Raw genomic sequence first — 63222 nt, forward strand, 5'->3', positions numbered from 1 at the left:
GAAGGAAGTAATACCCAGCTTAGGAAATTCAACAACATTCTACTTCTCCTACGTGGTCTGAATATCATTTGAGAAAATAGCAACTGCAGAATGGGAGTGCTGGGACATGCCAACAAACATCAGATTAAACCTTTATGATATTATTGTATAAAGCAATATTAACATCAACGCAGATCAGCTACAAAAGAAGTTCAGTTCAGTGTGGCAGGAAATGCATGTTAAACAAATTTCTGAAATAACAATAGAATAAATTAACATTAAACAGGAAATATTAAACAGGAAAGTAATTGAAACTTTTTCACAAATGGTTTCTTTCCTTAAAGGAACAACCCAGAAGAAAGCTTTGCCCTTGTAACTTTGTTTTTAACCACCAGCAGAAATCTGTGTGGGAGACTCTTTGACTTACAATTAACTTATTTTTAATAAAATCACATCCTTCTTGAAGAAATGACACAGAAAAATCAAAATCATTACTTTAAGCATCAAAAATCTGCTTTTACTGAAATGCTAGTTTTTGATCTATAGTGATGCCTCTACCTTATAATAAATCCAAAAAAGAAAAAGGAGATAATAGAAATAATTATGGCTCTTACCCAATACAACTGTTTTGGCTGCCTTACTCTGCAGGTCATTTCAAAGCACATTGTTTTTCTATTTAATGCATTAGGAACTTGCAAAACTTTATTCCCCTAAATAGTTACTAATCTTCATCTTTCCAGGACTGAGTGTTTAAAAACTACTCTGCAGCTGCACTTTGGAAAGACTCCTCTGTCAGCAGGGCTGTGACCCTTCTCACAAATACACTGGTTTGAATCTAGTTTCATGGTTTGGATTGAGGAAGGTTTTGCCATTTTATATCTCGTGAAGTGATCTCATAAAAAATTGTGATGAGTAAAATACAATATGAAAAATTCAGTTTTCAATCAAGAAGGCAAATCTTTCTGCTTGTTGCCATCATATTTCACTGTAATTTTGGCCAGAGAATGATAAAAATGTGTGAAATATTAGTTTCCTCAGTTTGGCTTGGGCTGACTTCATTTCAGTTCTGCTTTTTTATTAAAAAGTTGTTCATAACTCCTAAATGAATCTACAGTTTGAGCAAGAGACCTTTCCCCTCTCATTCACAATTGAGTAAGGAATTGTTATTCTGTATCTTGTAAAGTGGTCCTGTGTATGTGTGATACCTCTGACTTTGCTGTCGCTAAAATCAAAATATTTCTGAATATTGAAGGACTGAAGTCAAAGTGGGTTCAAGACAGCCTCGTGATTTGGAGAGATGCTCACCAGGGAAATCCAGTCAGCTAATGTTTCCCCACTGTGTAATTCAGAGCCCTGATAAGTGAAGCTCCAACTCAGATTTGTCCTCTAAGGAATCCTTTCTCTCGTGCTCCAGGTCTCCAGTGACTGCGGCAGGAATTTAGGGAGATTAGCTTTAGTAAAATAAAACTGGCCTTTATGAATACTTTCCTTCCCCTGAGGCGAAATATCATCCAAACTATCATTTCTGTTAGTGCTAAGAAGAGCAAAAAAAAGGGCATTTTAAAGTGAAGGAAAATTTTAAATAAAAACAAATTTTCTCTGTTTCTTCTTCCTCTGATTACTTAAAATATTTGCCCAACTCTAACACACTATTTTGGTCAGGATGAAAAGAACTGTACATCATACATAGGAACAGTGAGTAAAATAAACCTGTCACCATGTTTTAATTCATTTACAGAAAGAGGAACTTGAGCCAGTTTGTCATCATGTTTTCATTTGCTGTGTGTGAGATGAGCCCTCATGCTTCCAGCTGGGTCTCGTTCATCACTGCCGAGTCCCTGTGGGCAGATATGGTGTATGTCCTGTGGGGAGGAGAAGGTACAATGGTCATTTTCTTCACACCAAGTTAGGAATTAAGGTCCTACTTCTGGGAAGTGATTCCTCCAGCTCATTTTGTTCACTGCACAGCCCCAGGGAAGCCAGCTGGCATTCAGCATGAGGGACTGGGTGAAACCTCCTTCTGTGATTCTGTGGCTGAAATAGTATCAGCAGGTTAATTATGGAAGGAATTAACACAATTCTCTTCCATTTGCTTCACTTGCAATAGAAGTCATCAACACCTTCTGGAGGAAACTCATATGATCACATGGAAGAAAAGGATGAGGAAGACAGATCCAAAACTCACTAAAACCAATTAGACTTGTTTCCAAATGATATCAATGGGAGTTGGGGCTGGATCTAAAAGCAAGGACTGTCTCCTTGCTTCTCTTTATACACCTTGAGTCACTTTACAAATTCCCATGGCAAGAAGAATCCCAAACCAAAATAGTCATGGTCAAGCCCAAGAAATAAGATCCAATGAGCTGTGATCCTTGGTAGACCTTAGCTTGGTACTTTTTGGAACATCATGTTCTCAAAGGTATCCTACTCCCCAAAGAAGAAATTACCTTGATTTCTTCAAAGAGCTCTTGGCCTTCAGCCCTCCTGACCGGCAGCAAGAAAACTTGCAATCAATGACCTGGTAAATGATGGGGTTGTACATGGCTGCTGACTTTGCAAGCAGTGTTGGTATCACTGAGAACTGGATGGGGACTGAATCCGGCCGTCCAAAGGCTGACCAGACCGAGACTACGGCGTAAGGGATCCAGGCAATGAGGAACCCTGCGCAGATCAACATTGCCACCTTGTGAGAGCAGAAAAGAGACAACGAGGTTAATTCAGAAGTGTCAAACACAGGCAGAGCAGCACTGAGCTGCAAAGAATGAAAGGGAATTGCATTCCACTGAATGGAAAAGAAAAATGATAACTTGCTTCTTCATATAAATTTACAATATGAACAAAATCTGCCTCCTTATCTCATGCCTGTGCTTCTTTCACCTGACACAGCGCAGTTAATGAGTCTGCTTTAAAAATGCAGCAAAGTCTGGCTAAATATGAGAAAACTAAATGAGATTTCAGAAAATAATAATAGCTTGATATTGAATTCAAATTATTTAAGGAGGGGGTTCCTTTCGAAACACAGAATCTTTTTTTAAGGAAAATACACAGATAATAGCAGAGCTCCGAAGGTTTTTGAAAAAAAATCCTTTGAAAATTGGGATTTTAACTGAGAGTGAGAATGCTAGTAAAACGTCTAGATTTGTTTCTCCTAACCTATATCATGGATTTGCACTCTATTAGAATATGTAGATATTTTAAAAAGCAAATTCATGTTAAATATTTAAGTTCTGATAAATGAGTTCCAGGTAAATTAGTAAGTGACTTGCTTATAATATGAGGAAATATAACCATAAGAAAGTTTAGTAAAAATGCCAAAGAAAAACTGCTTGGGGCCAAAATTTGTGATTAACATACTTTACCTGAACCAGCCTGTCTGCACTCAGTCACAGCCTGATATTACTTCAAATGATGCCATGTCATAATACATCCTGAAAAAATCTGCCTTTATACTGCTGCCACTGACAGATTATTGCTGCATCCAGACTGGTAGCAGCACATGTGCACTCATTTGGAATAAGGCAGTTAGCAGGATTTTATTACAAAAACAAACAAACAAACAAAAAAATCCAGAAAGCACAAGGAGTTTGGACATTGCATAGTCTTTCCTGTAGCCTGTTCTTTTTGTTGTCTGTCACTGAAGGAACAGTGCAGGTGAGCCAAGGATCTCAAACACAGCCTGTTTGTTATAAATTGTACTGTGGAGTCAAATGGGTTAAAAGGGAGACTAATTTTCCATATTTATGTTTATCCCAACATTACATTCTCCAGTGTAGATCCAAGACAGGAGGGAAAATTACTGGTGTTGCAACTCAGATCACATTGAAGTTTTACATGATCCTCCCAGTATAAAAAAAAAAAAAATCTGCAGCCTCAAATCAAAAGTTTCCCTTGCTCTTCAAAGGAAATTTGCTAAATAACTGCCAAAAAAAGTAACAATTTGAAACATCCTTTTGAAAGGCAAGTGCAGTTGCACCAGCTGTACTGGCAGCACTGGCTGTACAGGTATGTAGCTGAGATTTTCAGATAGGTTTAGACATAATGATCCTTATTGCTCTATGTTGTATAACTTTCAGTTCAACTCCCAAAAATTGTAATAAAATTTGATCAGCCAAGCAAAACTTGCTGCTTGTCTCACTCTTGGCATGGCTTGCAGAGGTTGGTGAATCTTTTACAGATAAGGAATCTGGTTTTCTTCAATACAAGCCTTTATTTTGAGAGGTTTCCTGGCACAATAACCAGTATCAAGGATCATGGCTGTCACTATTGCCAAACAGAAAATAGATTCAATCAGAAAACAGGATATGGTCTGAAAAGGAAAATTAATTTTAGTACTTCAGCATTTTTATTAGCAGTTCATGGCTGAGCCTAACTGATAAATTATTTGCATAAAAACAATTGCAGTGTTACAGGACCAGTTTTGGTTTATATCTTCATTAACAGAGGAACGAAAACTGTCTGAAAGCTCTATTTCCCTGCTACAATAATCTGCTCTTTATCTGTTTTCTGTTATAATTCCTGTGAACATCAAACTCCTTAAATTAGTCTTTACAGCTGTTCCTGAAAGCAAAAGATTTTTCTATGGTGGGGAGCAGGGCCACAGGGAGATGATATGACTTGTAAGGTCACAGGGGAATACTGTGTCAGAGCTTTAGAGTGAGTCATGATCTCAGGAACTCAAGTGCCCTAATCACAGAATTATGTTTCCACTCCTGTTTTTCCCCATCTTGTCAGTAACAGAGGAGAAGGCTACAAAAGCACCTTCAGAGCATCATGTTATTGTCTCCAAACCTGCTCATATGACCCAACAGAGCAAAATGAGGAAAATGTTGCTACCTACCTTGGTCAGCTTCATTTCAAGTATATGGCTGTTCTGAATCCTGGTATCGTAGTGAGCGACTTCTTTGGTGGATGATTTGACTTTTAAAATTATTTTGACATAGGAAAACACAATCACTGCAGTTGGGAACAGGAGGCAGAAGAAAAGGATGCTCAGAACAAAAGCCTGTCCAGCCACCGAAGCCTGCGCCAGCCACCAGTCCAGAGTGCAGGAGGTCCCAAAGGGCTCGGGGGCGTAGCTCCCCACCCCAGCAAAAGGCACTGTAGCCCAGAACGTAGCATAGGCCCAGATTATTGCCAGGCAGATAAATGCATGATGTCTCTTAAGCCAGGTACCTGGAAGAAAATTCAGGAGTTACAAGTTCATGTCCAGATGTATTTGGCACGATGGAATACATCGTGTCATGTGGAAGTGTCCAAGGCCAGGCTGGATGTGGCTGTGAGCAATCTGGTCTAGTGGAAGCTGTTCCTGTGGGGCCTTTGGAACTGGATAGTCTTGGAGGTCCCTTCCAACCCAAACCATTCTATGATTCTTTTAAATATGAGTTTGCTTGACTGTTTGACAATTCTGTCGTGTTCATCTTGGCTCTTTCCAGGTATCCACAGTGACCCTGCACTCATGTTGTGCCTCATGAAGACAAAGACACAATCATGTGTAAGTCTGCACCTGTCCTTATTTCAGATCTTTGTTTTAAGTTGTGATGAGTTACAACTGAGAAGAGTCCAGACTAAAGCAATCCAAACAACCAGCTCAGCAACAGTTGTTAGAATCTTCAATTCTTTAATGTAACTTAGGTTTTTTCCTGTTCTTTCTCTCCTGTATTACCTGACTGAAGTTCAAACTCTGTGACTGAGAAATAAGGCTTTACAAAGGAAATAAGATAGCTAGGATTTAATTTTACTTAGTCATTTTTTTCCAGAACAGAAAATCAACATGTGTGTCCTGTCAGAAATATTTGCAATAGGTGTTTTCATGTATCCTTGCTCTTTTTTTGTTAATTAAATGCCAATAGAATTCCTGAAGATCAGAATATTGTTTCTCTGCTCATCTTGCATACAGCTCTAATTCATCTAGAAAAAGTTTCAGTTTGCAGGGTTTTCCTCATCATCTGTGTTCAACATGTAGGACTCAGATAGGACAAACAGATTTAAATCTTTGGTTTTGCAGAAACTTAGAATATGGTGTTACAACATCTCCTTCCATCTAGGAAGCTCCAACTTGTTTGCAGACTCTGACTCACAGGGGAGTTTTCATTCACTTCACACTAACATTAAGGAGCTCTCTTCAGGGTTTCAGAGTGACTTAAAACAAAACCAAAGCAAAGAAACACCTGTAATTTGGATGTGTCCAGGGTCCCTTCCCAGCTGATTTTACATGTCCAGATCACTGGAAGGGAAACAAACATTGCCTGACAAATGATGTATTCATGTATGGTGGCTGAGAGACAGAAAGGTGGTTCGTTATGTTCAGGGGTGGAAAAACAAAGCAACAATAACATAAGTATTAAAAGAGAAACATTTTTTAACCACCTAGACTGAGCATGATAAATGTTTGTTTATTGTTTATTTTGTATGGACCACCATGATCAGAGCCCTTTGGAATAATGGTTTTGAAGCATTTTCTCTCCCATGGACTAAGATGTCATGGTAAACACCACAGCTGGTGGCATGAATGCAGCCAGCTATGAATTATTCACTTCAGCTCACCAAGTCTGTGAAAAGTTTCTATGACTTGGGTTACCACTGAATTATTTTGAGAAGACTTCTACAGAAAGACCTGAAATCCTGCTTAATACTATTGGTGTATGTAGATACAAAAATGCTGCTAGCGAGGATTTTCTTGTTATTTTCTAAGTCCGTGAGAGACTTTTCTCTCTCACAGAAGAGGTAGCAGGGAATGTAAACAACCAAGCCACCTGCAACCTTGAAAAGTCTTGTTTATGGTATAGTAGAAAAATATTTTGACAATGGATGTTTTAGGATTTTAGCCAATCACCCCCAAGGGGTGGCTGGCCCTTTGTCCAATTAGGCTATGAAGAAAAAAGTCTATAAAAGAGTTTGTAAAATAATTAAATAGATCAATCTTGCTGCACAACTCCTGCCTGCTGGATCTTCTCCTCCTCCTCCCTATGGCTGCGGGACATGGTGCTATACCGTAGGAACCAGGCCTGCAGTAATAGGTGTATCTAAAACTCAGCTAAGGAGACCTCCCCTGTACTCCCATTTAGGGAAAAAGTTATGGACACACCAGGATCTATGATCTATAGCACATCTTAGCACAGTAGCAAAGCTTTTACCTGCTTGCACAGACTGGCTTACTTACACTTCCTAGCTGCACACAGTCCTCACAACTTAACATGATCGATATTATATGTCATCACAAAGAAATCTCTTGGGTGCCTCAAGTCACATGGGCAAAGTGTTCCTTACTTGTAAAGTCACCTTGAGCATCCTCTGTATTTGGATGGGAATTTAGTCCCTTACAATGCAAGAAGAACATCCTTTTTAAACTGTGACAATATCCTTTAACTGGAAAGAATGAAGCATATAATACATCATATTCCAGAGGTACAAGATATTGATGGATATGGTGGTAACACCTTACACTGCTAAATTCATTTCATCCTCTCAGGTTCCATTTCCATATTTGGGAGACAATTTCACATTATGGCTTATTGCCCTTCCAAATCTCTTAGGTGTTTTAAATAGGTTGCCACACACCTCAGAGGCATTTAGGCATCTAATAAGGAATATTTCTATGTGTTGGTCTATAAGACCCTGCAATATGTGCAGTACTTTCCTCTGTTAGTGCTAATAGGCCATGATAGAAATAAAGTGATTTATCTATGAGGGGTTACAAAAACTCATGGCTTAAGCAGGCAGCAGAGGGTGTTATGTCCAGCAAAATAAATTTAACAGGAATTTCTTGGATCATGCAAACATGTTTCTCTCATCTTTGTACTCCCCTCTATTTTTAAGAAAAGCATTCTGAAGAGCTTAATTATGATTTCAGTGTAGTAAACTATAGCACTTAATATAGCTTCTCTGCAATCATAGATAATACAATTACCTATATATAGACATATATTTGTCTTACCATAGGACAAGTGGCAGATTTTCAGGTACCTGTCCAGGCTGACAGCTGTCATAGTGATAAGGCTCCCACAGCCAAAGAAGAAACCAGCCCATCCGTACCAGCGGCAGCCTAGCCATCCAAACATCCAGCGGTGGCAAAAGAAGGAGATGATGCTGAAGGGTTTACCTACAACTTCAAAAGGAGAAGAGAATTTCAGTCCACTGGAAAAATCCATCATTGAGAAAATCTTCTTTTATCAGAAAGGCAAACTCCCTCCTTTGCACAAAACTAACACCAATAAAAGTGCTCTGCAGTGTGGAGAAAGGGCTTCAGGCACAGTAGATGTGATGACTTTAAGCTGAAGGAGAGTAAATTTAGATGGGATATTAGGAAGAAAATCCTTACTTTGAGGGTGGTGAGGCCCTGTCATGGGTTGCCCAGAGAAGCTGTGGATGTTCCATTTCTGGAAGTGTTCAAGGCCAGGTGGGATGAGGCTTGGAGCAACCTGGTCAGCTGGAAGGTGTCCCTGCCCATGGCAGGGGGTTGGAACAAGATGGTCTGGATTATCTCTTCCAACCCAAAGCATTCTGTAATTCTATGACCTGTGTACCCTCCATGCACAGGACTGACCCTAAGACAGCTGTAGCTGGATCCTATGGCACCAGTGATGTGGTAGGATGAGCCAAGCCTCCAGGAGGGCTGGAAATAGGTGCTTTACTATAGACCACAGGAACCAGTAGTAAACCAAAACTCTGGACCTAGTCAGGGGCAAGCTCTTCCCAAACTGAAAACTTCAGAGTATGTGTTAAGTCCACATGCAAACACATGTCAGTACAGAAACAGGATGGGTGACAGCAAGTCTGAGCTTGAAACAAGCACAGATCTACTTAGCCTACATCCCTATAGCAAACTGAGTGTCTTCAAGCACATGATAAAGGAATTTGCCTTCAAAAATGACTTTTGCAAACCTGTGAAGGGCCTGCAGTAGGATACATAGCGAGGTAAACTGATAGGTGGGAAGGACAGATATGGTCACATCACGGACTCGAGCTGCAGAAGTGGTTTCAGCTCCTCTCCATGCCACATATTTCTTTGGTGCCTCCTAGCAAGTCACCTGCACACAGATATCAAAACATTCTAAGCTTCCCCAAAAAGATGGGAAATGCGTAACTATTTTTGAGGCTCTCAATGGCACTTTAGCTCACTCCTCCACATGTAAAAGTGAGTGCTGCATTATGGAAGAAGTGAAGTTCGGTCAAATGTTGTTCTGTTCTCACCTTAAAGCAGGTTTACATTATTCATATTCTTTGTAAGTATTGTGACAAAGAGAAATTTTGAAAATTGTAATTTTCTAGTTGGAAATCTCTGCTTTCTCCTAATTATTACCTTTTTCTTGGTCTTAATTTAGGCAAAGAAAAAAAAATCAACTTTAATGGAACAGAAAAGTCAAAAATTTATAATCTAGGGACATAGGTTTTCCAAACATTTCAGTTTTACTTACCAGCCTGACCTTAAATTCTCCCAGCCTGAACATTCCAACTGCAACATTCAAGCAACATTAAATATTGAACTCCACGTTCCTGTGACTGTATTCCTTCCTGCACAGGAACAGCCAGAGCTGTCACGATCTGCTAATGCAAGCAGGGGTCGTGATGGTTCATTTATAGATCTCAGAGTGCAAAAGGACACAAGGGATTTCAGTTTTAATCAAAACAGTGCACCTTTATTAAGTGCCCACAACACAATAATGCAATAGAAGAGAGAGAGAGAGAGATAAAGAAAAACAAAGTAGAGAGGGAGAAAAAGGGGGGCAATAGCTACCAACGGATGAGACAAAGTCCTCGTGGTCTTCTGCCAATAGATTCGCCTTCTTTCCATTGGGAGATCTCGATCTCAGTTATTTCAGAAAATCCCTTTATAGTCCTTTTCAGAAGCGAGGGGCAACTGGCCAAGAGGTGGGGAAACCTACAGCCGTTGTTATGGGGCCCGTTGCTTTGGGAAACAGGTACAGGACAGGTGGACAGGACAGGTGGACAGGACAGGGTACAGGACAGGTGGACAGGACAGGTGTGCAGGACAGGTCATTCCTTTCTGCTTCAGCGCAGTCCTTCCAGCCTGGGCAGCAAGAACAGCGCAGTCCATTGTTACCTGCACTAATTTTCCTCAGGAATGCCTACCAGTTCCCAGTGGGCACACCTGTAGGCAACACTGGGCAGACATCCCACCTCAGCCAGGCCAGGACTCTTGTGCTCAGTCTCTGTCCTCGATGATGATCGTGAGGCAGATGAGGGATCTTCAGACCGTCTCTTACAAGAGCACCTCATGGATTTGAAAACATCCCAGCTGCCCTGGGCTGGTTTCCCTGGCTGAACTACAATGTCAATAACGTCATAGAAGCTCAGTGAATTGGTTTATGAAGAGAGCAAAAATGATCTTGCAAACTATTCCCCACAAGGTAAGCTATTCATAAAAGCCAAGACAAAAATCTCTATTTTGTTGAAGTGATCTGTAGGAAAATATTCTTGATTTTTCCTAAAATCATTGCATTTTACATTGAACTGATGCAAAACCATGCATTCTCTTTTCATTCTTAACAGAAAATTAAAGCATTTCTACCAAAACCGAATCTTGTAGAAAGTTACCTTTGCTCCATCTTCTATGCCAAAAGCATCAGGATTGAAAACCCTTCAAAATCAGATGTATTTTTTAAAAAGGTATATTTGGATTACTTTCCTTCAGCCTAAACCTGTAAGGAAAGTTCTGCCTGTGCTTTTCTCTGATGTGCTTTTCTCCAAGCTGAATAAATGCATTTTTAATTTTTCAAGCAAAAGCTGACCTCAGTGATTAAGGTTTCAAGAAAAACATTCAATATGGCAAAGTCTAGGATTTGTGCTAACACTCAGCAACTTTAGTCATATAAATGACTGCCAGATTTGAAGTCCAACACTTTTCTTTGCACAAAATCAAATTTCTTTTCAGCCCCAGGACTCGGAGCAGCGAGAGCACGGTGTCAGTGCGAAATGAGCCTGATGCAGCTTTGAACAAGGGGCTGGTGCCATCCTGTGGAAATCTGCAGGAAGCAGAACTCTGTTCTTATAAAAGTTGTTAAGACAAGTGTGTGAAATATGAAGATTTGCGATAAAAAATCCTATCCTCAATTCATTCAGCACACAGAATGCGTCACATTTCTCAACTTAGCACCTTCCATTAATAAAAAAAAAATTAGACAAGGCAGAAAAACCATGCATGGCTCTGCCAATCACTGTTTTTAATTCAAAAATTTAAACACACAGATGGAGTGATTTCCCAGGGAAGAAAGCAAGGTGACCAAGTGATGAGTTGGTAACAGACCCTAACAGAGAAATCAGCAGCCCTCACACTAAGATGGGTCCATGGTTAGGACATAGAGTTTTTATGGTTAGGAGATACCTGTTAAAATTCATCGAGTCATAGAATCACTGAATATTTTGGATTGGAAGAGATCTTAAAGCTCATCTCATTCCACCCCCTGCCATGGGCAGGGACACCTTCCAGCTGACCAGGTTGCTCCAAGCCCCATCCAATCTGGCCTTGTACACTTCCAGGGATGGGGCAGACACAGCTTCTCTGGGCACCATTCGAAATATAAAACTGGGGAAATTCTCCTCGAACACTCCCTCTCATTGGGGTGACTATCACAGCAGTCAAACAGGAGCCTTATAAGACAGATTCCTAAAACACAAGGAAAGTGGGAATATCACAGGAGAGGAATAAGCTAGTCTGTGTTTTTTTCCTTAACTTCTAATTGTTGTGAGATGGAAATAGTGTCTCCATGGTAGAAATGCCAAAGAAAACATTGGGATTTCTCTACATGGTAACAGTGATATTTATACCAACATCTTTCTTCTACTGAATTAATATTGCCTTCAGAAATCCAAGTTTACTGACCACAACCACTGGAATGTGTAGGGATGAGCATCTCCTTGGCCTTGTGCTGTGAGAGTTCAAACAAGCATCAGTCTGGGGAGGCTGGGAACCATCATTTTATATTGTTCAGTGATATTTTGGGCATTTGGATGAGGGTAAAAGCATCTGGCAGAGACAAGGTTAGTCGTGGTGTTGTATTTCCCACTGATTCACTTGTTAAATGCCTTTCACATTGTTCCCCCACACACACACTTTCCCCTTCCCCTTGTCTTGGCCACTCCCTCGAGTTCTCCCTATCGGATCCTGTACCCCAACCCCACCCATGTACCACCCCTGTGATCTGACAAAACCCCCCTGCACCCGGATCACGAGGTCTCTCTGCCCCTAGGAACCACCTGAGCAACGTGGAACATTAAAGGTCCTCAGAAGCCCTCAAGGAGGGACCCTCCTCGCCTCCTTCGCCGTCACTGTACTGTAAAGCTGATAGCTGGATGGAGCCAAACCGTGGAGCCATCCAAAAAGGGCTGCGGGAGGACAGGATGTCTGCCCTGCCCCAAGCAGCCCCGCTGAGCTCCCAGGGAAAGCTGCAGCTTGCTAAACCAAGCCTAGCACTGCAACAGTTAGGGAAAGGGTGCACTGGAGTGAGGGCAGAGGTCCCAGCGCATACAGCACATAGGGAACAGATGACTCTGCAAGCATGGGAATAGAATTCCATTTATATGGCACTGGGGAGATCCCAGAGCCAGCTGGATTCTGATACCCACTGGATTGTCTGCCATCCAAAATATCCTTTTCTAAAGGACATCCAGCCCTTTCCCTGTATTTCCCTGTGAGCAGCTGAATCAGTCTCATGTCAAGAGCCAAAACAACCATCTCTGCAACTCTGCATAAACCTCTCCAAAGCTCCCTCCTCCCATGCCAGGACATCCAGATTGTGGGGTTGAAATAAAAATCCTCCCAGTTGGCTGTTATTGCTCATACTATACAGATTGACACAAATGCTTATTTTTTCTGATCCAGAGACAAAGGAGGACAGTCACTAGAGAGAAAACTATTAGCTTTGATGGGCCGATGGCCACTGGCATTTTCCAATTATTTGGCTAAACGTGTATTTTTGAGGCACTTGGGTCCTTTCTATCTCACCCTGCAGCAAGAAAACATCATTTTCTACACCTATAATACCAAGATATTTTGTGGTTATTGTGCCAGATGCACATGGAAGCTGCCTTTGGAGACCTGCCCAGTGCTGGGGTGAACAGGAGCTCTGACTGTTTGATAAAATCAACCCTAATTTTTCCTCTGTACTGTTCATTTCTTCCCATCAAGTTGTTCAGGAATGTTGTTTTCCATCCTCCCATGTTATTTACATGCAAATAATAGAACAGAAATATCAGTAGCAAAAGGCATGGGGTGCTCCCATGACTTCCAGAGGAATGTCTCTTGCTGCTGCCAGGCAGAACGGTGAGACAGTAGAAACGAGGGAAAATAAAAACATGAAATTACCTGAAATGCCCAGATCACACACTGCTAAATTAACAGTCATTATCTCAGCAGGTCTCAGCTTCTTTTTTCGCTTTGAGCACATAAAAATAACATACCCATTTCCCAGAGTTGAAAGGATCCCTGCAATAATGGAAAACAAAACAACATTCAAATTAGAATCCTCCTCAAAAACAGCAATATCCCATCTTCCTTGTGAAATTCCCTGATGTTTTCAGCCTGAACCTGTGGTCCTAAGGCTGGGAATTTTACTCTGAAACGTGATCTCCTCAGTGTCATTGTGCAGCTCATAGAGACCTCGACTGCAGACACGTCCCTCCCACAGCAAATGCTGTTTCCCCTCTGCAGTAGGGCATTGCCTTCACCAGCTGAGCCTTCACAGCCATCCACAGTGAGATGGAATGCTCACCACAGAAACCCCAGAATCCCTCTGCTCTGACCAACCCAGCTTTCACTTAAACAATTACATAGCCACAGGAATGAAATTCAGCTCTCTGTAATCACAGGGACCACAATCTGACCAACCTTAACTTTATTAAATAAATAATCAGATGTTGAGGTATACATTTCTAATATAATTTAAATTAAGATATCAATATCAAAGCTTAAATCTTGCATTAAAACTAATTTCTATCATAAGAGAAAAAAATTATAAAATAGATCTGATTAATCTGATTTTAACTTCCAGGTGGAATTCAGTGCATGAGCAGGGATCATTCTCATATTGGCTGACATAATTTTTTCCATATCACCACTCAAGGACCTGCAGGTCCACTGCAAGTGGTTCATCTGCCATGTAATTAATCACACCAGTACAAAAAACTGTAGAGTTTCCAGTTCCCTTAAAGAAAATGTGTCTTCACTAATTCATGTTTGAAAGAGTTTGAGAGTGAGAGCTTTGCTGTGGAAACACAGGACAGCACACAATATCCCTCTCATGGAGCAAGAGTCACACCTGAAGGTGAAAAACCCAGCAGGACCACGGTCCATTGACCAGATCAGGGGAGACGTGAGAAGGAGGGAAAGGCAGAAGAAAAAAGTGAAGAGCAAAGAGTGCCTGTGCTGCCATTGCCTCACCAAAGGGACCTACAACAGCAATGAGGGAAATGTTGGAAAGAAGTTCAGCCCTGGAAAGGGTGAGGAAAGGTGTTTTCCGTAAGTATTTTAGGTTTGACACCTTTGTTTCTCACTACCTAAATGAGTAATTAAATGTTAAGCTTTGGGGTTGGAACCACGTGATGAGAGTTGGAACAAGATGATCTTTAAGGTCCATCCAACCCAAATCATTCTGTAATTCCATGATTCTGAATTTATTCCCCTCAAGGAGCCTGCTTGCCCGCTGCAGTAACTGGGAATGGATCTTCCTGTCTTTATCCTCACCCTGTCTTCATCTCCACAGCTTTTTCTCTGCCTCTTTCCTCCCTGTCCCACTGTGAGGGCTGTCCTGGGTGCTTGGCTCCCAGCTGAGGCCAACTTGTCACACTGCTACAAAAAAAGTCATAAACAACCCAACTTTCCTCGGCTGATGAGGCATCAAAGTCACCCTTTGTGCTGTCTTGTGCTTGGGGCTCTGCTGGGGCAGACTCTGTTTCCAGAAGACCCCAGCAGCCCCCCAGCCTCTCAGCAATGCTGCCTTCTCCAAATATTGTACCTTTGAATACCATGTAATTGTCATCTGAGTCTTCTGGCAGGCCAGACCTCAGGAACTGAAACTCAGTAATTAAATGGGTATTTAATTATTTACTGATTAATTTGATAATTCAGTAATAAATAATCCAGTATTTAAATGGGCATTTTATTATTTACTCTGGTCCATCAAAGGAATGATCCCCTTGCAAAGGTACCTTGTCCTCACAAAACCAAGAAACCCAACCTGGGAACATCCATGACGCAGAGAGGGAAATTATTCCCAGAGACTAAAGCCAAACTATTCATCAAGAAATATGAGTGACTGTGGAACCAAAAGTTTGCCAAACTCAGGAGAAAAATACTTTGATTTTTAATTTTTCAGTATTAAATGCGACACTTATTGGAAACTCTTTTTATTTTTATATTGACAGCATTGCTTTCTATATTGTTTTTAAAAATAAACCAAAGGACAAAAGCTGGCTTATTATTGATCTTAGGTTTTCTCATCAAATTTGATTTACCCTCGGTGAATTAAATTTTAAGAACAACCTACTTGTATGGCTTTGCAAACTTAATCTGAATTATAAGCAGATAGAGGCATTCATATTAATAATTTTCTTCCTTGTAGCTGAGTGAATGAATCTCAATGCTGTGAGCATTACTGATATATTTTAATCCTTTTCTCTCTTAATGTTATTTTTCTCTCCAGTGATATTTAGGATAACTAGAGTGCCAGCATCCAGTTTAAAACACTTTTTGAAAGCATTTGACATTTTCCTGAATCTTTTTCAACTTACTGGCAGTCTAGAGAGACATCTCTATCAGCCAAGCAGCTCTGAAGTTGCCAAGTTGCTCTGAAGCCACTGCTCATTATTAATATCAATGTTTCAGAGAGCTCCAGCACAATGACCTCCTAATCCCATACCTGGAAAGAGTCTACTGATAATTTGTGTTGCCTTTTGTCTATGCCTGCATCTGACAATTGCTTATCTGAATTTTTTTAACTTCTTGGTGATCAAAACTTTATAATCTCCTTAGATGAGGCATCTAATGCTCCATTTCTCCTGCTGTTAAATGACTTTCCCAGAAGTCAGCTGAAGCCCTTGCTGGAAGAGACTCCCAGCTCTGGTAGGATGGAAACAGGGGAAAAAGACTCTTCAGATATAAAATAAAGGCTCTTTGCCAGGAGAACTGTCCATGGCATCGTGGCACTGTTACACATATACAAAAAAAGAGCCAATGATGTGATAACTAAAAAAGTGACACCTGCAGAGAGAGAGCCAGGCTGAGACACAACCTGCAGTGAGAGGGGAAACTGAAGAAATAAGCTTTACTTGTCCAACCTGACAGCAGCGCTAAACCATCAGAGAAAATAAAATTAAAAAAAAAAAGATAGTTCAGGATTTTGTTTTCAATTAAGCTGTTTCATAACAGGCTGGGGAAGTGTGCAGCAACAGTTTGTAAATCAATAGTGACTTGCAAGGGGTTTCAGAGGAGCTGACAGCCAGCAGGTCTCTGCTCAGGAGTTTGTCGCCCTGCATGGCCGTACAGTGAATCAATCAAGGCAGTGATGAAAAAGCTGGTGGGGGGAGTGACAAAGACAAAAGAATTAGATTCTTATAACCATGAGCATAGCCTGATTTTTTTTTCCTAGACAAAGAAAGGTACACATGGAAATGAATTATTCAGGACAAAAGATCATGTGCTCACAGAGAATTTATCACAGACTAGTCAAGACTCCTTATTTTTTCAAAGACAAAAAAAAATATTTTTCTCTTTCAAACTGCAATACTTCAGCTGTACAACCAGTCTGACCCTAAAAGCTCTGCTGAGTTTCCTGATAAGATCCATTCTTGTTCACTCACTCTTAATCTTCTTCTCCTTTTTGAAAGAAATTTTAAACTCACTGCACCTTACACAGCTCAAGTGCAAAAAGATGCACAAAAGCAGTCCTGGCTTCCTACCTCCTGCTCCCCTCTCCCTGCTGTCCCTCCCTGTCCACAGAGTCCATCCTCAGGAGGGGCCAGAATTTCTTGAAAGGGATCTGCAAAGGAGTAGGGAAAGTTCAGCAGAAAAATGTGACAGGTTTAGTCTGAATCACAAGTTATAATGAAACAACACAGACACAGAACCATAAAATCATTAAGGTTGGAAAAGACCTCCAAGATGATCAAGTCCAACCTTTGACTGAACATCACTGTGCCCACCAAACCTGGGCTGATGATTGCACCATTCCTGGGCAGCCCATTCCAAAGCTGAACCATTCTTCCAGTGAAGAAATTTTTACTAATATCCTTATTCTATGGATCCAAGTCCAAGGAAGATGCAAATACGTCATTAATATGGATAAATGAAGACCATAAGTGGCTCTAATGAAAGGTGCTAGTGGAGTTTGTGATGCCCACAAGGCAAAGTAATTAACCAAATAAAATGCAACGCAGAACAAACACTTTACAAATAAAGCAAAAGAGCTAAGGGTAGGATATGATGTGTACAGCTATGTACAGGTACAGCACAGCTGTGGCCTGAACTACCCTGGCTCAGGACATTGGATACAATGAGTCCAAAAGTCCAATATCAAAACGATTATGAGACCTTTTAAAATTGTACTTTCAGTTTCCTCACACTACTCACAAGAGTCTGTTCCTTTACAGTTGGCTTTTGGCTTTTCACTGGAAATTTTTGATTCCTGTTCCTTGCCTGAATTTCATTATGTCTGTGTTTTTCAAGATGTTTCACACCTGACATGGATAATTTTTGGAACAGGATAAACCTACATTAAATACAGCGAACATAACAAGGCAGCACAGTGTATATTCGGAAGAATCATCCATCAGACGTATTTCCTGGGATTAAAGCTAAATTTGCTTAACCAAGTGAAAAAAAGACCAGGAGTGGGGGTTGTTTTGGGCAGTTCAGTGAAGACCTCTGTCTGCAGAGCAACAGAAAAAAACCCACATATGTGAGAAGTGAGGATACCTACAAAACAGTGTATGAATACCAAGAACAGCACTGAGATATAACTTCACCTGTCACTTCTGCTGCTCTGAATTATTTTTTCAATAAAGACATAAGCACAAGAGAAATGAGAAATAAGCAGAAACATAAATAGAAGGGAAATAATAATAAAAACTCCTCTACCTGTGGAAAAGAGTACATTACTTAGATCAGTCAGTGGAAAGGCAGTAAAAGAGAGTAGAAGGGAGGGATGTAAAGCAGTGAATGAGAAACACAAAAGCAGGACTAACTGACAGATCTTTGTGCAGAACTGGTTGAACAAGACAATGAATCAAAACTGCAATAAATGTCAAAAAATCACTGTGCACTCTGTATCCAGCCTTGTCTTCTGATACCTGGAATCTAGGTTTTGTAGAACAGTCCTATGTCCTTAGCTCAGCTTTATTGAGAAAACAGCTGTTGAGCTGTGAGAACCTGCATGAACTAAGACCATAAAGCATAAAGGAACTTAAAATATATAAAGAACGGAACGGAACGGAACGGAACAGAATAGAATAGAATAGAATAGAATAGAATAGAATAGAATAGAATAGAATAGAATAGAATAGAATAGAATATCCTGAGTTGAAAAGGACCCACAAGGACCATCGAAGTCCAGCTCCTGGCCCTGCAGAGCACAATCCCAAGAATCAATCCCACCATGTGCCTGAGAGCTTTGCCCAAACACTTCTTGAGTTCTGTCAGGCTTGGTGCTATGACCATGGCCCTGGGGAGTTCCAGTGCCCAGCCCCTCTCTGGGTGAAGAACCTTTTCCTGATATCCAAACTAAACCTCTCCCGACACAACTTCAGGCTGTTCCTTCAGGTGTTGAGGCAAATATGGACACAAAAAGATAGAACTCTGCCTCCTCCATAAAGTAAAGAAGGCAAATGATCAAGAAGAAGGACCAGTTTATCCCTAGAAGAAATAGAGACCAGCATTTTCCTGCTGAATGATAACTCCTTGGCTTGTGAAAACTTTTAAGATAAATCAGTCCCAGCTATCATGGGTGTGCACTAACCAACAGATAATTGTATTTATTCTGCATGCAAGGTCACTTGGAACCTGGTAATGGATTCGAACACAAAAGGATAAGGAGGGTGCTAGGCAGAAAATATTGCTCAGTATAACATGTAACAGAGGACAGATGATGCCAGGAGCTGAGCAAGGGTCACATGAGCACATCTGAGGGTGTTCACTGCTGCATAGGCACATGAGAGAGGCTTTGAAAACAGGCCATAAAACCCACATGGCCTAGTGAGGAAAACCCTATTCTGCCCAGGGAAAATTAAACTGCAGGGTAGCAACCTCCCAGTTATTAAAAAAAAAAAAATATTATTTTTTCACTTTTTGCTGGAATGTCTACTGATATTTGGCTACCTGTAGCAGCATTATCTGTTGACATTAACTGTTAACACCATATTTCTAACACATTCTCTCCCCTCCCTCCTAGATTTTTCTTTCTAGTATGAAAAAACTCTGTAATTACACATCTAATGAACAGCAATTTCTGCCTCCTTTCTGAGAGCTGCAAGGATGCAGTGGCACGGTCATATTTCAAAGAACAATTATAAAATCATTACCAATTATTGTCAAATAAAAGCCAGCTATGATATCAGCTTCTCTAGAAAGCTTTGATGCAAAGGGGTCTTCCTTTTGGAGATAGTGTGGGATGTATTCTTCCTGGGAGGAATTGTTGTGATCTGATGCCATCCCACTCATGTCCAGTTAAGCACCTGAAAAACAAAAGAACAGAGTTTATAATAGATACATCTGCTGTTACAAAATGTGCAGATATTTTTGCTCATACACAGGATGCATCTTCCCATCTTCAGTTCTGCTCTGACACTTCCCAGGGCATTTCAGGATATAACTCAAAATTGCATAAAGCATCCTGCCATGATTTACTTCATGGCTGACTTTATCCAAGAACATCATTATTTACATGGTGCCACAATATGAAAAACACATCAAGCTATTGGGCAGTGTCCAGAGGAGGCCACGAGGATGGTGAAGGGTCTGGAGGGGAAGATTTGTGAGGAGAAGCTGAGGGCACTTTGTCTGTTCAGCCTGGCAGAGACTGAAGGGAGACCTCAGTGGGGCTTCAACATCCTCATGAAGGGAAGAGGAGGGGCAGGGGCTGATTTCTTCACTCTCATGACCAGTGACAGGACTGGAGGAAAGCTGGAGCTGAGTCTGTGCTACTTGTCTTTGTCCATACACTCACAATGACCAGAAACTGGGAATCATCAGCAAGACAGTCCCAGCAATTTCTTTGTATCCTCAGGGGCATTATGTCTGCAGATGGCAGCCCTGCAAATTACATCCATAAACTCTCCTTAGAGTTCCTTAGGTGTTGTGTTCCAATGCAAATAACTTCTCATGGCCATGGTTATAAACTATAATTGCTGCTGGAATCATGAAGCAGCAGGAGTATTAAATAATAGACTCATCTCTGAAGGTTTGTTGGGTTTTCATTCCATTTTCTTTTGTGTGGAAATGAGTTATTGAGGTCAAATGTGCTAATATAAATAAAGTGAACCCTGACATGGGAAAATGGGAATCTGGCAAACACCCATGAAAGTTATCCCTCCAGGACAACTGAAGAAGTAAAGTGAGGAACTCCTGCATAAGACAAAAATATTTCTGCCGTGTTTGAAACCACCCAGCCAGGAAATATTGAGGGCATTCAGACACCCCAATTCCTCTTGCCAGTGCTTGGTGGGGCAGGAGTGGCACTCAAGAACTCAGCACTTGGCTCAGGGCTTCCATATCTTTTGCTGTGGGACCTGGGGCAAGATGTGAAGCTCTAAATTTTTCCCCTCAGAAGTCCAACCTGGAGGGAGACTGAATGAGAAGAAAAAAAAAGTTTCATTATTTTACTCATTTGCTCTCTCTTCTGCATCTTGAAGACAGGCAGTCTTGTCAATAACAGACCTGTGTGGCCAAGTACACCCATGTACACCTAAAGCATTCACAACCCTCTCCCCACTGTCCTTCTAGCTTTGGAAAAAAGAAAAAAGAAAGATTTTACTGAAGGGGATTGAATCACAAAGGCACATTGCTACTCTAGACATGGGAGAGAACAAAAAGTCACCCAGGCATGTGGCTCCAAGCAGCATCAACTATTTAAAGTTCAGCAGCTTCATGGGATTTTTTTTTTTAATTAAAAGAAAAAAAGGCTGATTAATTTAAAAATTACTTTATTTTTAAATTTAAAAAAAAATCACTGTTCCAGACAGCAGAGCAGCCATTTAAGTTTGGATCAGATACTGTGGTACAACAACCTGGACAGTCTAAAAAGACCATCTTGTATAAAAGGATGGCCAAAAGCATGAATCTAGGAAATAATCAGGATCATCCTGTCCATCCTATCATAGCCACAGGCCTTGATCCAGATTCCACCTGGCCTTTAAAAGGATTCTGATGCTTTTCTACCCCCCAGCTTGCATGGTCCCACAGCTCCTCTGTGGCTGCAGCATTTGAGCCACGTGGGTGGCTGAAGTGATGCAAATGGAAAAGCACATCTGGGACCTGTCAGCACAATTTGGGTTTGATACACATACCAAAATGTTTAATGGCAGGTTCCTCTTTTAAGCCACAGTAGATTCTCCCACTCAAGTCAGTATCAGGTGGCTCACAAGGACAATGTTTTGCTACTTACAGACACAAAAAAAGGAGCTCTAAATAGGAAATTTCAACTTCTGTGTATGCTAAACTCATCCAGAAATCCAGACACTGGATTTTAAATCTGCCTTGAAGCAATGGTGCAGGTTTGCCAGAGAAATCACAGCCTTGGGACAGGAGGGAGCCCTCTCTGGTCCACCTAGACATGGAAAATTTTGCTGCTTCATTTGATATAAGTTGTTTACCTGCTTGCAAATGTTAATGTTGTGACAGACTGTCCTCTCTGGCTGCTGAAGAAGAAACACTTTATCTCAGCTTTACGTAGAGAGATCACATTATTTCTTGAAAATTTTCAACAAAAATAAAAGGAAATTAATGTCTAACTTCCAAGTAGGTATGCAAATGTTCCTTATTATTTTAAATCATGTCTGGTGAATTAAGAATAAGTTCCAGATATAAGAAGATAAAAACCAACTCCACTTGATTTACACAAAAAGTGTTACAGTGACATATAATGCAGGAGGCTAATACTTGATTATGGCCTTAAAAGAAATTCATCATCCGGAGTAGACAGGAATTAATTGTGCCCCCCAAAATGAAGTTTTATTCCAGAATCAACCTCACTTTTCGAGTTCATAAAATGGAAAAGGAGGTAATTAACAGAGCAGAATAATTAATCCTCTCATAATTCCAAATCAAGAAAAGCCATAATCCTAATCAGCATCTAGTGTCTAAATATTGGGTAAAAAATATGGAAAGGAAAAACTTTTGTACTAGAAGGAGCAGCCTAGGAAATGTAGGGGATGTGCATTTTCACAAATGAGTTATTTCAGGAACCAAGATTTGAACTGCCAACTCTGTTGATTTTATTTATACATGTGTTTTATAAGGTATCACAGTATTAAATGCTTCATAAAGGTCATAAATCTTCTGACCCACAGCTCCTAAAAGTTAATGAGTCAGCAACAGGGACTATAAAATATTGTTTTAGTAGAAACACCAGTGATCCATGCTAGTACCAATCCTCATAGCTTGCAAGTTCATGTGAACTCCTAAAACATTTTGGGAAGCTACAAACGGGAGGTGTACCAACCCAGGTTCAAATGATTGTGTCCTCTTACATGGGGCTTAGACAAATATGGGTACATAGTGGCAAAATCTGAAGTCTTTAAGTTAGTAAGAATCTAACTTAGTAAGAAATATAAATTAGTAATTAACCTAAATTAGTAAGAAAACAATCACTGTGCTCATATTAGCCAGCCAAAAATGAATGTACTCAATTTATGTACAACAGCCAAACTGCTATGAGGTACAGAATGCATTTTTGTAAATTTGCAGGCAAATGAAGGAAATATTAGTGCCAACCATTAAAAAAATATGAAAAAACTAAAATAATGAAAAAAGTTATTTAGTATGGGAAACAGCAGTGTGTAGTGAGTGCCATAGGAATCCCAGAAACTGAACTACTCAGATGCTGCCAAAATCCTCTGTGGAAGTTACTGTGGCAGGGATGCTTTGATGTACTTGACAAGAGAGCACAAGAAATTGAACATTATTTCCAAAGTCCTGGCCCACAGACAAGTGTTGCAATTATTTGTAAAAGCAGATTAATTTATCAAGGGATAAATGGCAGAGTGAAACAAAAGATGTCCATAGCAAGAGTCAGTAGGGCTCGTTTTGAAAGATTAATACAGCTAAAGTGATAAGACTATCAATTGTATTAATTAAGAAAATAATTTTCTGCTCTCTCATGATATGTTAAAAACAATAAAACTATGAATAATTTTATCAGAGTCAGTAAAAGACAAAAGCTAAAATCATAAATTAGTGCCAGTAAATATTATCTTTTTAAGAGGAAAAGAGGTAATTATCTCTTCCTTTAATTTGTCCAATGACATCCATTTCTCAGTGCCTCCACAGCAAAGTCAGTCAGCTCTCAGTGTCTGCTGGGTCCCAGCTCACACTGTCAGGTATCATTTTTATCCTAAACTTTCTCTGGGTATATTTTGAGGAGCTCCTTTCATAGTCTGGGGCTGTGGAAGCACAGGCAAAGGTCCCAGTGGGCATTTCCTCCCCCTGCCCACACCATCCTGGCTGCTGCACTGGTGACACGGACCTCGGGGACTGTCAAAACTCACAGCTACGACATACATCCTTAGCCAAGTATTTCCCAATAGTCCAACCAGACACTTTATTTAGGAACACAAATAATAATGATTAGAAAACTTATTTCAAAACAGCTACAGAGCACCATCCTTTTTCTTTTTTTTTTTTTTTTTTTTTTTTTTTTTAATCTCCTAATGTAGTAGAAGAAATTCTCTTAAGAAAAATGGGTTTTGTTTAATCTCAGTTTAGGGCTAAATCCTGAAGATTCAAGCTATAGACTGGAAATCTGTCTTTTGTCCTTAGTAGGCTTGTTTAACCACCAGGCTGCTGGTTATTTTACAGTGGATTCACTCCCACCTGTTGAAGAGGAAACATCACTTTGAATGCACTAAATTAAAAATTTAACATGTTCTACACTTCAGGTGTGCACTACGCTCCATCCCATCACATCCCACTGCCACTTTTGTGCTAATAATGATATAAAACAGTAAATTTGGTATGCCTCATGTTTCTCCCACAAGAGAGAAACAGAGCTTTTGGAACAACAACTTTTGGTCTGCTGATACCAAGAAAATGCTTCATGTCTATCTGTCACAGAAGATCTGCCCAAACAACCTAAGGCAATGTCCCACAGGAGCACTGGAAGGGCAGGGGTGAGAGAAAAGCTACACTCAGATCACAGAATCATAGAATGCCTTGGGTTGGAAGGGACCTTCAAAGATTATTCCATTCCAACCCCTACTGTGGGCAGGGACACTTTCCACTGTCCCAGGTTGCTCCAAGCCCCATCCAGCCTGGCCTTGAACACTTCCAAGGATGGGGCAGCCACAGCTTCTGTGGCAACCAGTTCCTCACTACCCTCAGTGTATGTGGTCCCCATCTCAGGCTAAACACCACTCAGGTATTTTAAATAAAGTCCTGGTTGGGTGCTTCTATGTCCTATGAAGTAAAACTATTGCTAAATAGTAATAGGTTTCTTGTTTGGCCTAATCAATTTTTTTTAAATGTGACAATAATAAGTTCCCAAGTGTTTATGTGAGTGTTAGGTGCTTCCTTCCCCTTAAGGATGGATGTCACAGCGTCTGCAGCTACTTTTACTTTCCTAGACAGTGCAGACTCACAGCAGTGGATCTGCAGAGCAAAACAGCTGCTGTTTAGGACCTTCATTTTTCCAAGGCTTTCCACTTTTCAAGCACTAAAAAGAAAATAGAAAAAGAAAAAATAAAAAAGAAAAAGAAAAAGAAGAAAAAGGAAAAAAAAGGAAAAAGAAAAGGAAAAAGGAAAAAAAAAGGAAAAAGAAAAGGAAAAGGGAAAGGAAAAGAAAAAGAAAAAGAAAAAAAAAAGAAAAAGAAAAAGAAAAAGAAAAAGAAAAAGAAAAAGAAAAAGAAAAAGAAAAAGAAAAAGAAAAAGAAAAAGAAAAAGAAAAAGAAAAAGAAAAAGAAAAAGAAAAAGAAAAAGAAAAGAAAAAGAAAAAGAAAAAGAAAAAGAAAAAGAAAAAGAAAAAGAAAAAGAAAAAGAAAAAGAAAAAGAAAAAGAAAAAGAAAAAGAAAAAGAAAAGAAAAAGAAAAAGAAAAAGAAAAAGAAAAAGAAAAAGAAAAAGAAAAAGAAAAAGAAAAAGAAAAAGAAAAAGAAAAAGAAAAAGAAAAAGAAAAAGAAAAAGAAAAAGAAAAAGAAAAAGAAAAAGAGAAAAAAAAAAGAAAAAGAAAAGTGAATGATAAGACAAGCCTGTTTATAATTGATTCCTTAATTCTGGTTAATAGCCATAGATCAAAACCCAGGTTCTCAAAAGATATTTCATGACATAAGTGCTTCATGCAGTGTGGCAGGCACACTTGGACAAGCAATGGGAATTAATCCAGTTATCAAGGACTGGTTTGGTTTTGGTTTTGCTGCCTCAGAAGACCAAAGGATTCCACATTGGTACATCTCCAATGTCCAAAGCTGGGAGCAGAGAGCACTGCACCACAAGGTGCCATCCAGCCCATCTACTGACCCTCTTTCCAGCACATTCTGTGCTGGAAGGCCCCCAGTGCCTGTGAAAACAGATTTAAAACCACAACAAAAGAAACCAACTCGTTCTGATTATTAGAAATGAGTTTGTGCTTATATCAGTGCTGCAGACGCTCATCTTTAATTAATACAAACAATTTCACTTTTAAATAATATATTCTTTAAAATGGAACTGTTCCACTATAGCCAACCTCAGGAGATGCGAACTCCTGACTGAGACACTATAAAATGTCAATATTTAGCCTCAAAACTTCTGAGATTAAAGAAAAAAAAGTGATTTGAGGTTTCTTGTTTGCCAGCCCTATGTCAATTTTGCTCCCTGCTCTCTTCTCATATCTCACTGGGGGTGTTTCAACGTGTCCTTCATGGCTTGGCCAGGCTGTTCTTACCCTGAGGGATGCCAGGGCATGTCATCCCCACCTCTTTCAGGATAGAAGTCGACCACATAACAATGGTTACCTTTCTGACCTCTTCCTCCTGTAGGGAGGGCACAGAAGGAGGGGGAGAAAATCTTGGGGTTTGCTGCAAAGCACCTGATGTTTTCTCTGAGTTATAGGCAAATCCAGGGAAATTTCACACAGAGTTGCCACAAGCATGATGTTTTGCAGGAGTTTAGTGACAGCAACCAAAAGGACCTGCCCTTTACCTGTAATTTATCACAGAACCACAGAATCATAGAATGGTTTGGTTTGGAAGGGACATTAGAGACCATCCAGTTCCAACCCCCTGCCATGGGACAGGGACACCTTCCACTAGGCCAGGTTGCTTCAGAGGTCCATCCAACCTGGCCTGGAACACTTCCAAGGATGGGGCAGCCACAGCTTCTCTGGGCAACCTGTGCCAGGGCCTCACCACCCTCGCAGTAAAGAATTCCTTCCTGATGTCCAATGTAACCCTGTCCCTGTGAGTTTATTTCCATTATTTACCTGGCATTGACATTTGGTTTCAGGGGTTTGCAGACCCCCCAGTGACTGCATCACAGCAGGCACAGCACGAGACTTTCCATGCCCCAAACAAACTCCAGTGGGTGGGGCCTTTAGGTCCCATATTCTTCTACAACATCACCTGGAGAAGGTGGGAACTTTAGGGTAGCTGCTGCCTCAGCAACTCTAAACCACTGTCACAACCTGTCCTGGCTGGGGTTTTGTCCGTTTATATTTCATCAGACACCAAGACTTTGCCACTGCCCACCATTTCCATCCTAGTCTACCTGTTTTCCCATCTCCTGAAGGAAATTCTTACAGTCCCCTACCCTTCTGAGGGAGCATAAAGGTCTGGAGGACCAAGCACATAGCAACCCCCAGGGTCCTGCCAAGTCTCATCCCTTCTACTTGATGTGCAATTTTCAGCAAATTGCTAAACCTCTTCCCCCCAAAGGAAAACAGAGGGAATGTGTATCTACAGGGGAAGGTGGGGCAATGGACTGGTGTGTTCTGGTGCAATGGCTCCCAAGTCTGTGATCTGAGCAAGAACAATGTGTTCTGCTGGTTTGGAAAATTATTATAAACCACAAGGTATCCTGAGGGATGGGGAGGTACAGTGAAGTACAAATGAACTTCTTAGCTATGACAGACTAAGATTTTGCAGGCATACTCTGAGATCTGAAATTGTGGGGTTTTTTTTCCCCCAGGACAGCATCTTCAGAAGAAAACTGATTCACTTACAATAAAGAGATCAAAACTGAAATTTCAGATCTGTCTCAGCAGCCTGTTATGTTTTCAATGTTTGATGTGAAAAACCACAAGCATTATTGTTTTCAAAATTTATACAATTAGTCCTCAATATCCAGAAGACACGTAACAGCATCCACAAGCCTGCAGTCATCCAAATTATACAATTTATTTGTGGGTTTGTTTTCCCATATCTCAATAAAACAATAAATAATGTTCTCTGGCGTGCTAATATCCCTGAGAATGGCCATATATATATATATATATTTTTGTTGTTGTTCAGGAACAGAATCTGAAGGTGCTGGGGCATGCAGATAATGGAATGTTTCTTTCAGCCCTTATCTGATTTCACAGCAAGTTAAATCCCGGTTTTGTTGTTACAGATGAGCGTCCAGACTATTCCTAATAATGGAAATTTCACAGCCTCCTGAGGTAAACTTTTCCTGAGGTTAATCAAAATTTTCAAAGAAAGAAACTTGAGATCACACACTTCTTAAAAAACTTACATCATTAGGTCAGACAGAATCATTTTTCTCCCAAATCCCTAATATCTGATACAGGTAGATCCTTTTGGGGAAGAATAATATTACAGATTCATTTCAGTATTTTAGGGGTTCAATTAGTTAAGATCCAATAATCTGCTGCATTCAGCCTTGATAGAAGTCTTGCTAATGCAAAATGGATTATGAACAAGGCTGTGCACAAGGAAAGGAAATTCAAGTGCCTTGAACATCGAGAAGGGTAGGAGAATATTGAACGGGCAAGAATTGGGCATCAAAAGTGCTTTTAATGACTCAAAAAAAATTTCAATTCACCATGATAATATACCACAAAATATGCATGAATTGCAAGAGGTCTAAGTGCAGGAAGGTGTGAGGAGATCAAAAAGGTAAGTTCAGAAGAACCTGAATTCAAAAACAAACATTATTTTTTCTGGTGAACAGAAGGCATTTAAGAAGCACTGAAAACAACTCAATTTGAGAAACTAAAATTAAGAACTATGTAAAGGTAAATGTTTGATAAACAACAACAAAGATTTCCTTCTGCTTGGGCTTTAGTCCATAAATCCAACCTAAATGCAAAGCATCATAGGCAACAACCCCACAACAAGATCTGATCACTCTCTGCAAAGCTCCTCAGGGTTGGTAGCCAGCCTATTAGGAGGAAAAGATCTGTGTTCCCGCTGACTGATTCCCAGGGATCCCACTGACACATCAGAATTTCCTTACGTCCATGTTTGAGCTCACCTTGATCATGAATCTGAAGGCACCCACCCTTGGTCTTGTCTGGGGCAGACAGGTCCATATTTTTTTGCAATATTCTTCCTGGCAGTCCTGGTAGTGACCAGATCAGCCCTGTGGAGCTGCCACAGCAAAGTAACCTGGCAAATTTCTGGCTCTACCCCTCTCCTTAACTTGCAGTGGGAACCTGGCTGTCTCTGTAGACCTGAGCCAAAACAAAGCTAAAGAAAACAGAGGCAGACATTTCACAGGATCTGGAGAGACTGTCAAGGTTTTATTGAATCTTTCTGTGGTAGTGACAGCACAGCATTTCACACTCCTGCTTCACTGAGGTTGGCTTGGGAAAAAAGCATGTGCCACTCAAATGTGGGAGCTACATAATCAGCAGAGACTGTCTAGGAGAAAATGTAAAGCAGTCACAGCCAGGCACCGTTTAGAGAGTAACAAAAAACAGTCTCAGTAACCCAGCAAGTGGCGTTTTAACCAAGAAAACCGCAAGTGCAGCACCACCAGAGAACTAGCAACAAGGAAAAACCATGAAAACAAGACCAGCTGAAGAACAGAAAGGCAATGCCAGATCTCAAGACACAGCACCTGAAATCTGATTTAGGCTCCTAGAGCACTTTTCCATAGAAGTTTCCTATTGCAGAGGAAATCCTGTCCCTCTGCTTTGACATCACTGCCCATTTGTCCTGGAGACACACAAACACCTGACTCTGTCCCAGGGAAGAACAAGTGGCTTCCTGGCAGACCAACACATGAAATCTCACCTGATCCTTTCTCATGTAAAACATAAGGCTTGGGGTAACTAAATGCACAACTATTTTCCAGCTCATAAACTGAATTAGAGCAGCTTAGTCATCTATGTGCAGTCATGTAACGAGTCAGGGGTGGGGAATGCAACTTTCTCTCTCTGCTGGATTTCTCTCCTCTTGTTACAGGCTGACCCTGATACTAAAATTGTCCTTTTGCTGCCTGTTTACTACTGAGGAAGTTCAGCACTGCAAACTGGGGTGCAGGCACAGAGCGGGTGTCTGCATCCAGCTCAGCAAAGAAGCATCCCCCAAATGCATGCAAATACGAAGATATATTGATGCCTGATTCTTGGGTGAGTACTTCAGTGCTATTTTGTTATTAAATGAAGCTTAGAGTTCAGATAAATACAAAGAACTGTATATTCTTTGGTGCAAAGTGCCATCACAACCCTGTGCTGATCTACAGTTGTACAACTCTGGGCAGTTCCCTTCTGTCCGTGAACAAAGTTTCTGCAAACACTTTCTCTCTTGTTGTAAGGGAGTTTTTTGGGATACTAATTTTAATTTCTTACTTTGAAATCAACTAGTAATCAGAATTAAATCAATACCAGTCAGATAATCAGTATCAAATCAATCGATGTTTTAGGCTCCTGGCATTGCCCAAAGGCACAACTGATTAATTCTCTTCCAAATTCATTCTGTAATAAAGGCAATGCCAGGTTTGTGCAGAACTCCAAAAAGACTAATGGAAAAACGAGCCCAAAAAGGACAATTTTTATCAAAATGCCATTAGACTGACCAGTCATGAATTTATCCTTGGTTATATCACACATGCCTGAAGACTCCAATGCCTTCAAAAGGGGTGGAGGAGAGAAATGAATAAATGATACCATGCAATATCAAAACTTCCAGAATTTTTTCCTGAATTTCTCAGATACACTGCAGAAGGCTGCACCCTGACATCTTCATTCCTATGATGAAACATTTTACTCTAGAGGAAGGAGAAGAAAAATAGAATAACAATGAAAAGGATTCTGTGAGAAACTAAGTATGAGAGAAGATAATATGAAAATTACCTAAATTAAGAATACAGTGAAAATAGGTAATGTAAGCACCCAGGTGTGTATCTGTGCATGCCATTTTGTACCTGCATATTCTTGTGCATGTAAAAACACACTCTTTCAGCAAGAACAGGAGAAACAGAACTTACCTTATTAATGAACTCTGTATAGACCATCCCCCTAGAGCTCCACAGCTGCTTTTACTTCAAAGTCTGGACCACAATGATCTGTAAAAGCATAAATCCACGGTGGACTTGGTGTTTAAAGTTTTAGAGTTCAAGAGGAAGAGGAGAAAATCATTCTGTTCCTCAGTACGAGGCAGTCTCCCTCCTTCTCGCGCTTCCCATCTCGGACTCCCAGACCCTGGAATCTGCGCTGTTCCTCCCTCCCTCACTCTCCCCAGTGGTGCTGCTGTCAATCATCCATCTCACCCCATGAAATTCCCTCTCTGGAGCATCCTGCCAGGCAGCTTCCCAAAGTGCAGGGACCCCAGGAGTGCACCAGGCAGAGGAAGGGGCGTAAGCCAGAGCCAGGCAAAGTCTGTCACACCACGTGTCACATGCTGCTGGGTCCCTCCTGCCAGCACAGCTGGAATCCTGTGCATCGCCCCCGACACAGAACGGAGGATGCTTTTAAACTTGAAGGTGCTTTTTCTCATCGAGTTATTCTTACTTTTCTGGTAAGAGAGGAAAAAGACCTGCAGTCCTAAAAGGTGCTTTCACAAAGGTAATAAAAGCATCTTTCAGTATTGCATTTCACTTTTCTTCACCAGCACCACCAGGCAATTATAAGGCTGGGCTGGATGGTAAAAAGGTGTGTATGTAAATCATCATCACTACCCCGAACTCAGAAAATTTTTACATTAACTGGAGACCTGACTTTCAATCCCCACTGCAGCAAAATAAAATCTGAAGCCTGCAAAAGAAGTTTACAAAGATGAAATACAGGGATTGATCCTCGATTTTCTTCGCCGAGGCATATTACTGAGTCTGTACAGCCAAATCCCAGAGTCAGTTCTCTTTCATCAGCTCTGATTAAGAATCACTTTCCTAGGTAACACAGCAAACTGAATCCAGTCCTAGATACAGAAAGAATATTGCAGGGAACATTTTTAGATGCTTCGCAACCCAACATTTACCCTATCACCCTTCTGCCAGGGGCTAGGAATTAAGAGGCTGCAGAAGTCACTGAAATATTTTCATAAATTACTTCACTTGGCATTTTAGTATTAAAGATAAATAGAGAGATGACACTTTTTTTGTTTCATTAAAAAAAAATCATCATGATTTCATGGGTGTCTTTCTGTGCTTGCCAGAGGTGGAAGGATTGTGTTCTAGCACTAAAAGACAAAAAAAAGGATTCTCTCCTAAAATGGTAAAAGAGGCAGCAAATGATTTCCAGAATATGGATATTCCTCTTAGCCAGTGCAGAGTCTCCCAGTGAGGCTGGATACCACTCTCTGATGGTTACATAAAATAGAAAAGCAACCTGTTTTCTCCTTTCCTAATGAAGGAACTGGGAGTAGCCCAGTTTTTGGGTACAGACTGGCCCCAGTCAGTTCACCCTTCCTTGGCACACACCAGTCCTTAGCACAAAAGCACTGCATGTAAAGGGAGGAATCATGAAACTCCAGAAAGACTCTCTAACTGACCCAAAATCCAGGCTACACCCTCAAAGACCCTGTGTGGCAAGTGACTTGAGGCCAGTTCACTGCAGCATTAACAGGAACACAGAGCTTTATGCTCGGTTGGCTTGAAGCTGCTCTGCAGAACATGCTCATTATTAATGCCATGTTTTATTTAGGGGGTGAAGAACCCTGGCAGAGAAAGGTGAAAAGTACATGATTTTCCAAAGAGGAAATTCACCCTAGGTAAGAACTTCAGTCTTCCAAACTGTCACTGCGTGCCAAAACAGCTGCAGACACCAGCTAAGCTCTTGGGATGTGGAGCTCTGAGCCCTCCAAAACCACCCCTGTGCTGCAGCCCTGCAAACCTTTAGAAGAGAGCAAGGCAGCTGCCTGCTTTGTAGGTGTGAGTCCTGGGGACAGGTGACACCGTGTGACCCTCTTCACCTCCAGTTTTTCGCATCAACATGGAGCAGAGCACTAAACATCAGCTTTTAGTGAGGGTTAAAGACAGCAGCATAACTCAGGATGGCCAGCACTTGGAAAGGGTAAAGAATGGTGGAAAAGGATGAGGAGATGGGTGTAATTTAGAGCATCACCCAGAGCCTGCATCACTAGGAGACAGCAGGAACATGGTTCTTCTCCAAACACTGGTTTCTTTAAAGGGGACTTTGATAGTTGCTCTGGACTCAAAAACCAATAGATGTAAAATATAAATCAGAGTCCTTCTGGCACATGTCACTTATCTCTAGGAAAGAGTTTGCAGAAATCATAGCTAACAACTCATGAAAGGCAGCAATGGAAGGAAGCTGAGTTTACTCCCCAGTTTATTGTAGGTGGTGACATTGCCATTGTTAGTAACAGATCACTGATGTTGTCCTCATCTTAGCTCCCATCTTAACTGGTCTTGACTTCCTTTCCTTGCTCAAGCAGCAAAGTAGTCAAGGCACTAAAATCTTAACAGCAAAATAAGAAAAGTGGTGAGAGGGTTATTTTTTTAATCACAGTCCTTGTTCTCTAAACCTTGGACTTGCTCATATTTGGCAAGATTCAGTCCTATTACATATGGCAAAATCCCAGCAAAGAACCACACGTGAGTGAAAGTCCTGGCAGAGTAAGGGTTCATGGCTGGGAAAGAAGCTCACTAACAAAAACAGTATAAAAATAGCCCCAGGCAAACTGCAAAACAGAGGAGTTTTAGATTTTTATTGTGCCAAGCCAGGCTGAGGATGTAGTTGAATGTTGTGAACTGTCTCATGAACTAGTTCAGGCTTAGTGAAGAGGTGAAACTCAAGGATTCAAGTTTTTGAACAATTTTTTCAGGAATCTCAGAGGAAAAAATCCACAGTTTGGAAAATGTTCCACTTACTGAGGAAAACTAAGAAACTGCTGGTGTCCCCAAGCTTGGATGAATCTAAGTGGCATGTACCATGAGAAACAGAGAAATAAAAGCCAATATTGAATATGCTTGCAAGGACAGAAAACTGAATACTTTATTGATTTTTTTAGAAAAAAAAATGTACAGGAAAAAAGAAAGGCCCAGGGAAAAATATCCTTCAGCCTACCAGTTCATTCATTCAATTTTTCTTCCTATTTTTAAAGCAGCTTTTTAAAAAATTATTGATTTAATGCAACAGCAAATAAAGAATAAATCAGAGTGGCAGCATTTCTATTACTGATACACCACAGCTCTGCAAGGTGTCTTCAACACCCAGCACGAAGCACAGCAGAGCTCCATGCTCACTGCACAGCACTGTGGGGTGACCCTGGTGCAACACAAAGAACATCAGTGCAGAGCAGACATGGTCGTGTGCCAAGGGCAGGGTGTTTGAAATGCTCAGAGTATTTACTCACATGGTTATTAAAAAAATAATAATTGTGGCTTGATGCTTAATGTCACACTGATCAACTGAGATAAAAATTAACTCCCTGCTCTGCTTACACCATTTCATCTTGGCTACATGAAGTGGAATGAAAGAAGGGGATTTGAGTGCGAGGGCTTCATCCATCTGGATGTGTCCAACAAACTGTTCCTATTCCTATTATTGCCTCATTAAGAAATAGATGCCAGGACTCATTAGAGGGCCAGGCTGTGCAAACCTCCAAGTCATACACTGCAGCATGTGACACAGCCAATTAACACAATGCCAGTGCAAATCTTGAGGCACAGAAGAGCTTGGTGAGGTGGGTGCCATCCTGTCCTGGAGGCTCATCTTCTGTCTGCCAGAACTTGTTAACTGGGCCATGGACTCTGCTGGGTTTACTCAGGCCATTTTGAATGATATTTTGAATATCACTGCTGCAACTGGATTATCACTGGATTTGCCAAGTGGAGCAATTGTGCACATGCCCAGGACTTCCCTGTTGGGGAACTAGAGGAGCTGTACTGCCTTCACCCTTTAAGCCTTCTTCACAGTGCCCCTTCTCTCCGGGAGATACCTTGCTCAGCAAATGTGTAGGGTAATGAGAACCAAAATAAGTCTCTAAACACCCCTCCCTTTTTCCAGGGCTCAACTTCACCCTGGATTTTCTAGCCCTCCTCCCCTCAGTGGTGCAGGGGGACAGGGAAGGGGGCTGTGGTCAGTTCATCACATGTTTCTGGAGATCCTTCCTCCTCAGAAGGAGGACCCCTTACACTCTTCTCCTGCTCCAGTGTGGGCTTCCTCTCCCAGGAGACAGATCCAGATCCCGATCCCAGGATGAACTGCTTCAGTATGAGTCCTTCCCACGGGCTGGAGTTCTGCATGAACTGCTCCAATGTGGAACCCTCCCACAGGCTGCAGTCCCTCAGGAATGAGCTCCTCCAGTGGGGTTCCCCCTGTGGGTTCACAAATCCTGCCAGGACCCTGCTCCAGCGTGGGCTTCTCACTCAATGGAGCTACATGTCCTGCCAGGACCCTGCTCCAGCATAGGCTTCCTGCAGGGTCACAGCCTCCTTTGGGCATCCCCCTGCTCTGTTGTGGGGAGGACAACATGGCTCCATGGCTGCAGGTGGATCTCTGCTCCCTCACGGATCCCCATGGGCTGCAGGGGCACAGCTGCCTCTCCATGGGCTGCACCGGGGGCTGCAGGGGAATCTCAGCTCCAGTGCCACCAGCAGTTCCTGCCCCTCCTTCTGCACTGACCTTGGTCAGTCTGCAGAGCTCTTCTTCTTGCACATTCTCACTCCAACAGGGAGGCTTTTTTCCTTCATTTTTAAATATGTAATCACAGGGGCCACCTTGCCTCACTCAGAATGCACAGCTGAGAGTAGTCAAGCAAACTGCCCTCTAAAAATGCCAACTTTTCTAGAACTGGAGAACTAAGTCTAAAATTAGTCCTAACTCTAACTTTTCCTCACACATCCCTCCAAAACACCTTGCACCAACCTCCACTGCAAACGTAGGCAATGTCTCCTTTAGCACGCCTGCATGGAGTAATGTATTTCTCTTACTAAGGCATATAAAATCGGTGTGATCAATCAAGCCACTAATTCTGTCCTCTGGGTGTGCAGAACTTGCCAAAGGCAACTTCAAACTAGGCCACCTGCTGACAGTTCTCTCAGGCCATCTGGGTACATCTCACTTCAAAAAAGGCCTCTCTCCAACAGTGAGGACACCTTGGGATCCTCTGCTTTCAGCCAGTGGTCCCCGGCTCCCGAGAGGAGGGACAGGGATGGCACAAAGCAAAGAAACAGCCAATAAATAGCAGGTGAGCAGAATTCCAGACTTTATCCTATGGCATATGAAGATCATTATATATGTGCAGGCTAAAATCCATCTCACCTAATGGGAGTTGCTGAAATGTTAAACATCAAAATTCAAATATCTGTCAGCTTTTTAGCTTTAAGCATGAGGGAAAAAAAAATCCCAAAAACAGAAATCACTTTTACCATGGAATCATTCAGAAGAGGAAATTGGTTACAGAGAAATGGAAAAATGTAGTTTGATTAAAAATTGGAAATTAAAATTTCTGATGTTAGATACTTCCTAAAAACTCGTTTTTAATTTCTTCATCCCTGAAAGTACATAATAATTCTGAAATTGAATGAATGTTAAGCAGTTTACTTTCTTCTTGTTTTTTTTTTTAGGGGAAAGAGAACTACACAGTTACACTGCCCAAGTTTTCCCCAATAACTTTTGAACCTCAAAAACAGAAACAAATGGAAATTGCTAATTATATCTCTTTTAATGCTTTGAAGTAATATAAAAAAACATAGATAAAGGAGATGCAGAACCATAGGCAAAGTAAGGAGAATCACCGACTTTACAGTTTGGAGCAGCAAATCCCTTCGACGGCAAATCATTTCCCTGTCCATCTTCATCTGGAGAGATGTGCTTGGGTTTGTACCTGCCATTCTTTCAGCTGCAAACTTCCCTGCTATTCGTGTAAGTTTTGTTAAACTAATCCAACTTATGCCAGTTGGTTTAGCAAGTGGTTTTGATACGGTTCCATCCAACCCCTTTCTCCAAATTGGGAGAAATAAGGCTCTGCTTGTGCAGTCACCACTGCTCCAACAGCATCCTTTAGAGATAACAATGTTAACTTTGTGGTTCTCATTTCAGCTCCTGTTTATTCAGTTTCTGGACATACTGGCAGCCTGGTCTGACTACACTCCTTTGAGTCAATGACAGAGGGAATTGAGACTGTCTTGGTATCACATCCTAAAAAAAAAGAAACTGTTTGCAGAACCTGGGAGAAGGTGTGAAATGAAGCAGGGCTTGGGGGAGGGGGGTGGTGTTTATGTTTAGTGAATATGATCTGAAAATTTTCTTCACCAAAAGGGTTGTCAAGCACCAGAACAGGCTTCCCAGGGAAATGGTGGAATCATCATCCCTGGAGGTATTGAAGAGATGTGTAGATGTGTCACTGAGGGACATGGTTTAGTGGTAGGTTGCAGTTCTGGGTTAATGGTTGGACCTGATGATATTCACAGTCTTTTCCAACCTAAATTATTCTGTGATTCCATGAAAAGTTGAATTTTTTGGTGGACCCCATATCCTTGAAGCAATGTTGTGTCTTTTCCTATGGCTCCAGGCTTTTTCAGCTCCATTCTCCTCAGAGAAAGAAGGGAAGGAAACAGAGGGAATATTTTTTATCCATCTCTGTTGATTTACCCCCGATCATACAAGTTCATTTGAAAGCAGTTTTGTGCTATGTACCTGATTCCCAGGATCTCACATGAGTCTCCCCTGGAGTCACTGGTTTATCCACCACAATGAAAAGGTTTGATTGTGCCTGCATGACCTCCAACGAGGAGCAGTGATCAAGGAATGCAGCAGTCAGATCAGACAGTTTAACCAAGGATGACTCAGCTGAGGCAACTACATATGTAAATTGTACTTTCATGTCTTTCTTTACGCTGGGTACTCTCTGGGCACAGCGAACAAGAGAAAACAAATTCCATTCTATAAAACAGAATCTCTTGAAGAGAAGAGAAAGAGTGGTTGCAAAAGAGAGGAAAAGGAAAATAAAGAATGTGCAGCAGCAACAGCAGTAGAAGGTAGGAAAAAAAAAAAACAAGAAACATTTTCCAATCGGTAAAAGCAAGAGAGAAAAGTCTTGAAGTAAAATGGGTTGCAAGATGAAAGAGGCTCAAAGGAATAAAAGAAGGAGGAAGAGTTTCTGAAAATACATCCTCATTCATTCAAACTGCATCTTCTGTGATTAAACAATCCCCCAAATCCCCTTTAGAGTTTCAGGGTAGGGACATCTCCTCTTTTCAGCTCCCTGTGCAGTTCCACACCTCAGCCTTGTCTATCACTTGCCTTTTCCCCTCTCTCCCTGCTCCCTTCCCAGGCACTGTTGCTTCCCTGTGCATGTTACACGTTTTAGTCCTTGGACCAGTCTCCTCACCTTCCCAGTCCCACAGGCTGGAGTTTATTTACTGTGCTCCATTTACTTGGAAGGAAAACCAAGGATCTGTGAGGTGGTTTGGAGACTTTTGTGCCTATTCTGGGTTATATCCATAGTGTGATGCCAACACAGATTGTCCCAGCTGAGTAAGAGCAAGTGTGGGGGCTGGGAAGTGTTTGCAGGCAGCACAGTGGTGAGAAGGCCCTACCATCAAATTAACAATTTTACCACCAAAAACACCCAGTCCCAAACAGAATTACCTTCAATGCCACAAAGAAAAATTATAAGTTTCTCAAGTCACCTAGAAGGCATTGGAGATGTCCTCGGAGATGTGAAAGATCAGTTTGTTGAGGTTTCGTCGTTGATTCATTTCTAGTGGACAAATTAAAAACTAAAGGTGCAGTTAATTGAAAATATATCTATCTATATATAGATAGATATAATCACAGCAAAAGGCTATTTCTTTAAAAAAATATTCTTTTCTGGAAAATAGTACAAAGTAAATGTTCCGTTTTCTCTACTTGAATGTGTTTCTAATAGGTGTGAGACACTACACCCAGGGTGAGGGTTTACGTTTTATATATGTGTGTATATATATATATATCCCATACCTGAGGGACTCAGTCTTCCTGTGGTTTTGAAAGATTTCTGTGATAAAACTTAGGAGACCATCCAGCTTTTTGACATCAGTGGAACGAGGGTTGTGTTGAGACCATGATGGAAAGAGTCTTTCATGTCAAGATAAGCTGAGCCCAGGAAAAATCATAAGAGCAGTTCCTCACATTATTTCCCAAGTACCTACCTTGTCCTTGGGACATTATCTCACCCCGTTTCCACTTATTTCAGACTTCAGGTGATTTCATTGGCCACTTTACTGCTGTGAAATCCTTCCCTGGCACTGAATCTGTCATCTACACTTAAGCTGAAGGTTTGGTCACATTTTTGGCCGAGCCAAACCAGCACCTAACAAAGAAATCCCAACCCTGGGCCAGGAACTGTTCCCAAAAGGGGGCTTGGATAGTTACGTCATTTTGGAGACCAGAGTTTCTCCACAGAATGGAAATCCTGGCTGGTACCAAGGCCAAAGAGCTGCTGTGACCTTGATAATGCTCCTACTGCCAATTCACCCTGCATGTGCTGGTCTAATCTTCTCCTGATGGGCATCAGGGACAGGTACACACCTGGTGCATTCCTGGTGGCTTAAACCAGTCAAAAGCAATATTTGCCTTTGCATTAAGGATGATTTTTTCTCTGTAGCAGTTAGATGTGAATACAAGGAACTAAAAATGTTGAGGTACTCCAGTCTCTGAGACAGTATTGACATTTTAATTTCCCAGTCTATGCGGTTTATGAGCACTTTGTCCTTTTAAATATTAAAGTCAATAAGAGACTGGACTCTTTTTTTAAGTTATTTTTTAAGACAGCAATTGAAATAATGTCCTCCAATAATCCTGAATGGCATTTTTGTGTTAGCCCACGGTAATATTACACAGGGTGTTAAAGGGAGTAAAAGCAAGTCCTGCAAATAAAATCTCCTTTTTTGACTAGTCATTGTGCTGGGTTGACGGCTGGCCTTGATAATCTTAAAGGTCTTTTCCAATTTTAATGATTCTAAGATTCTATCAATGCATTTCTGATAAAAAGGCTACTTCTTCACTTCTTAGTAAAGGAAGCAGTACCAAGAAACTTTGCAGTATTAAAAAAAAAAAAAAAAAAAAAAAAAAAAAAAAAAAAAAAAAAAAAAAGGAAGGCAGTCTAAGTGTTCTGAATAAGGACAATTTGAGGTTTAAGGGATTTTTGATCATTAATATGAGAGGAAACAAAAGTACCTCAGCTTCTATACAAAATATGTCCTGATAACAACAAAAAAAATGTTGCCTAATTCTTGAACAGGCATTGTATTATTTGTATTTTTTCTCCAAAAGCACAAGGATCACCTCTTAAGTAATAATTCTTGTTCACACTATACCAAGTTGCAAAGCTAATGCTGTTGTTGTCCTCAGATTGTGAGCTATCATTATATCAAAAAAGCTTTTATATAAATCAAACCATGGCTCAAGGTGGGCGGTTAATTACTTCAACATGCAAATAAGTAGAGAATCTATTTTCTGATTATATATCTAAGATATTAAGTACAAGTTTAATATAAGTAAATTCAGCATGCATTTAAATAATTTACTATGATAGTATATTTTTAACAAGATGATTGATACTTTGAGACTAAAGTAGGTTAATTGGGAGATGATAAAATGAACAGAGTAAGAATTACAAGCTGAGTAAAATCAAATCAGGCACTGAAATTACTTAAAATACTCCTAACATGTTATATTCACTGAGAGACAGAGACCAAAGGAGAGGTGGAGCACAAAGTGACCACAGCATGGAGAGGTGAGGATGGAACTCATGGCCATGCTAAGCAGATGAGCCTGGCTCAGTCTTGGAAAGGTCAAGGAGAACAGACACAATTTTTTTTCTAAACCCCTCTTTCATGATGTTCTTATTGCAGTATAAATCATACCATCAGCAGGGTGGAGAAAATGCTGTGTAAATAAGAGCCCTCTACACCCAGTGGATTAATTTTAGTGCCTTCACATAAGAGCCTAATGTCCCACGTGGCAGCTGAGTAAAGTTCCAGTCAAAAATGTGCAACCTGAAGTGTTACCCTCTAAAAACATTTTCTTCCTAAAGGAATAAAAGATTTGAAAACATGCAAACCCATGATGGTGGATAAGCCTTCACCTCAGCCATTCCAAGTCTTCAGAAAAGATCTATTTGTTTATTTTAAATCCCTTGCTGTTTGCAGTCTCTCCCTCTAAAAGGTGACACACCAGTGTTAGGATCTCTGCTGGGATACTGGGAGCTCCCAGTCAGAGGCTGGACCTTGTAACACAAACTGGAACTTCAAAAAAAGTCTATCCAAGAAGCAGAAAATGATTTAATAAATAACTTCATTAGAACTGCAAATACACCATTTGAAAATAATGTTCCCTGGAAGGCACAGAATGATAAAAGATAATTACTGGAATGATAGCTGGAATTTTCACAGCTTTGAGAGCAATTCCTTGAGGACTGGTAAATGATTAACACCTTTGTCTGGAAGGAAAGATGTTCAAAAACAGACTCAGGTGTATCATGACAGGGCATCACACTAACCAGCCACTGCTGAACATGCTTAGATTATTCAAGAGCGTCCACATAAATTATATATAAGCTGCACATTTGCATACAAATGTGCTGGTAGGAGCTGGTGCAGTGCATATTTCCAAGGTCTCTGAGCTTTTCTGTGGGAAAAAGTGTTTGTCATTAATTTCTGCAGTGAAAAGAGAGAAGCCACGATTAAATTCCTTCATTATTTCAACCTGACCAAAACCAGGAAGCGCAGATCAAACTGAAACAGCACATTGGCAATTTCTTTTAGCAATAAAACCAGAAAAGTTTTCTACTCCTATCCAGCTGCTCTTTTTTTCCGAGTGATTTTAACAAAAGTGAAGTATAGAGCTACTTTGGAAACTAACTCTTGAAAAAAAAGGTGTGAGTGAAGCATTCAGTGCTTTTCCTTCATTCCCAAGAACTTTAAGGGAATTCAAACCATTATATAGGAGGCAGACATTTGTACAACAGTGAATATTTATAGGTACTTCACTAAACTGTTCTGATCTTGGCTTTGATGAGGTCCCTGGTCCTTCTATGCCGTGAAAAGAAAACCAATTTACTTTTGCTCTGTCACAAGCAAACAGAGACCAGCCACTAAACCATTTCTACCAGGAAAATGTGTTTAACTCTCTGTCTGGCAGCTACACAAAAGCCCTGGGAGCTGCAGCCTCCAGTGCATCACTGGAAACACGTCCACCCGCCTTCCTGTGCACAGTTGAGAGATGTCTTATAATTTTATTTTAGTTCATTACTACATTATGGTCCTCTAAACTCCCAGTAAAATCAGGGTCTCTTCAAGCTTGGCAAGGTTTTCTGGCTAAAATCTATGGTCTGCCAACTACATGAGGTTGAGATTGGGCACTATTACTTTTTTCTGAACATTTTATGACATTATAATCCTTGTTTCTTACTGCAGATTGCAAACCTGAAATGACTACTCTGAAGCAGAAATACATAGGTAAGTTTTTCTTTCTTGCTCCCAGAGAATTTGATGAAAGGGTCCCAGATATTTCACAGCAATGTTTTCTCCTTACACCCCAAATCAATTTTAAAATTATTTAACTAGTAATTTTCTGTATCTATTACACCATCCATTAAGTCTTCTCTAGATTTTTGGAATCCTGAAATATAACTAAAATATTTCTAGGATTACTGTTCATAAGTCATAACAGAGAACCTTAAAAGAAAGAGATGTTTGTCTATACCTTTGTGACTGGCTTTTAATAGCTTTGCAGGGCATAATTTAGGGTTTTTCTTAGTTAATAATCTGCCAGCAAAACTAGTGCATGCCTAATTCATGCTAAAGTTCAAGATGATCAGCACATATGGGTGGTTTTCTTCTGAGAAAAGTTCACAGCCAGAAATTGCCTCAGGAATGTTAATTTAATCAGGTCACACTGACATTTTCCCCCTAAAGAGAAATCAGACAATAATAGGAAAAGTCACATCACCTCACATTTCTAATGAAAACAAATACCAACAGCATAAAATGTTCAGCTGATGTAGCCATTGTACATGTGCAAAGGTGAAACTGCATTAACTTGTCAGGACAAAATGATGTTTCCATTATTCTGCCTAAAGTATTCTTTCAACCTTTTTTTTTAGCTAAGATGTGATTACATCTGAGAATGCAACAGGCAGCTCCAGTGAGAGAGTATTCTTAAAAAATCCCAAATAGCACAGAAGATCTAGAAAAGTGATTAAGAAAAGAGGGTTTTCTGAGAGTGCATTTAGTTCCAGATGCAAATCAGCAGAATTGTACTTTGATACTAAGAGAGAGAGACGAATGTGTCACACATGGAGGAAGGGGGAAGGTTGTGAATTAATTCTAAAGTGTGTCTTGGGCATTTTTTTAGATTAGACCCATGTAGGAACCCAGAGTGCCGAGAATATTTCTCTGCCAGTTTTTAAGGGTTCTTACCCCCCTGAACACTGTTTTAGCCTCAAACCTTGGAAAAAATTACCAACAGTCAGACAACAACTAGAAAATACAGTGGTGTGAATTAGGTGATAGACTACTATGTAAGATTGTCACAGGGTGAAAAATTTAGAGGTTTTGGGCTTCTCTTTGTAGTAAATAGATAAGAGTAAAAAGTATCAAAATGGAGGATTGTTGTTGTCCTCTAAACCTTCTTCTCCTTCTTCTACTACTCCATATTCTGCAGTGAAAGTAGTTTGGAATGATTGGATAGAAAATTCCACAGTTCCTAGTCGTGTTACTGAATAATTGGTAGAAAAGTGAAAATAATGTACGTTTTTAGTGGCTGTGTAAATCTTAATAATTGGACTCACTCCTACTTTTCTTCCTTCCATGCTGCACCTGGGTCACGCTAGTGGCTCTGTCCCTCTGATAAGACTTAATAAACAACTACCTGGAAGCATTGAAACTCAAGGAAAACTCTTGGTTTATCTTTGAAACTCCTTGCAAGGACTTTCAGCAAATTCTCTCCCATCAGGAGAGACTTGATTTACGGCACGGTAAAGTGTCAAACGCACTTTGGCTAAATTACAGTTAAACCTCCAGTCAGAGAGGTACCAAACTGCTACCAGTTACTCCATGTGGAAAGAGCTTGGAACAAATAAAGGGATTGGGGAAGAAAATGGAGAGAGAGAGGATGAACTGGCCTTCTAAAACATCTGCTCATGCTTGCCCATAACACAAGAAGCAGAACTGGAGGTGATGTTTGTTATTGCTGTTGCATTTACAGTCTGTGGTACAACTGTATACAAGTCAAGTTCTGGTAGCAAGTAAATCTGGAAATGAAAGCTTTCATTGGGAGGATGCTGACTTACTGTCTCCATAAAATGTTTATCTAAATGTTCATAAATTTGAGAGAACCCCACCTTTTTCCACAAAATATGGGTGCAGTGAAATTGAGAATAGAATTCCAGTTTTATCCACTCATTGTTATGTCATTTTTAGAAATTTTAATCAGGATACAGAGAGATACAGAAAGATACAGATGGAAACAGAAAGAAGACTCATGACTCATTCTGAATAACATCCACACCAAAAATTAACAAATCCACCTGTGCTGGCGATTTTCTTGTGCAGATGATCCAGAATTTCCTTTCTCTTCGTTCTCCCTGCCCATCTCTGACCCCACCCATGGTCCCAGCAGATACTCACAGTGCCCACACCTGCCCAAGGGGGAATAATGGAGTGATGCTCGGGAGCATTTCCTGGCTCACCCCCCCAGGAGGAACAGACAGACATGGATTTTTTCCAGGGCAATTGCCTTTTGCTCATGGAATGCTGCACAGTCTGTCACAGAGCTCAGGGAGGGACAGAAGCTGAGGAAAGCTGCAAAAGCCTCCATTTGCAAATTACTCAATTTCCTCAAAATTTCCTTATGGCAGAAGGCAATAACCTGTTTGAGAGTCCCAGGGAGAGGATGGCAAGGTGCAGGTTGAAGGCTGGGGGAATTTTTTGCCTGAGTGACTTGAGGTCTTCATCTCATCATCTTTGCTCTAAAAACTCAGGTCAATATTTATAGAAAATACAAAGCCAAATGCAGATATCTGAAGTTTCTGAAATTTCCCAGTAAGACATGGCTGACTTTACAACATTTTTCCTACCAACAGCATCATGGAATCCTAGAAAGGGCTGGTGCTTGCTGGCATTACTCCTGATATATTTGGGTAGTGTAGGAGATGCTTAGCAGTGAACATGGATTATTTCCCTGCACACCATGAGACAAGAAGTGATTAAAAATTATTGAAAATGGGCTGTCTTTAATAATCTCCTGCATGCTTTCTGCTACACTACCCCTGTGGGGAGTTGGGCTCAGAGAGATAGAGAATTGTTTTACACACTCCCTTTATTTTTCTTACAGAATTCTGTGAGAACCTCCATAAGATCTGAGACTATGTAGATCTCTAATTCATCTTCAAAACTGTTAATATCTGAAAAAAATTATTTAAGATTATGCCACAGTCTCAGGGGTGAAAAACCTGTTATTTGGTTTAGGATTTGGTCCTAAATGTGTTTTTGTGTTTGTGGGTATTATTCCTTCGAATATGTAATTTTGTGGTTGAAAAAAACACTGCCTTTTGGATTTGCTTTGTGCAGCTGGCTCTGGTTGATAAATGAGGTTCTTCACAGGATGGAGAGCTGAGAGCTCACACTGCAAATTCCCCACAGGCCTGTGCTCAAGCTGATGAGAGGGTGAAAATCCATGACTTTAAAAGGACAGATTCCATTATATTTGCACCTTCAGAGTCTTTCTTGTCGGGAAAAAGAAAGTGTGAATGTGCTGAGCAAGATGACTTTGACTTTTAAAAACAGCTTTTATCCAGGTCACGCAAGGAGCTCAAAGTTTTACCTGGGTGCTGCTCCCTGACCACGGGGATGCTCACCCTGTCCTGGGCTCCTCTTTGGATTCACACAGGAGTACACAAGACTGAAGAACACACGGTGTTCTCCACGTGACAGAGTCAGCCTCTGAACAACACCTATTGCCAAAGGTGTTCAGCTCACACTGAGGAAAAAAAAGTGCTTCAGAGATGGTTTTTAGCTGTGCACTGAGTAGACTGAGTAAACAAGCTGAGAACTGAGAAGAACCTGAAACCACAGCCCATCTGAAAATCTACCGCAAAGCTCCTGCAGTGACAGAAGCAGCAAACAAAAGGGTGGAAGCAGCCAGTCCACACTACAGCCAGAAAATACTGAACAAGGACTCAAAACCAGTTTTCATCTCAAATTCAACACTGTCAAAAGATACAAAAAATTTTCGCTGACTACTCATTATAAAACTGCTTCCAATTCTTTTGTTGGACTATTTTGGAGGGGGTGAAGCATCCTTCAGCTCCCCCCAGAAAATTCCTTTTTTTGCTGATAATAAAAGAACAAATCTCGAAATCATTTAGGTTTCTTAAACAAATGTTATGACTTCTTTGTAAACAAAAGGATTTTATTTTATTCTATTCCATATTGCTTTAATATTTCCATATTCTTCCACATCATTTCCATTCTTAAAATCCTTCAATCTGCCTTTAGGGAAAAATTTTTTGCCTTTACCTCAGCCTCTCTGAGAAGCTACTGCATGCATCTTTGATGACAAAAAAAAGAAGAAATTTATTTGGTTTTCCTCATCTTCCTTAGATGATTGCAGGCAACAAACAATTGCATTGCTCTGGGGCCCCAGCCATACAAGCTCTAACAGATACCACATCTTTGCTGCTGGCCACAAATTGGGAAATTTTAAACCTATCAAAGGCATTTTGCTTAATTGGTTCAGTGGTTTATTTTAAATGGATCTACATATCCAAAGCCTTATAAAGATGTTAACAAAAATAAATTATTCCAGGCACAGCCTCCATTGATACTGCATGAAGAACTGTATTTTAACTGCACAAAGGCTGTGCAGTATATTTTGACACATGTGCATACCTACTCAAACCTTTAAGTCTCGTGATAAAGCCAAATAATAAATTTACAACTTCCTACCTTTACAGCTCCTTACTAAAAAAAAAAAAAATTGTTACTACACTGAGAGACATGTTGCTAGAGAAAACAAAATCATAAACTTCATCTAAAAGCTGAGATGTGCAACCTGAGACAGACCAGCCCTCACCAGGATACTTCAGAGGCAAAAGCTTCCTCAAAACTCATAGGATTGGTGTCTTTCAGACACCTTTCATCAGAAGCAACACAACCAGAATGACACAAAATTATTAACTAACAATAATTCTGCAAGAAGAGAAGGTTGTGTGGAGCGTTCTTTTTCAGGAACTGCAATGGCAGGACTGCAGTAATGGGTACAAACTGAAAGAGAAGAAATTTAGATTGGATATTAGGAAGAAATTTTTTACTGTCAGGGTGGTGAGGCCCTGGCACAGGCTGCCCAGAGAAGCTGTGGCTGCCCCCTCCCTGGAAGTGTCCAAGGCCAGGTTGGACAGGGCTTGAAGCAACCTGGGCTAGTGGAAGGTGTCCCTGCCCATGGCAGGGGGTTGGAACTAAATGATCTGTAAGGTCCCTTCCAACCCAAACCATTCCATGATTCTAATTGAGGATTTTAACCAGCAAAACAGGAAGCATTCCTTTAGAAAAAAGGAATCACATATTCATTAGGAGAATCACATTTTCCGTGTTTATTCTTCATAAACACTCCACATTGAAGCATCCACCATAGAGGCTGCCTTCTGCAGCTGCTACACAACTGCAGCACTCCAGATCATGTGGGAGAGCTCCTTTTTCCTTTTAGGTTTTCACGCATTCATTACAGGAAGAAGACCCAAATTCCTATTACTTTAACACAGCTTGTAACCTGAAGGGTGCATTTGTGTACTAAATTAATTCTTCTGTCTGCTTCCAATAACGGAAATCAATACAAATTCAATGCTACAAGTCCTCTTCTGAAAGGGAAAAGACAGGTCAATCCATCAAAAGAAGCTTGAAAGGTGGTTTGATCACAGAAAAGAAGGCTCTTGTTAATCCCAGCAGTTACTTCTGTCTTAAAATATAAAAGCTTAAAAAAAGTATCAGTGAGCCTTTTCCCAAAAGGAGACATTTTCAAGAAACTTAGGGCTTGGCAGTTCATTTTAAAAGGAATTTGAGCGCCAGTCAGCACACTTTAAAGTCAGCCTTCAAGTCTTGTCTTCAATAGATCTTTTGACAGAGCCTGACACACATTATACTCCAGGAGCTTTACAGCTTATTGATAAAGAAGTAAAACTCCTCTATTCCACTGCCCTATCCCTCCTCTGCCTTGCAGTGCCTGCACTTGAAGCACAGCAGATAACCAGGGGATTTCTGCTGCACCTCTCCAGCTGCCCAGATGAATCCCCTGGGCTCTCGGTAGCAAGCAGGGAAGACAACATTTTGTAACAATGCAGAAGAAATCCAGGCTGTCCCAGAGCTCCCAAGCCAACCATCTCAGCAATGTAGGAGATTTTCAGCTGCAGTATGACAGAAACAAAGATTTCATGAGTAACTGTCATTACCTAGGGAAAATATGGATCATTTACTGTGGAAACATCAGAAAGGCACAGAACAGGGTGAGGGATCTGATGGGATTTAAACAGGCCAAGGGTACCCCAAGCCCAGCCCTGCTCCTTTGTAACACAAAAATCAGGATGAAATATTGACATCAGTGGTGCATTTCTGGAAGAAAAACACTCTAAGAGCAAGGATGTGGGCCAAATATACTACTAATGAGCAGCAGGGAGTATTAAAAGGGTTGGCATTGATGCAAGTATACTGAAAGAAATGCCCCAGCTTCCTTTTTCATACAATTGCCATCAAAGCCAGCCAGAGCAGAGAGCTCTGCCTGGAGACGGCCACCTCTAATCCCAGAAATTCACATTCAGCTGCTGCTATCAATACTGCAGTGGGAAAGACAGCCTGGGACAGGGATCAAGTGTTGAGGCCACCAGGGACCATTTCACAGGCTGGGGATCTGCCTTCACACCACTGCACAGAGCCCAGTAATTGTTGTTTACTGAAAGCCTGTTTAGCAACATCAGGCTAAGGAATACTCACTGCTTCTTAAAACACTCACTCCTCTATTAACTTACCCTTCTTAAACAAGGGTATTTAAAGCCAAACTCAAGCTAAATACAGCTCCATCTTCCAACAGCCCAGTAATTGCAACAGTCTGCTGTTCCCTGCCCAGAGAAGCTGCAGCATGAATAGGAATTGTATTATAAAACTCAATTTGAACTGCCCAAGGGTTGGAGTGATCTTGCTAATCAATGCATTGTTCAACGCTTAATCCTCAAACAGCCCAAAGAGATGATTTATTACTGGTCCCAACCTGAAACAAAAGTACCCAAAGGGTACTCACACATCTTACATGTGTGTTAAAGAGTTATAATTAAAGACTGATGCTTAAGTAAGCAAGAGAGCACTGGGCTTTTCAAGTTTAGCACTGCTGAGCAAATAAAAGTGCCTTTCCATTGACTGGCTGCAGTTAAGTAAATAAATAGACCTCGGATGATGTTTTCCAGTTGTGAAAAAGAATGGCCTTAGCACATGGCTGCAGTAATTAGAGACACATGAACTATTTTTGTCAGATCAGAAGGGACATGCACCTTTTCCCAAAGCCTGAAGTAGCCCCAGGGTGTCACTGGAGCCAGGCTGGTTTCAGATACAACGGGAAGCTGAGGGGCCTGAAGGAACACACAGTGTCCAGCCACATCTGACCTGACACACACATTGCATGTAAACAAGTTCACAAGCTTTACACCATTAGAAAGGTGTCTCTATCATGCCCAGATGGAAGTTATTGAAGAAAAACACCTCAAACCAGAGTGTTCAGAGAAAAACCATGGAAATATTTCACTACATTAAAATCTAACAGGGAAGTTAAAATTCTGAACAACTCCAATGGCATTTTACAGAATCACAGAATGGGTCAGGTTGGACAGGACCACAGTAGGGTCATCTGGTCCAACATTCCTGCTCAAGCATCATCCTAGAGGACATTGCACAGGACTGTGTCCAGACAGTTCTGGAATATCTCCAGTGAGGGAGACTCCACACCCTTTCTGGACAATCCATTCAGTGCTCGGTCACTGCACAGGAAAGTTCTTCCTCAAGTTCAGCTGGAACTTCCCATGCACCAGTATCCATATGATATTGATTGTGCCCCCTTGAGAGAGAATGAAAACAAAAATAATCTGCTTTATAATACAGAATATGTTAGAAATTGTAAACTACATAATCAGCATTGTCCAGCTTGCAGGATACAAATGGGACATCTGACCTGGGGGGCAGAGAAGGGGAATACTGGTGAGTTTAGAATTTTGACCTGATGGCATTCAGATTTCTGTGCTAAAAATATATTCCCATAGTGCTGTTGGCCTAAAGAAAACCACTGAAATGAGCCAGAGAAGGAAGCAGTGCTCCCAAAGGGCCCTTTCCTGGAAGCACATCCACCAGGGATTTTAGGAGCATCCTCACTGTGGGGCAGAAGGTGAAATAGTGCTACATGTCCCAAACTGTGCTTTCCCCTGAAATGAGACTTAGCTTTGGGAGGACATGGCCCTACAGACCCTGTTTGTGTAGCCACACGCTTGGCCACACAAGCAGTGCTGAAAGCCTATGGAAAGAAATGGGATGTGCAATGAATTGTGACACCTTGGCAAGGAGGGCACTGGGGGTTTTCAGGTCTCACCACTTTGGCAGGCAAGGTGGAACAGTTCCAGTCAAGCTCCTGCACATCAAGGGGTCCAGCTATCCCACACAACACTGACATTTATTAAGCTGTTGCTACACAGATAATTTGGGAAACTGGCAGAATTCCAGCTCTGGTGATTCCCTCTCCTCAGCTGCAATTAAATCTGGGCTGTCAGCCCATGGCATTCAGAGAAATACCAGTTTACAGCCTGCAAAGGACAGCTACAGCTTTCACCCCTCAAATATACTTATTCATGAAATGCTCCTGCACAGTTTAAGTTTGGGGAATTAAAAATAGAAGTTCAGTGCTCCTCCTCATCCTGGACCATGAACTGGTTCTCTGTAAAGCTCCCCTACCCCTGTTATTTTTAAATACTTAAATGACCATAAAACACAGGGGAAAACACTGATATGTGCCAGGTGCTGAAAATAAGCACCATGCTTCAAGCACCCTTTGATAAACAGCAAATGAAACAGATTCCTTTCATGGTGCTATTGCAGGGGCAAGACTCCTGCTGAACTTCCTGTGATTCTGGAGGGCATGTCTATAATATGGGAAGCCTCATCCAAGACTACCTGTAAATTCCTCTGTTGTAACAGGCTGGTTTAACATGCACACATGTGAGAGGAGGGCGGGTGCTGGGTTGTGGCAAGTTTTCTTAAATTTTCAGGTGCTGTAAAAAAAATCCAAACATTTCATTAATAAAATGACACCAAGAAGCAGACCTTGAGGTCTTTTAAAAGTTGTTTCAGCAGCACATAAGCCCAATTTTACCTGTTTGAATAAAGCTCTCCAACATGCAGATGGGCTGTGTGAAGGGAGCAGGGATGGACTCCTGTAAGAAGATCAGAGTCAAGAGGAAAGAAGAGAGGAGAGGAGGCAATAGAGGCCTGAGGAGAAGAAATGTCCCATGGCCCTCCAGACCCTCCTCAGCTGCTCCCACCAGATCATCTGGCTGTGGGTTTTTCCATGCCAGGGCATTTTTTTTCCCTCTTCAGTAAAGGCTTGTTGATGACATTAAACCGTGTTATTTTTCTAAAATCTTCTATATTTCAAATGTATGTGAAGCCACATGGGTTTAAGTGATTTCTGATTTGAGTAATACCAGCTAATACTGCAGGGCATTTATGTACATTTTTGGTAGAGAAGGATAAGTACCAGTTATTATAAACAATGACAAAATTTCAACTTTATTTTCATTTCCATCAATTTCTCCTGAGAAGAGCAATAATGTTTCTATCAAAGCCTTCATTAGAAAGGGTTTCTCAGACCAAGATTTTCTAATTAAATTCGACACACCATCTCACATGGAGAAACAAATTCCTTTGTTAGGACATTGCACAGGAGATGTCCATCCATTTAATTCAGCTCTGATGAGTATTCCAAACTTGCTTTCCCACATCTAAAGGGGGAAACTGATTATTTGCAGAGTCCTCTTTCTTGTTTAACTCTGCCACTGTCTTGCAGGACAGGAAAAAGAATGAAAAATTCTGTCCTGACAGATCAGAAAAGGGCTTTGTACAATTCCTCTGACACACAAGTACTGAGATGGAGACAACAAATACTGGGAGGGAGAGAACAGCTGCAATGCAGAAACAGAATTGTCCATCAGTCTGGAGGATTCATGGAAATGATGAATACAGTAGCAACAGATAGAATTAGTTTTGCTGGAAAGACGGCCAAAATCAGCTAGATAATGCTCAACATTTGTACATCACATGAAAAATTAAATAATTTTAGAACAGCTCCACATACTGTACAGCTCCTTATTGCACTGACAAAAAAAAAGAAGAAAAAAGAAAATAATAAAGAAATTGAAGCACTGAAATGGCAAACGAGGACAAACTCTCCTCACAGCAGTTTTCACAAAGGTGAGAAACAAGCTTTATGTTTCAGCATGTTTCCTCCAAGGGTTGCAGAAACACTGATGGTTTCCTGCTCCTGACAGCAGGTTCAGGGCCTTTTCTCTTCTGGTTTTCATGATGATTCCCATGGTTGTGCTCCCAGACAGTGCTGTCCATGCTCTGAGCTGGGGAGGCTCCTCAGCTCACCTCAAACCAGCATTTCTCTGCGGGAAGTGCTCCTTTTCTTCTCGCTGGTCAGATCCACTGAAGACAGCAGTCCACTGCTAGGACTAGGAGGGAAAACAATCAGGTCAGATTAAAAGTACCATCTGGGGAGGTGAGGGTCCATTTAAAACAGGATGGGCCTCAGCATCCTGTGAGAAACACCACAAAATGGTCACCTTAAAATGTGACCTACAGGAAAGGCTCCTGCGGGTCTGGGGAAACTCAGATACCTGAAGCAAGAGTCTGCATAACCCTTCCAGTGTTTTACATTGACCATTAAACCCCCAGATACACAGACCCATTTTGGGCCTCTCACTTCTAGAAAGACATTGAGGGGCTGGAGTGTGTCCAGAGAAAGAAACGGAGATGGGGAAGGGGGTGGAGCACAAGTCTGGTGAGGAGCAGCTGAGGGAGCTGAGGGGGCTCAGTCTGGAACAAACGAGGCTCGGGGGGGACCTGCTGGCTCTGCACAACTCCCTGACAGGAGGGTGCAGCCAGGTGAGGGTCGGGCTCTGCTTCCAGGGAACAAGGGACAGGATGCGAGGAAATGGCCTCAAGCTGAGCCAGGGGGATTTAGATTGGATATTAGGAACAATTCCTTCACCAAAAGAGTGGTCAATCATTGGAAAAGGCTGCCCAAGGCAGTAGTGGAGTCACCATCCCTGCAGGTATTTAGAAGTCATGTAAATGTGGCACTGAGGGACATGGTTTAGTGGTGGGTTTGGCAGTGCTGAGTTAATGGTTGGACTTGACCTCAGAGGTCTTTTCCAACCTAAAAAATCCTACAAGTCAGAAGCTCTCTGAAACAAGACTTTTTTTTTTTTAAACAATCATCTTGGGTGTGACAAACTTCACCAGCTCTAATGAGTCAAACTCCATGTTTACATCCAAGTTTACAAAAGTGAATGACTCACATCTTTCCCCTCTGCTATGCCACAGTAAACACCTACACGTGGTTTCTTCCACACAGGAGAGTGACAACATTGACCCAAATTCCTGGGCACACATAGCCATGGTTTCCACATCAAGTTTTTCCCAGTGAGATCACTCAGTACATTTATCAAATGTTGCTGAGTCATGGGATTAGTGACATTCCCATCTGTTGTTTCCAGACTATTATACTGACGGTGTCTTGAGAGAATTTTAACTTTCCAACTTTCAGTCCTGACCTAACACCTGACAAGATGTGAAACATCTTTACTGGATCTTCCTGGATCTGTAAAAGAATTGTAATCTAAAAGTTGCACAGTCTCTCCTGCCCCAGATGACCCAAATGCTGGTTTCACAGGGGAGGAATAGTTGGCTTAACCCCTCTATTTTCCCCTCATAAATGAAGAACATTTGAACACTGTCACTGGGAGATCTCTGCAGCTTTCAATACAAGGATCATAACTGAGCAATAGACTGGAAAAATAGCAAGGAAATTATTTTGCCCATGTCCAGACTGGACTGACACAGGGTTTTTTTGGGAGACAGCAGGAGCACTGCAGGTAATTCTTGAGACATCTAATGGGGAGTCCCTTTTATAAATATTGTGTGAAACCACTAAAGCCTTGGTACCCAAAGAAATCTAAGGCCAACAGACAAAAGTTTTTCAGTAGAGGTAGGAAACACCAACTCAGTAATGTCAACACATCAATTCTGCCAAAGTTTTCATAGGAATCTTCTAAAACACAGTTTGTTTCCTTAAGGTTTAAACATTGCTTTTAATGAATTGTTCTGATATTTAAAAGAACCTCAAGCTCTCATGAGTCTACATCAGTTAGCACCAGATACCCTGTCTGGGCTCTGAGTGGTTTCCATCCCTCAGCTGAAAGCAGAACAATCCTCTGATATCCTAAAGCAGCCCTGCTGGCACACAGATCCATATCTTTGTGAAAGCAGCAAACAGGTCAAAATATTGGGATTTTGGATTCTTAATTCCATTCCTTCATTATCCAGAGACCTTAAAGTAAATCTAATTCCAATATGGAGGGAAAAAAGTCACTTGCATTGTCTACCTAGCAGGCTTTGACATCTGCAGGTGAAGAGGTTAGATTAAAATACCACTGTTAACTTTGTAACCACAGCAGTAGGTTATGTAGGAGTCACAAAAATCTATCGATTGCCTCTTCTGATATATAGACGCTTAATATCCTGAGCAGACTTTTGAGATACCTGTGTGTCCTTCAGCAAGAATTTGCCTTTGAAAAATGTTAAACAGTGTAAGATGTAGCAGATGGTTCCATTCTTTCCACATACAAACAAGAAGATTTGTAAACTGGTAAATTAAGCCATTAATGGGAAAATAAATAAACTTTACCTTTTCTAGACCCCACTTCTGCCTTGAGGAAAGGCAATTCATCCTTATGGCTTCTCTTGTCTGCAGATTTAAATAAAAAAAATATTAAGGGGAATAGTTTCTCAGGGTGTAGAAAATGTTCATATAATCCAGAATAAGTACCTTTCTGTCCAGAAGTGTCCCAAACAGCAGGATGAAGAATCCCTAAGAAATTACAAAACCACCAGTTAACAAAATCAGCATAACCACATGATATTTCTTAAGTGTTTCTAGATGTCCTTTTGTTAAGGAGAGATATCATCAGCTATGATTCAGGTAACAGCAATGCACAAAATGGGTTTATCCACCCAGGTCACACAGGTTCTCTGGGAACATCAGGAATGGATATAACCTGTGTTAATCCTAACTATGAGCTGGACTGATGGGTAACAAACCAGGACTTTCTCAGCCCACTCAGTGCAGCCTGAGCCAAGAAGAGCTAAGGTAGACTGGGTGTGCAGCAGTGCATCAGGTAGCACTGGGCGTTTATGCTGGTGAGTTAATCAAAACCACGGAACCAGTCATGGAATGGTAAGGTTTGGGTTGGAATTGGCCTCCTTAAAGATCATCCAGTTCCAACCTCCTGCCATGGACAGGGACACCTTCCACTAGACCAGGTTGCTCAGAGCCCCATCCAACCTGGCCATGGACACTTCCAGGGATGGGGCAGCCACAGCTTCTCTGGGCAACCTGTACCAGTGTCATCTTCAATGGCAAATGGGAATTTTCTGTGTATTTGTTAATCAGTAAGGATGAAACATCTTTGCAGTTATGGACATTACCTGGTAGATTTTACATTTAACAGAAATTCATCACCTTTAATTCTTCATCCCACTTCAAACCAGACCAGTTTGTGCCATTACCCATCTGCACCTACACCACCAGCCCGGGATGCCTTGTGCGTGTACCATGGGAAAGCACTGAGTGGAAAGGAAAGCTGAGATCCTACTTTTCATGCACAGCACGCACTGCCAGCCCCTCTTTGATCTGGTATTTATGCTAGGCTCAAGGTCTGAGCACACACACAGTGTCCCAGAGTTTACCTGGAAGGCATTCAGCAGCGCAAATGTGATGTGGAAAGCCAGAGAGCGGCTGTTGATGATCGTTGCTAATCCAAACCCCCAGGTGAGGCCCAGCAGAGGTGTCAGAAGGGCGACATTTTTGCTGACCCGGATCATGCTGCTCAAATCTTGTGACTTGCAGCCTTCTCCAACAGAGGATCTCCCAGTCTTCACCACAACCACAACCACAACAATGAGATTCACAACAATGATGCTCAGGGCAGGTACAACAAAGGCCAAAAGGGCTTTTGTCTCATACCAATTGAGCCAGCAGGCTCCACTCCTTAAATAGCCATTTTTTGGTTCAGTAATAGCAACAGTGAGGATAGATATGACCAAGGGACATCCATATCCAATAGAGAATGCTGCAGCTAGGAATACAGATCTTGTTATCTTAAAAAAAATTAATAATAATCCATAGAGAATCAAGAGGCCCAGGGTAAACATCCAAAAAAACAAGGCAAGATAGAAAAAGTGAAGGAAAAAAGTGGCTGCCACACACAGCTGGTAGTTTAGGTTTGTATTGTGCACAACGGCTGCCAGGATGAACAGAACATCGGCGATGAGAAGCGAGGCAGCGATGTTGACCAAGCAGAAGTGGCGCATGTAGGTTATTTCAGTTTTCGTGACGTGATGCCAGACCACAGCCTCGATGACAAGGCAGAGGACCAGGCTGAAAACGGACAGGCCCAGGCCCACCCATGTGATGTAATCCAGCACCGAGCTCCGCGGCGCGGCCGGGGACATCAGGATGGAGAAGGATCTGTAGGTGCGGCGCCGGTGGGCGCAGACGCAAACCACGGCGGTGACGTTGTGGGCCCGCACCTCGCACGCCCGGGGATCCCAGCGCCGCTCGGCCAAGTGCCACCCCACGCACTGAGCCCCCCCCTGCCCCAGCTTGTTCAGCTTCTCAAAGGTGAGCAAAATATTCTGGAGCTCCTCTGGCAGCGACACTGACAGCACCATCCCGTTCACAAAATGGGGGTCCAGCTGGTTGCTCTCTAGGATGGCCCCGAGCGTTGGAAACGCAACGCTGATGGCTTTGGAAGCCCTGGGCAACCTCAGCAGCTCTTCTTCTGGAATCACCATTTGCCCAGTGATATTGCCTGTGCTATTGAACTCCATGGAAAAGTCAAAGCTCTTTCCTGAAGTGTTCCTGTGTATGCTGTAGCCTTTTGTAGCGATGAAGGGCTCCTGGATACTTTCTGACCCATTTCTTAGAAGAAGTTTCCCAGCAAATAAATTCACTGAGTCCAGTAATATTGAACCAGCATTTCTGTCCTTTACAAAAGCCCAGTTGGAAATGATGGAGCTGTTCAGAATATGGTTTGCTATTCTGCTGTAGCTCTGAAACAAAAAGCAAAGTATAATTTTTTTTTTTTTTATGTTAGAAGAAACCAATTATTTTTCTACTGGCAGAGCCTCCAAATAGGCTCATTTAACACATGAGTGATTTCTATAAAAGGAATAATCCTTTTGATAATGAATATGTTCTCATGATCCATCCCAGTCAAACCCAAACATCTCATTACTAGAACTGTCCTATCCTCTTCATATCCTACACCAAAACGTGATTGAAGAAGTAAATCTAAAGCAAAAAGGACACCCTAGTTCTATTCCAGATACTGACTCACTGTGCATGTCTGATTTACACCACCCTCCCTGTATTTCTTCCCCCCCTCTCTGATTTCTGAGTTCATGAGAGAAAGATCTGAGTGTTGCACAACACATGACAACACAGCTGCAGGTCAGCACCTCGAAGGCCGCCTTCCCTGCAGTGTCATACTTTAAAAATTAATTCTCCCTACTACTGTTATCCCATGCCTGTAACAGCACTTCCTGAAAACGTTTGCTTTTAAAGAAATTTAATTCCACAGTCTATTTTCATCACACATGAATAGATCAAACAGTTTCTCTGACAACAAAATATCCCACTCTGGAAACCCTTTCCAGGTGATCTCCATGTGACTTGCAGCCACCACTTCACTGGACAGTGGCTATAAAGACAAAATACTTGCGGGTGCTCTGTAAAGCTCAGAAGCACCTCCCAAAGCCAATAAAAGTAAATACCTTCATTTTTCCTCTAGTGACATTCTCTGATAGCCGCAGGGAAATCTTCTTTAGCAATTCCACTATATCAGCAATGTTTCCTGGGATGGCTGGTGAAGACAGGATATCTGGGATGATGCACGAAAAATCAGCTTGGCAGCTGTGATTCCCAGCACCAAAATATTTTGCTCCATCTCCAGGCTTCCCATGCTCTGGCTTCCCTTCTCCTACAAAAGGAAGATGTTCTCCAGCACCACCACTGTGTCCTCCAGAGCATGGTAGGAGTTCACTTTGGGATATCCTCTGAAGGGAGGAAATAGATTTGAGACAATTAATGAAAAGAAGGAAAATGAAGCCGCAGCTACAACCAGGCAAGAGATGCAGTGTTGGGTGTGCAGAGAATGTCCCAGCTGGACTGAAACCTGAACCAAAGCTCACCTGAGAAGAATATCATGGTTATACTATACATATGAAGGGAGGGGAGAGGACTAAATGCAGTGTCTTATTATTGAAGTGAATTGAATAAGGATCTTGCAGCTGAGGAGGATTTGTCATAAATCATCTGATTATTACACACATTGGTGTTGTTCTTTCCTCAGGTTCATCCTTCTGTGTTCTTATCTTGGATTAGGTCCACATCAGGAACACCAGACAAGTCAATAAGGCAACTTTGTGTCTGAATTATGTTCCCACACAAGAATTTCCCAAATTTATTTCCTATCACCTGATTTAATATTGTGAAAGAACTACAGCAAGGTCTGATGAGGAGTGGCTGAGGGATCTGGGAACGTTCAGCCTGGAGAAAAGGAATCTTGGGGGGACCTTATCACTCTTTACAACTACCTGAAATGAGGTAAGAGTCTGGTGGGAGTCAGGCTCTTCTCACAGCTAACAAGCGACAGAACAAGAGGAACTGGTCTCAAGTCGCATCAAGGGAGATTTAGATTGGATATTAGGAAAAATTTCTTCACTGAAGGGGTGGTCAGGCACTGGAACAGGCTGCCCAGGAAAGTGGTGGAATCACAATCCCTGGACGTGGGATTGTGTGGAGGTGGCACTTGAGGACGTGGTTCAGCAGTGAGCATAGTGGTGCTGGGTTAATGGTTTGACTCAATGATCTTAGAGACCTTTTCCGACCTAAACAATTCTTTGATTCCATGAAGTCAGAGCTTGTTATCAAAGTATTCTGTGTTTTAGAATCCCATCTCCCTTTGCTCAAGACTGAAAGCACATGGAATGAGGGTCTGTCTTTGCAAGAATTTACAAGCACAGGCCAAAGTCAGTGCACAACTGTTTTCTCACCTGAAAAAGGGACTGAACATCCAGGCTTGCACAGGCATCTGACAGCATTTGCCATTTTCTGTCTTCACAGACAAAGCTTGTCTCCCCATGGAAGGAGGGAGGGCAAGGCTGAATACAAATTGCTCCGTTATCTTGGCAGGGAATGAGATTTATACAGGCATCTGGAAAGTAAACCAAGGAGATACTGTTACAAGGTGAAAGAACAGCATACTGTGGTCGTTGTGAGTAACGGGGGTGTAAAGTATTGATAACTGATAACATCTCACAAAGATTAACCAAGGCACATAGTTGGTCACTGTACCTTGCTCATCACCAGTCTTTGATTCATTACTGAGAATCTGAAAAATAAGAGTAGAGTGAATGAAAAAAAGAGTAGAGTGAATGATTACACAAATAAATAAAAGATGACTCCTTGGTACAAACCAGAAAGGGTTTCAAGAGGAAAATAGTCCTTTTGAGGTCCAGAATGCAGAGCTTGTGGCCCTTTGCTCATTCAGACCAACTGAGAACTCTCCATTTAGTCTGTCATGAAGCCTTCAGTCGGACCCTGCTACTGAAGTGACACTCTGAGCTTGTGCACAGGGTCTCAGATGAGGAACTTGTTTATGATGAGGGTGGTGAGACACTGGCACAGGCTGTCCAGAGAAGCTCTGGCTGCCCCATCCCTGGAAGTATTCAAGGTCACTTGATAGGCATTTGAGCAGCCTGGTCTAGTGGAACTTACCCTGGGAGTGCTGTGTGGCATGGCCAGGAAGAAGTGCACAGCCCAAAGAAGCAGGCAGTGGATCACCCTCACATCCATCCCCACACATTTGCTGCTTTCCTCCTGGAAAAAAAGATGTTAAAGAAGTTTAGACATCTCTGTTTCCACTTTTTGAACACAGTCTGATTACTAGCAAAAAAGCAGCTAAACCTATGCCAAAGACTGTCCTTATTGGGCTTGCAAGGTGATTTTCAGACATTCATAATTTATCACCTTTACTGCAAATTATTTGTGAACCCTTTCTTAGAAAAAAAAAAATAAAATCTGTCCTACACTGGAAGCTACTACATTAATAATTTACTACAAACTGCAGGCTGGAGAGCTTATTAAATCAGTTCAGCCTGTGGGTCCCTTTTGAAGTGATTTAAGACAGTCTCATCTTCACCAGGCTCAATGGTCTGCTCTCCTTGGGCAGTTCCTGACATGGGAGTAGGAAACATGGGCACTCAAGGCCCAGATATCAAAATCTGAGGAACAAGGACCAGACTGAAGTAGAGTTATTTCTTTTGCAGAAGGATTCAGACCTCTATTCCCTCCATGAAGTTTCCCATGGTCCTTGGTAAAAGCTAAACACCCTGGGATGCAACAGGATATATTATGTTACAGGTGTATTTGTTGGAGGAAAATAATCCAGCAAAGGGAATGAAAGAGAAACAACATGATACATCAAATCTGATTATTAGATGCTAGACATGTCCAAGGCAAAAGCAACAGCTGCTGTGGGTTTAGAAGTATTGAGACACTGATCTTCTATCACCGTAAGTATAAGTAGATTAAGTAACTTCCTAAAAGAAAAATAAAATGCATAAAACTCATTGAGCTGAAACACTAAAGCAAGAAGCAAAGGCACAGTGGCAAAACAGGGTGACAGCTGGATCTCAGGAGATGGCAACATGAAAAACCCCATCAAATTACCATGCCTTGAGAAGAGCCACTCATTTTTCCCCCGACACGTACTGATCAGCACAGATGATGCTGATCAGAAGCAGAAGGGGTCCTGCACTGATAGAGCAGGATGTGTTTTCCCATCCAGAAGCTCCAGGCTCTCCCATCTGACAGCATCAAAGGCCCAGGCACACAGCTGGCTGCCCCTTTCATCTGTGATGTTTGTCCACTGTGCTATGTTTTTAGATCTGTAGGTTTATTAGTTAATTATGAAATCATCATAAAAGTAAGAGCTCAACTGATGCACTGAATTTCTAAGGTAGCTCCAAAGGACAGCCTTGTGCCAGTCTTTGAATTCAAATGTTAACATGGAAGGCGTTTTCTGGCTTAAAAGCTAGTAGCCATTAGCTCATCTAAGGAAATAAAGCAGATATGGAGAAGGGAACCAAAATACTTGGATTGATATTGCCAAAGAACAGGAGGTGGCTGGGAAACACCTGCAGGTCTGAGGTGAAAGGCTGCACCGAATTCTTTTCCGATTTCTGCAGTCATGACATGTTTATTGTGTGCTCGTAGTCCTAATTCCAGTTCACAGCTCGGAATCCTTGAGCTCATCGTGCCTCACTATTAATTAATTCACATTCATTTTGCATTTAATCACCAGTGGAACTCCACCTAGGGCTGTTACCTGTGAGTGAGGCAGAAATCTGGGACATCTCCAAGTATCTCGGGCTCACCGAGACAGCGGCACCTGCCAGCAGTGAAACACTGAGCTCACTCAGCTGCATTGTTTGACTCATCCTGGAAACCACCCAGTCCCAGCACTGCAAGAACCTGCCAAGGCAACCCCTGTGCAGCTGGAGAAACTTGGGGCAAAACACGCAAGACAGCAGCAAGCCACTGTTACTTTAGGAAAAAACATGGATGTAGTGACACAGGGACACATGAAAGCTTATACAGAGAGAGGATGATTTATCTCTTATCCTAAACTATCTACTGCCAATAATCCCTGCCTTCTTAAGAAGCTGTAGCCATGATACTCCTCTATTCCAGAGCTTTCTGCTCCATCAGGACACAGGTACATGAGCAGCTGAGGTGTCAATACCATCTCATGCGAAAAGGAGTTTCTAGTAAGGGGACACTTCCACATGCAGCTCAGAAGACTGTCCCCAGCTGATGATCCTCCTTCTCCAGTTCATTTCAAACCCCTCAACACAAGGAAAAGAACAAGGAGAGAGTGGATGGACAGTGGTTACAAGAGAACAAAGAGCCTCTTAAAACAGGGAAAAAAAAAAAAAAACAACCCAAACCAACCGATCATGAATTTAAAAAGTAATCCATATGTTGGTTAATGCTCACAGCCTTACATTCAAATCCCGTAGTCTGACTCCTGTTGATGTAAAACTGAAGTATTTTGTAAAACCCTACAGAACTATCCTCCTTTCCTCTACCCCAAGCATATTTTTGATTTTAACTACTGGAAGGATGCACTCCACAGCAGCCTGGCCCCACATGGGCATAGCTCCCAGAGGGATCTGTCCAAACAATGACAACTATGGGAGTTACACCCCCCACAATGCTGGACCCAAAGTCTCTGGACAAAGGGTCCTTCATCACCTGGAGTCACTTCTCTCCCCTCTCCACTACTCCAGAAAACAAACTATAGTTAAGTTTACAGAGAAAGGGGTCCTACACAAAAAAACTACAAGTACACTTTTTACAAAATTAAGATTTATACTGACCTTGCAATAATTTGCTAGAGAAATACATTTTCCCAAACACTACAAACTTGTAACTTTAACATTTATTAGAAGTATTAAACCAAATATTACAGAACCTAATCTATTGGGTTTTGGATGGCCACATGGCTTGCTTAAAACTCAATAAACCACCATAACATGATAACCTGCCGTTGCTACCAAGCAAGTTAAGGCTGCAGCAGGAGGCTTTAGTGTTCACATGGTCATCCAAGAATAAAAGGTAAAGTTCTTAGTTCTCCAGAATGGTATTAGTTATATTTTTAAAAGAATCATAGTTGGAAAGCATGGATTTAAGTGAAGCAAGTTCTAAGAGGAGAGTAATCTTTATATACAGCCATAAGAAAACTCCAAATTTCTTAAACGTGACAACACTGATTAGAGACCAATTACAAAACTATAAGAAAAAAAAACAGAGATTAATTATGAGATCTAATTATTTTCACAGATGTAAAGAGAATATAGAACTGAGGAAAGTGCAAAGACAGCCTTAGCAGCTAAATGCATTTTAGATTATGAATGAACCAATTTCACAGACCACTGATAATTCTCCAGCAGCTCTGAAATAATGTTCTGTGGCAGTACTCACCGCTTTCAGAAGTCTAGGGTCTACTGTGAGAAGACTTAACCCAGCCAGGGATCCCCAAGGTCTCAGATTTTACTGTCTAACCACTCATCTGCTGCCATCCTGCCCCAGTCTCACTCAGTCTTACCCAGCCCTGCCTGAGTGCTCCAGTTCACTTGCAGTTTTCCCATGAAGAAATAACGTTGGGCATCAGCTGCTTCTTTTCTTGCCTGACTGGACGGAGGCTGAGGAACCTGCAGATGAAGGTATTGCACTGCAAAATGACAAAACACGTTACAAACACACCCACAAAACTGCCAGATT

General features: G+C 41.4%; 2 protein-coding genes across 2 annotated transcripts; both read right to left on the reverse strand.

Annotated features, from left to right (window-relative positions):
• Nucleotides 1-1777: 1777 nt before the first annotated feature.
• OPN5 (opsin 5) lies at nucleotides 1778-30604 on the reverse strand. The gene is made up of 7 exons (XM_069008645.1): nucleotides 30543-30604; nucleotides 19507-19659; nucleotides 13301-13420; nucleotides 7913-8083; nucleotides 4817-5151; nucleotides 2427-2662; nucleotides 1778-1841 (listed from the first exon to the last, which is right to left on the reverse strand). The coding sequence occupies exons 2-7, from the start codon at nucleotides 19643-19645 to the stop codon at nucleotides 1778-1780; spliced, it is 1065 nt and encodes a 354-aa protein (XP_068864746.1). The 5' UTR covers nucleotides 19646-19659; nucleotides 30543-30604.
• A 20542-nt stretch (nucleotides 30605-51146) lies between these two features.
• ADGRF4 (adhesion G protein-coupled receptor F4) lies at nucleotides 51147-59745 on the reverse strand. Its single transcript, XM_069011737.1, has 8 exons — nucleotides 59653-59745; nucleotides 59230-59266; nucleotides 58929-59089; nucleotides 57648-57929; nucleotides 55560-56924; nucleotides 54640-54681; nucleotides 54499-54558; nucleotides 51147-52261 (listed from the first exon to the last, which is right to left on the reverse strand). Exons 1-8 carry the CDS (start codon nucleotides 59728-59730, stop codon nucleotides 52256-52258), a joined length of 2031 nt encoding a protein of 676 aa, XP_068867838.1. The 5' UTR covers nucleotides 59731-59745; the 3' UTR covers nucleotides 51147-52255.
• Nucleotides 59746-63222: the final 3477 nt, after the last annotated feature.

The sequence above is a fragment of the Aphelocoma coerulescens genome, chromosome 3 (assembly GCF_041296385.1).
Source record: "Aphelocoma coerulescens isolate FSJ_1873_10779 chromosome 3, UR_Acoe_1.0, whole genome shotgun sequence".
NCBI classification, from domain to species: Eukaryota; Metazoa; Chordata; class Aves; order Passeriformes; family Corvidae; genus Aphelocoma; species Aphelocoma coerulescens.

Excerpts from the sequence above, each read along its gene's own strand:
- ADGRF4 (XM_069011737.1), bottom strand. The coding sequence starts at position 59,730 with ATGGATGTGAGGGTGATCCACTGCCTGCTTCTTTGGGCTGTGCACTTC. Across the intron at positions 59,090-59,229 it reads AAAGACTGGTGATGAGCAAG|ATGCCTGTATAAATCTCATT; the intron begins GTACAGTGACCA and ends TTTACTTTCCAG. Across the intron at positions 54,559-54,639 it reads GGACACTTCTGGACAGAAAG|ACAAGAGAAGCCATAAGGAT; the intron begins GTACTTATTCTG and ends TTAAATCTGCAG.
- OPN5 (XM_069008645.1), bottom strand. The coding sequence starts at position 19,645 with ATGAGTGGGATGGCATCAGATCACAACAATTCCTCCCAGGAAGAATAC. Across the intron at positions 5,152-7,912 it reads AATCTGCCACTTGTCCTATG|GTACCTGGCTTAAGAGACAT; the intron begins GTAAGACAAATA and ends ATTTTCTTCCAG. Across the intron at positions 2,663-4,816 it reads TTGAAATGAAGCTGACCAAG|GTGGCAATGTTGATCTGCGC; the intron begins GTAGGTAGCAAC and ends TGCTCTCACAAG.